Source organism: Bufo bufo, chromosome 4 (genome assembly GCF_905171765.1).
Source record: "Bufo bufo chromosome 4, aBufBuf1.1, whole genome shotgun sequence".
Classification (NCBI taxonomy): domain Eukaryota; kingdom Metazoa; phylum Chordata; class Amphibia; order Anura; family Bufonidae; genus Bufo; species Bufo bufo.
This window is the reverse complement of record NC_053392.1, coordinates 20,459,982-20,532,070: the sequence shown is the minus strand read 5'-3', so window position 1 is coordinate 20,532,070 and position 72,089 is coordinate 20,459,982. Positions and strand designations below refer to the sequence as shown.

General features: G+C 43.4%; 1 protein-coding gene across 2 annotated transcripts; it reads right to left on the bottom strand.

The window, feature by feature from the left end:
- Positions 1–25,319: 25,319 nt before the first annotated feature.
- On the bottom strand, positions 25,320–40,748 carry LOC120997048 (WAP four-disulfide core domain protein 3-like). Of its 2 annotated transcripts, none has more exons than XM_040426951.1 (7): positions 40,612–40,748; positions 35,269–35,424; positions 33,919–34,068; positions 32,591–32,728; positions 31,726–31,872; positions 25,885–26,028; positions 25,320–25,539 (listed from the first exon to the last, which is right to left on the bottom strand). In XM_040426951.1, exons 1-7 carry the CDS (start codon positions 40,703–40,705, stop codon positions 25,511–25,513), a joined length of 858 nt encoding a protein of 285 aa, XP_040282885.1. In that variant the 5' UTR covers positions 40,706–40,748; the 3' UTR covers positions 25,320–25,510. The 2 variants fall into 2 exon arrangements, with proteins under 2 accessions (XP_040282885.1, XP_040282883.1); XM_040426949.1 differs by having other exon boundaries at positions 35,269–35,436; positions 40,612–40,747.
- Between the last annotated feature and the right edge of the window lie 31,341 nt (positions 40,749–72,089).

Sequence of the window (72,089 nt, the reverse complement as noted above, 5' to 3'; positions counted from 1 at the left end):
CGACCTGCAGTGAAACACATAACTGAACTGTTGAGAAAAAGCATTTAGAGGGTCGCCCGATGACCCCCTAGTTTCGCGTCTGGTGTTGAGGGGTAGAGGCGACTGTGAATATATAGTTAAGGCGGACTCCCGGCGGTCTTCAAGTGTTCTTCCTGCTTCTTGGGGACTTTGTTTTCTTGACCACTTGCCACGTTGGGATCTCAGGTAAGTCTGGAATATGAAGTTCCTCTGGCACAGGCATCCATGGCTGAACTTCCACTGGTGCAATATCAAGCTTGTCCCAAGCTGCTGTTAAGTCCTGTGGCGTTCTGATCACAATTTGCTGCCCTGCTTTGGAGGTAGCCAGGCCAAAGGGAAACAACCACCTCACTGGTAGCTTGTGCGCCCTGAGGGCATCTGTGACAGGTTTTAGGGCTCTGTGTTTCGCCAGTGTACTGGAGGTAAGATATGGTAAAATTGTATTCGCGCCCCATTATAAGTGATGTCCTTAGTATCTCTTGCAGCGCGTAAAAGAGAGGCCGTGTCTAGATAATTTAGTAGGCCGCAAATTTTGTCTCTAGGTGGGCCGTTTTCAGGTGGTTTCGGCCGCAGAGCTCTGTGGGCCTTCTCGATTATTATCTGTGAGGCTTTGTTTTCTCCCACAAGGGAGGCAAAGATAGCGGTGACCGCATTTGTAATCTCTCCAGGGGGAACGTCCTCAGGCACACCTCTGATGCAGACATTTTTCCGCCTGCTCCTGTTTTCTTGATCCTCCAAGTGGAAGAGAGCGGAGGTAAGATAAAATTTATGGTCTTGCAGGACCTTACGTACGGCCTCGCCATGATTAACTATGGCCGCTTGAGTCTCCTCCAGTGCCAGTACGCGTCCCCCAATTTGCTTTACCTCTGTTTTGATGTCTGAAATGTCCTTATGCAGAGGCTGGAGAGCTTTGTACAGCGTCTTTTTGAAGAAGGCTCTTGACAATGGAAGATCAGCGGCTTCTGCTCCTTCTGACATGGCGCAGGAGCTCTCTCCATCTGAGTCTTCCGGCTGCACGGCTGCTCTGGCACCCCCCAGCGCCATCTTGGTTCTGTGTGCCGGTGAATAACCTCTCTTTTTGAGAAAGCAATCCATTTCAGATTGCGTGTGGCACGATCTCTGTGTGCCAGGAGTGTTCTCACTTCTTTCTTTGTTAGCTTCACCATGTTAGGGGGATAAGGCACCCGTTATGCTGGAAAAGCAGCGGCGTCTGTGAGGAGCTCTGAGATCAAGCGTCCATCTCGGCTCGCGGCTAGCTCCCCCCCCCTATATTTTTATTTTTAAAAACGTCATTCAACTATTTTTAGCATATGTTATTTATTAGAGGACCTTGAACCCTAGATGCAGGGAGATACATTATTCAAATAATATACTACTCTGTGTTTAATATAATGTTAAACTGTCCTTTGGTTATTTTTTTAGAAAAAAAAAGTGGAAATTGGAGTCCACTCCAGTATAACAGTGAAAGACACAACACGTCATGTACACTAATTTAAAATGAATGAAATTTTCAGAAAAAAAAATTAAAAAAATGTTTTAGAAAAAGATATGCTGTTGGACATTGTCTATAATATCAGCTGATCCTGTGGAGAAATATTTCTTTAGAGTTATCTGTAAAAATTTTAAAAAATCATTGTCTGTTCATAAGCCCATCTGTGTTCCTTAAAGGGGTTATGAATTAAATGTTTGTCAGAAAGTGGACATCCTGAGATGTTATTAGATGTACAGTCCTTAAAGGGGTTGTCTCTCTTCGGCAAATACAAGGAACTTACTAATATATTGTGATTCTCCATATTGTCTTCTCTGCTGGCTGGATTCATTTTTCCATCACATTATACACTGCCCGTTTCCATGGTTATGACCACCCTGTAATCCATCAGTGGTGGTCATGCTTGCACACTATAAGAAAAAATGCCAGCCTCTCTGGTGGCCAGGACCGTGGGAGCTCATGTAGGCTTGTGCGTTTTCCTATAATGTGCAAGCAAGACCACCGCTGATGGATTACAGGATGGTCGCAACCATGGAAACTAGCAGTGTATAATGTGATGGAAAAATTAATCCAGCCAGCAGAGGAGGCAATATGGAAAATCACGATACGTTAATAAGTGCCTTGTATTAACTTACACCACATGATGAATGCTGTTTGCTGAAGAGAGACAACCCCTTTAAGGACTGCACATCTGTTAGCATCTCATGATGTCCACTCTCTGACAAACATTTTATTGACCTTAAACTCACGGGGCCAGAAGTATTGGTTAGGGTATGTTCACACTAGCGTTTTTCTTTTCCGGTATTGAGTTCCGTCCTAGGGGCTCAATACCGGAAAAGAGCTGATCAGTTTTATCCCCATTCATTCTGAATGGAGAGCAATCCGTTCAGGATGCATCAGGATGTCTTCAGTTCAGTCTATTTGCCTTTTCAGGACGGAGATAATACCGCAGCATGCTACTGTTTTAACTCCGGCCAAACACTTGCCGGAATGCCGGATCCGGAATTTTTTCCCATTGAGATGCATTAATGCCACATCTGCCCCTGAGTGTTCTGGCAAAACGGATCCGGCATTGCGGTCTGCTCAGTCATGCGGACATGCTCAGACCGCAAAAAATGTGAAAAAAATAAATGCCGGATCCGTTTTTCCGTAAGACACCGAAGAGACGGATCCGGCATTTCAATGCATTTGTCATACGGATCAGGATCCTGATCCGTCTGACAAATGCCATTAGTTTGCATACTTTTTGACGGATCCGGCAGGCAGTTCCGGCGACGGAACTGCCTGCCGGAATCCTCTGCCGAAAGTGTGAAGGTACCCTTAAAGGTTTTATCACCAGGGCCTGTACTTGGCACCAGATGACATTCTTACTCCAAGTGGAGGTACAGATGTAGTAGAGTTAACACACATGATTTATGAGACGTGTTAGCTAAACTAAATGCATTCAGCAAACACCTTCAGCTGATTTTCAATGGCTTTTGTTTCAAGATAACGCGATGAGTTGAGAAATTTGAGTTGAGAGTTTGTGTGTTAACCCTGCTACATGTGTAATTGCTGGTGTTCAGCGAATCGAAGCATCCAAAGAGGAATTTGGTACGAAGTTTAGGAAAAATTCGATTTGACACAAATCTGAATTTCCTTGCGCTTCATGGTAACAAATTGTTTTTTCCTATAATGTCGGCTTCAAGTGTTACAAAGGGAAAGTAGGAAGCCCGGGAACGTGATATCACCCATAATGTCATGCATGCAGCCAATCAGCAGGTAGCACAGGTCCCCTGTGATGTCACAGCCCTATAAAAAGCCTCATCCCACCCGGTCTCCAACATTTCACTGTGAGCTGAGCATAGGGAGAGATGTGGCGCTAGGGACAGTGTTGCTGCAATAATCCAGTGACCATGTTTGATCCATCCACTATGTTCGGAATCTGATCTTAACCCTAATCATTTTAAAAGTAAAGTATCACTAGGTCATAGTAGGAAGGGATCCTGGACCTTTTGTTCATTCCTGTTGTGAATCCTTCAGTTTTATTGCTTTGAGGAAAGTTTTCCCGCCTTAATGCTGTGTACATCTCTGGTACAATCACACAGGAGCACAGGGGCTGCTGCATACACTCTCCGGCTCCCCCGATCCCCCCCCTCAAAGGGAGCCAGAGCACATCTGGATAACCATGGCATCTGAAGGGTTAAAAGTCTGAAACCGTCATTACGGCTGGTTGTGTACATTAATACTGGGTATTTGCTCTTTAAAACAGTAGACACCTGGCAGTCATGGCGTCTGCTGCACACGCCCGCGGGTGCCATTTTTAAATGCAGAGTGCTGTTGTGTCTGGGTTATGTAAAAAGAAGTTTAAAAGAAAAGGGAAAACCCAGCCAAGTGACCCCCGTTAGGCTCAAAGACACTGAGAAAGAGGTTCATAGTATGGCAGGTTTCCTGTCAAATCAACCATCCACACAGATTATTTTTGTGGAAGTAAAAAAAGTATTTTCCACAGAAAGTCTTTCAGTTAATGTACTGGATATAAAGCATTTAAAGAACTAAACAAAACTTATAAATGATATATTAGATCAATATGGGAAATTACCAGTTTAGAGACATATTTACAACAGAACATCGTGTATAGAGGTATGTAAATTAATTTTACACCAAATTCGAACCAGGAGGATCCAGAGTTTATTAAGGGGTGGGAAGCAGTACTTACTGAATATTCCCTTCGTATGCAATCGTACTTATTAGATTATGAAAGCAAATCTCTGGTAAACATTTCTCAACAATTAGAAAAATAAATTTTCAGAACTTTTTTCAGAACTTTTTGGGAAAATAGACTCCAAAAGAACATAGAGAGTTTGCGAAGTGAAATTAAAGAAAGGAAACACCGCAAATATAATCGTGATAAAAAAGATTTTGAAACTGGTCACATTTATATAAAAAATACTGGTAATTGAGTGGGTAATAACTATTCCAATAGACGTACGTATTATACTGATATATCTGAATCAGAATCCTCAGAATCGGAAGTAAGTGGATATAACCCAAAATTGTGAACGAAACGTAACGCCAAAAATAAATTGGGCCCACCACAAAGAAAATACAATCCTAATAGCTCCTCAAAATGCCAGACAAATCAAAATGTAATCAGTGGACAGGGTATACAGAATGTAGAGGGAGTAGTAACACTCTCGTCTTCTTCTTCCTCTGTCTTCTCATTTCCTCAGCAAGTGCCCTTACCAGCTACAGCCATGACACCCTCTACTCCTTTTTTAATGCCAGGGATACAATTGAGAGACTGGGACAAATAGGGATATCAACAAATGGGGATATCAATAACAAAGAACATAGATATCCAGCAACAAGATACGGGAACTATTAATTTATCTAACGTTATCTTAGATTTGGAACAGGAAAGCCTGATACGGAAAGGTCTATCGTTTACGCCGGCACCATATTTTGATTGCTTCTCATGGGTTAAGGATGTTAATTTATTTGCGAGAAAGTTAACATTACAGAAAGAATTTAAAAATAAAGAAAGAGATACTCAGGAGATAACTAAAAAAGAGGAAAGAGCCCAAAAAAATTTGAAAGAATTACAAAAAGAACAACTAGGTGAATTTACCATACCGTCAGCACCATTCAGTACGTTAACTCCTCAATCTACGTTTACCCCGCCGTTTACTAAGTATGGAAACATACAAACATTTGTAAACTTAGTAACAGCTGATTTGGAACAGATAAAAACCAAAAAATCGATTGTAAGTGCAAACCTAATTAAAAGTGAAAAAAATGCATTGCAAGATCTTATGAAGAATCATAATTTGGAAATAAAACCGTTAGACAAAGGGGGTAACGTAGTTGTGATGGATAAAACTGAATGTAAAAGAATGGTTATGGATATTCTAAAAGATGAAAATACATACAAACAATTACCAAGTAATCCCACTATGAAATATACCAAAGAACTTAGAGATTACAATCTTCAAAAAATAAAATATCTAATAACCAAAGAGGAATATAAAGTCCTATTTAGATCCAAACCCGTGATAGCTACTTTTTATGCCATACCAAAAGTACATAAAAAACGACATGCAATTCCCGGTAGACCAATCGTATAAGGCAATCAAATCCTTTGTGATGGTATTAGCAACTATGTAAACCAAATTATATCCCCATTTGTCCCTAGCCTCACATCCTATCTAAAAGATACTAAAGATGTTTTAGTCAAACTGCAGGATATACACGTTGGTGAAAATACGATAATAGCAAGCCTTGACGATGAAGCCTTATATACAAGCATCCAACACCAGCTTGGATTGGAAGCCATCAATTATTATTTGAGCACAAAAGGGACATATTTTAAAAACACAACACTTTTGTTCTCACTTTTTACAGTTTTTACTTACGCACAATTATTTTATTTTTGATAGTAAATATTATTTACAAATCACGGGAACTGCTATGGGCACAATTTGTGCACCAAATTTCGCTAACTTATTTTTTGGGTGGTGGGAATAAAGATATGTTTTCACGGAGCAACACATTTTAGGGTTGTTATATTGACGATATTTAAATTTTTTGGGAAGGCACTAAAGATGATTTTCAAGAATTCGTAACAACTCTGAACAATAATACAATAGGTATTACATTTTCAGCCGAGAAGAAAAAAAGTAGCATTTTCTTGATTTGACTCTTACACTGCAGTTGTCTGATGGGAGCACATTGACAGAGGTATATAGGAAATCTACTTCAACCAACAGTCTTCTGCACTGGCAAAGCTATCATCCACAAACCCTCAAGAGAGGGATTCCTGTAGGGCAATATTTACGAGCAAAGAGGAATTGTTTAAGTGAGGAGGCTTTTGAACGTGAAAGTGTGTTACTATGTCAGAGATTTTTAGCTTGAGGCTATCCCAATTTTTTTTACATAAGGTATATAGAAGTGCCAAAACCACAGAAAGAAGTAACAGAACAAACAACAGATAAATAATGAGACAATTGTACGGTGCATTGGAACATGTGACATACAGCATCAGAGGGTGAGACAAATACTTAAAGGGAACCTGTCATGAACTTTATGCTGACCTCGCTGAGGGCAGCATAAGTTGGTAACAGAAATGCTGATGTCAGCGGTGTGTCACTCATGAGCTAAAAGTAAATGGTTGCTGAGAACCAGCCTCATAATCATTGCAGCCCAGGCCTTGAAAAGAGTCAAATCTACCTGGGAAGAGTCCTGGTTATTCATAATCTCCTGCTCTCCTGCCCATCTGCTGATGATTGGCGGTTCTCTCCTAAAGAGAAAGGGAGAAAACTAGGTAGAATCCAGTCAGTCATCAGCAGGTGGGCAGGGAGAGGAGGAGATCATGAATAACCAGGACTCTTCTCAGGTGGCCGTGACTCTTTTCCAGGCCTATTCTGCAATGATTGTGATGCTGGTTCTCGGCAACCACTTACTTTTAACTTTTAAATGACAGACCTCTGAAATCATCTCACCTGTCTCTACTTTATTCTGCTGTTAGTATGGGCAGCATAAAGTTGATGACAGGTTCCCTTTAAACGTTACTTGCTTATTTTGAGAGCAGATGAGGACATAAGAGATATTATTCCCCAATATCCAACATAACTTATAAGAGAGTCATTTTCTGTGGGGTCATAGGAAAGAAATTAAGAAGACATGGTTAACAACAGTAGGTTCCTATCCATGTGAAAGCCACAAAATGCTATCGCAAAAGGAGTTTGTAAATCCAGTTGATAAAAAATATCAAATCAAACAGTACATTAATTGTAAAACTACTGGAGTTGTGTACGCCATTAGATGTGGATGTTCAAAGTTATATATTGGGAAAACAACACAGTAATTGAGGAGGCGTATATCCAAACATCTGAGCGATATAAATTAGTGATGAGCAGCAGGGGCAATATTCGAATTCGCAATATTTTGCGAATATTTGGACGAATATTCGCCATATATCCGAGAATTCGCGAATTCATGATCTCCAGGCATTATTTTCTTGATTGCGAAAATTCGCCTAAAATTCGCCTAAAATATTCGCATAAAACTGGTATTTTTTTAAAAAAAAAATCGAATATTCGCGATTACGAATATATTTGGTGATATTCTAAATATTCGCGAATTCGCGAAGTGCCGATATTCGTGATTAAAATTCGCAATTCGAATATTTGTGATCAACACTAATATAAATATTGAAGCGGACACGTCGTTATTTAAACATATATGAGATGTACACAAGGGAGATGTCAGCAGTTTAAAATTCTGGGGCATTAGTACGATCTTTTTAGGCCCCAGACAAGGGAACATTGATAAAAGGTTATACATTAGCAGAAGGAAGCCAGATGGATTTATCGTCTGAAAAGCCTAGCCCCCCCAAGGACTAAATGAAGGATTCACCTTCACTTCTTTGAGATTGCGGCAAAGTATTATTTAAGGATAAAGTAACTAATACATATAGTAAATAGAAGACCATTAGAGGTAAATATTAGATAATAGTGTGAGATGGCGTGGAACTTTATGATTAATAGTATTAATTTTCCTCTGTCTTACTCCCCCCCCATAGTGCCTCCATGATTAAGTAACATTTATTAATTATATAAAAAATAAAATCATGATTAAGTACAATTGTCCCCAATATATTAATATCATGTAAATAATGGAGAATGAATTGAGACAAATGGTTTATTAGATACATGATTATAATATTAAGACTAGGGTATGAATACATGATTTGGAACAATAAATTAGTAAAAATGGTAGACATGATGTTAATAAAGTGCATTTAAATACATGATTATAATAATTGATATGTACTGGATGAATTTGTAAACACAATTGTGGACATAGGATAATTATGGAGTATGCATAAATCCATGATCGTAAAATAATAATACAGTATAATTCATATTAATGTTGTTAATCATGGCTTTGAGTATAATTTTAGTTATCCTAATCATGAAATAAAAAGGTGGTGTAATATCGGTGAATTAATAACGGAATTGCTAAATCTGATCATGTGATTTACAGTATAGTAACATAGTAACATAGTACATAAGGCCGAAAAAAGACATTTGTCTATCCAGTTCGGCCTGTTATCCTGCAAGTTGATCCAGAGGAAGGCAAAAAAAACCTGTGAGGTAGAAGCCAATTTTCCTCACTTTAGGGGAAAAAATTCCTTCCCGACTCCAATCAGACATCAGAATAACTCCCTGGATCAACGACCCCTCTCTAGTAGCTATAACCTGTAATATTATTACAGAAATACATCCAGGCCCCTCTTGAATTCCTTTATTGTACTCACCATCACCACCTCCTCAGGCAGAGAGCTCCATAGTCTCACTGCTCTTACCGTAAAGAATCCTCTTCTATGTTTGTGTACAGACCTTCTTTCCTCCAGACGCAGAGGATGTCCCCTCGTCACAGTTACAGTCCTGGGGATAAATAGATGATGGGATAGATCTCTGTACTGACCCCTGATATATTTATACATAGTAATTAGATCTCCCCTCAGTCGTCTTTTTTCACATATAGTATGTAATATAAATACCTGTAACCTTGTGTTAACCTTTTCATCCAGGTAGAGAAATAGAGATATCTGATATCATCTACGATAGTAGTAATAAGCCCTGGCTCATTCTATGTGACATTATAAGTAATATTATAAGAGAATCAGTCTAGTTTCTAAGTCTTTGGGCATGCACAGTGATCAATAAAGTGGAGTTGCAACTCTAAGATCTTTAGCAGGCGCAGAGATGTGAAAGATAGTGCGCTGCAATGAGAATTACTCTAAGTGTATTGACATGCGTGAGACTTGGTGAAGGTAACGCGAGACGTAGGGACAACATTGGAAAAGAGGAGGAGGTAACTATGGGAGGAGAGACGAGCAATTGGCCATAATGGGATTGGAAATAACAAGCAATATATTTACACAAGCTAAGTCGATATATGTGATAGGTTAATGACGATGATTAGTGATGAGCGAGCATGCTCGGCCGAGTACCGGTTTGGTTCGAGCATCGCTAAGAAGCCAATAAACATGCTGGTAAGTACTGCCATCATTGTAATGCCATTAGACATGTTTTCTACTGGCATTACAGTGATTGGCTGATAGAGATGTCCCGAACTATTCGCTGGCGAATAGTTCCCAGAGAACATCGCTTGTTCGCGTTCGCCGCAGCGGGCGAACATATGCGATGTTCGGTCCGCCCCCTATTCGTCATCATTGTGTAAACTTTGACCCTGTACCTCACAGTCAGCAGACACATTCCAGCCAATCAGCAGCAGACCCTCCCTCCCAGACCCTCCCACCTCCTGGACAGCATCCATCTTAGATTCATTCGGAAGCTGCATTCTTAGTGAGAGGAGGGACAGTGCTGCTGCTGCTGATTCAATAGGGAAAGCGTTAGCTAGGGCAGTGTATTCAGTGTCCACTACAGTCCTGAAGGACTCATCTGATCTCTGCTGTAAGGACAGCACCCCAAAAAGCCCTTTTTAGGGCTAGTACGTCAGTCTTCTTTTTTTTTTTTTTTCTGTGTAATCTAATTGCAGTTTCCTGCCAGCGTGTGTGTCAGGCTCACAGCGTATACTGTGCCCACTTGCCCAGTGCCACCACTCATATCCGGTGTCACAGTAGCTTGCATTAAAAAAACTAAAAACTTTTTTGACTGTAAAATAATAGCAGTCAGTTGCCTTAACGTGTGTGTTTCAGGGCCTGCAAGTGCATAGTGTCACCAGCGCAACTCATATCTGGTGTCACAGTAGCTTGCACGCATAGTACAACTAAACTAATCCAAAAAAAATGACAGGCAGAGGCAGGCCACCCTGCAGGGGCCGTCGTGGTCGTGGTGCTGTGATTCCCTTTGGCCCTAGAATAATGCCCAGTGTTCAGAGGCCACGTACCCTGAACTCGAAAAGTTTATTATTGCAGTCTTTCAAACTTGTTTTTCATACAAAAAAATGCAGCATAGGCCCCAGATGTAGGGTATTGCCAAAAATGGGTATTTTTTTTAACCCAGAAAATTATTGAAGTATTGCAAGCTTGTATTTCACACTGACAAATGCTGCAAGGGCACCAGATGTAGGATATTGCCAAAAATTGGTGTTTTTTAAACCCAGATTATTATTGGATTTAAATGTCACAAATGCACATATGCAGTGCTGGTGCACTGAGCTTGCACAAAATGGCCGCCGCCCACCTAACTAACAGACGGATAAAAGTTATTTTTCTGGGTCACTGAGCTCAGGGCAGGGTAAAAAGATTGTGCACTGCATCCACACAACTAAATCTTTTTAGATCGCTGAGTTAACAAGCACTTCTGATAACAGATTCTTTCCTATTCTCTCCCTCACAGCAGCAGCATCCTCTCCCTACACTAGTAACAGCAGAGTGACGTGCAGCGCTACATGACTCCAGCTTATATAGAGGCTGGGTCACATGCTGCATTGGCCAATCACAGCCATGCTATTAGTAGGCATGGCGGTGATTGCTTCTAAGGGCACACGAGTTAAACGCTTGTTGATTGGCTGCTCTGCAGTCTTTCAAAAAGCGCCATTAACTCGCCGAACACCGAACCCGAACTTTTACTGAAAAGTTCGGGTTCGGGGTCCAAAAATCCTAAAGTTTGGTACGAACCCGAACTTTACAGTTCGGGTTCGCTCAACCCTATTCATAACATCTTGTACCAGTGACTGCTCGCTGCGGAATATGTTGGCGATATATAAATAAAGATTATTATTATTCCTCGTTGTGTACTACATGGATACATGTAAACCAAATCTTTGTTCTAGACTTTGTTCTCACCTGTTTTGCTGGCAGTCTCCAGATGAGAATATCGTAGTTCATTCTGTTTTTATCCATTTACATACTGATATTCATCGTCATCGTCTCTCCTCAGCTGCACACCGCTATGTATTATTTCCCCTGTCATCTGTCTTTTAGTGATTTGCGTTATACATCGCGCTTTATGGCAAAACTTTACGTAATTTCTTTTTTTCTAAATGTCGAAAGATTTCATGCCCTGCCCATGCCTGATACAAATGTACCGTTGGTCTGTTTTTAGGAGGCACTGAGTGCTTGTTACCATCTGTCATGTCCTATGACCGGTATATCTCAATATGTCTCCCCTTATATTTCAGAATCATCATGAGTTGGAGGATCGGCAGATATTGTTCTCTTATGGTTTAACTAGGAAGCTTCATTTTATGTACGAAACCAAACATCCTGAAGCCTTTTGTATCCTGTGAAGGGAACACAGTGGATGGTTTTTCTTGTGAGCTTTCAGGACTTGTAGAGCTGGGGGTGTGGAGACATCATGACTTATAAATTATACATTTTCCTTGTCCAAAAGATAAAGAAACAGGCAGCGCAGAATGGTCCTGACCGTATAATGTATACAGTTGTATTGTGCTGTGTGATACATAACACTCTATTCACTAGCAATTCAAAACGGGATGTGCTCTAGCTTGAGGAAAGGAGAATAGAATGAGCCCCGGTTGTCAGTGCACTTCCCCGAAAGGCTCTTCAGACAGGTAAATATAGTGATAAAAAAATCTTTATTTAGCTACGCGTTTCGAGGACAGAGACTTCTTCGTCAGGCAAATTAACCTTAAGGAGTGTAACACAAGGTCAGGTTAAAATACACCTTTGGCGTTTTTGGAATATGGTAGGGTCAGTGGTGAAGGGGGGGGGGGGGGGGACAGGGGGGGACATATTAATCAGGAAGAATTCTGACCAAAGACCAATAAAATACATTTATATAGTCAGTATATATCATGCCAATGTATTACTGAAATACAATTAAAATAATAGATAAATAACCACATAAGTATGTGCAATAAGCTACCATACTTAATGTTTAACCCCTTCCCAACATCCGCCAGGTCTTTAAAGATGGCGCCCTCTCCAGAGTACAGCAGACACCTGCGGCTAATTTCCACGATCAACAGTAATGCCGACTGCGGACATATCTCCCCTCAGATGCTGTGATCAAATGTGACCAAGACATCCGAAAGGGTTAAAACCCAGAAGCGTTTGCTTCTGGGTAAGGAACACCTTCCCTGGTGGATATCGAGGCAGACGTTCATTCGTGGTAATGACCCTGAGCCTGTACTAGGCTTCCGTGCTCATTGCTTGTATATTACAGTTTGGACCAGCAGGTGGCAGCACTGAACTGGGATATAGCAATTTCTATACAGAATAATGGAGCAATTGCCTGTTAAAGAGGCATGTGGAAGTCTCTGTTAAGGGGGAAGGAATGGTGGATGTCACAGTTAAGGGGACTCTAACCTATGGTCAGTGTTAAGGGGCAGGTGCTGTATAGGTCACTGTTAGGGGGTCGGACACCTGTGGAGGTCACTGTCAAGGGGGTGGGGTGCTGTGGAACTCACTGCTAAAGGGGCAGGCTGCTGTGAAGGTCAAAATTAAGGGGGTGGGCTGCTGTGGAGGTCCTATTTTAAGGAGACGTGACACTGTGGGGGGTCAGTGTTAAAGGGTGGGGGCTGTGAAGGTCATTGTTAAGGGGACAGGGTACTGTAGATGTCACTGTTATAGTGGATACTTTTGATATCTTTTAACGACGCACACAAACATTAAATTGAATAGATTAAATATACCCGTGTGAAGCTCGGTCCTTCAACTAGTAGATAATAAAATGATGAATTGAAGGGGAAAAAAATCTATAAATATAATGGCCACTAGGGGTCACTGTAATAATGTGGAACTGTGTCAATGGCTGTTTAGATAGTTGCAATAATATGTTGCATTGTATGAAAATAGAATTTGGAAAGGTGATACATTGTATGTTGTGTTTCCACATAGGGTAGATTAAAAAAAGAAAAGGGGAACAGCCAGGAAATAGTGTTGGGCGAGCATGCTCAGCCAAACACTATTTTTACTCGAGCATCGCGATGCTGGGCACATCGCGGTGTTCGGCCGAATACTGTGTGTGCTCGAGCACGATGCTCGAGTCTCCTCCCCGCACATTTGTTGGCTGCTGCGCAGTCAATAAACGTGCAGGTAAGTACTGCCATTCACTGTAATGCCGTAGCCATGTTGGCTTACTGGCATTACAGTGATTGGCTGGCCGAAACGCGTCATCAGGTGCTACTGTATATAGCATCCGATGACATGTGTTTGGCTCAGTCTTAGTCAGGGAGAGCTGGAGAGCAGAAGGGAGAGATAGTGTAGGGAGTAAAATAGCAATATTGTAGCTTTTATACTTGTTATAGACCCAAAAATCCATTTAAGGACTGTTGTATCTGCCAGCAATATATATTTTTATCGCAACCTGCGCTAAATAGCTTACAATTGTTTGGCCGCTGCAGACAGCGACATTATCTGCGCTACATCTCCTGTCTAACGTGTGCGCAGCCTTAAAATATCTGTGACATCCAGTGTACTTTTTCTGTAGACGGTGTCCGCTGTGGACAGTTACATTACCTGCGCTACATCTCCAGTATAACGTTAGCACATCCGAAATATCAGCATATTGTTAAATTTTTTTCACCGCTGGTGACAGCGACATTATCTGCACTACATCTCTTGTGTAACGTGTGCGCATCCTAAAAATATCTGCGACATCTGTGACATGACCTGCGCTATGTTTCCTGTATAACATTTGCGTATTCCAAATATCAGTGACATTCAGTGTAATTTTTTTGCTGCTGGTGGCAGCGACATTACCTGCGCTACATCTCCTGTTTAACGTGTGCACATCCTAAATATCAGTGCCATTCATTCAGTGTAACTTTTTATTAGGCGGTGGTGACAGCGACATTACTTGAGCTATATCTCCTGTTTAACGTGTGAGCATCCTAAAAATATCTGTGACAGTCTGTGTACTTTATTTGCGCATACACTTACAAAATTGCACTACTGTACGTGTGACATACTTGCAAGCATATACACCATTTAATATGTGCAAGGCGAGCAGTAAGGGACGGGGAAGTGGCCGTGCTGCTGATGTTGGACGCAGAGGCCGTGGGCCTGGGCGCGGTGAAACTGTGCCTGCTGCCAGAGCACAAGCAACACACTCATCCACGATACCTAGCTTCATGTCCCAGTTTGAAGGGCGGTGCAGGACACCACTCTCGAAGTCAGACCAGTGCGACCAGGTGGTCAGTTAGATTGCAGCAGATAATGCCTCCAGTCGGTTAAGCACCACCCTGTCTTCCACAAAGTCCAGTCTCAGTAGCCAAGAGTACGGTCAACAGAATCCTTACCCTGATACTCCTTCCACCCACCATGTAGAGTCTTGGCAAACAAGTGATCCCACACTCAGAAATTCAGAGGATCTGTTTTCATCGCCATTCCTTCATTTGGGCCTCTCGAAAAGCCTGCTTGAAGAGGGACATGAGGAGATCTTGTGCCCTGATTCCCAAACTCTGGAGCATCCACAGTCAGAAGAAGATGACGGTGGGGAACAGCAATTAGTTTTTCACGAGATGTGTGATGATGATGAGACACAGTTGCCAATAAGTCAACTGCAATAAGTGTCTTAAGAGGTTCATGATGAGGATGAGACACAGTTGTCAATAACCGAGGTTGTTGTTCAGTCAAAGAGTCAGGAGGATGATCAGAGTGAGGAAGTGGAGGAGGAGGTGCTGGACGATGAAATCACTGACCCAACCTGGGAAGGTGGCAAGCCGAGTGAGGACAGCAGTAAAGAGGGGGGGATCCGCAGCACCGCAACAGGCTGGGAGAGGCAGTGGGGTGGCAAAAGGGAGAAGGCAGGCCACACCAAACAGGCCCGCAACTGTTCCCCAGAGCACCCCCGTGCGGCAATCTCCCTTGTCAAGGGGTAGGTGTTCTGCTGTCTGGCACTTTTTTGAGGAAAGTGCGGACGATAGAAGAATTGTCATTTGCAACCTGTGCCATACCAAATTGAGCAGGGGCGTGAACAGTAACCACCTCACCACCACCAGCATGATCCACCACATGGCATCAAAGCACCCTAATAGGTGGGCCGAACGCCTGGGTCCACAACCAGTGTCTGCGGGTCACACCACTGCCTCCTCTTCCCCGTGTTACGTGCTGGCCAATCCCCTGTCCAAGATGTAGGCCCAGATGCCTCCCGCCATGCACCTGGACCTTTGCAAGCACTATCAGCTAGCACATCCACTTCTGTGTCCCAGCGCAGTGTACAGATGTCTATACCCAAGGCCTTTGAACGAAAGCGCAAATACCCAGCCACCCACTCACAGACAATAGCACTAAATGTGCACCTTTCCAAATTGCTGGCCCTGGAAATGTTGCCTTTTAGGCTTGTGGACCCTAAGTACTGTCCCCAGCCGCCAATATTTTTCACGGGGTGCAGTCCCAGCCTTACGCCAGCATGTGTCATGTAACATCACCCGTGCCCTGACAAACGCAGTGATTGGGAAGGTCCACTTAGCGACTGACACATGGACAAGTGCTTTTGGCCAGGGACGCTACATTTCCCTGACGGCACACTGGGTGAATGTTGTGGAGGCTGGGAGCGAGTCGTACCCTGGGATGGCACAGGTGCTACTGACGCCAAGGATTGTGGGTCCTAATTCCATCAGAGTTTCCTCCAGCACCTACATAATCATCTTGCCGTACCAGTCAGCCATCTGTCAGTAGCTGGAAGCAGTGTAGCACTGCAGTGGGGAAGCGGCAACAGGCCGTGCTTAAACTGATCTGCTTAGGTGACAAACAGTACACCGCCGCAGAGCTGTGGCAGGGGATAAAGGACCATACTGAGCTGTGGCTCTCGCCACTCAACCTAAAACCAGGCATGGTTGTGTCTGATAATGGCCGTAACTTGGTGGCGGCTTTGGAGCTCTGCAAGCTCACACACATACCATGCCTAGCCCACGTGTTCAACCTAGTGGTTCAGCGGTTTCTCCAAACCTTCCCCAATTTGCCTGAGCTACGAAGGTGCGCCGAATGTGTGCCCATTTTTCGCAAATCATCGACAGCTTATGCCGGTCTGGCATCGCAGCAGCATCACTTGCAATTGCCAGCTCACCAACTGTTGTGTGACGTGAGCACGCGCTGGAACTCCGCGTTCCACATGTTGGCCAGGCTTTGTGAGCGGCAGAGGGCAGTAGTGGAATACCAGCTGCAACATAGTCGTCGCCTTTCCAGTCAGCTTCGCTCTTTACAAGCGAGGAGTGGGTATTGATGTCTGACCTCTGTGAGGTTTTACGCAACTTTGAGGAATCAACACAGATGGTGAGCGGAGATAACGCGTAACCATCCCACTTCTGTGTCTACTCAAATGCTCACTGCTCACAATTAAGGCAGACGCTGTGCATGTGCATGTGGAAGAGGTGGAAATGGTGGAAGAAAGTGCACATGGTGATAGTCAGACCACCCTCAGTTTGTTTTCTCAGCGTGAATTGGATGATAATGAGGAGGAGGAGGAGGAGCATGAGACGGTTGCCTCCGCTACAGAGGGTAGTACCCATGGAAGTTTTATTCCATCTGTTCAGCGTGGATGGGTAAAAGAGGAGGAAGAGGATGAGGAGATTGAGAGTCATTCTCCTGATGAGGACAGCGAATTCTTGTCTGTTGGGACTCTGGCCCACATGGCTGACTTTATGTTAGGCTGCCTTTCCCATGACCCTCCCGTTGTACGCATTTTGGCCAACACGATTACTGGTTGTTCACCCTTCTCAACCCCCGCTACAAAGAGAACTTCTCATCTCTCTTTCCTGTGGTGGCGAGAACGAGCAAAATGGTGCAATACCAGAAGGTCCTTGTGGAAAAATTGCTCCAAAAATTTCCAGCTGACAATGCTGGCTGCAGAGTACATAGTTCCTTTGCCAACCGAGGAAGGGAGATGAGGGAACACACAGCAGTTCCAACAGAGGCAGGGCAACACTCTCCAAGGCCTGGGACAGTTTTATGACACCCCGCCAGCACCCTCAGCCTGATGCACGGCCTAGTGTCACAAGGAGGGAAAAATTTTGGAAGAAGGTGAGTACATAGCAGACCGTGTCAGCGTCCTCAGTGATCCCTGTGTGCCTTACAACTATTGGGTGTCCAAGCTGGACACGTGGCACGAACTGGCGTTCTACGCCTTGTAGGTACTGGCCTGCCCCGCCACGCGGGTTTTGTCAAAGCGGGTATTTAGTGCTGCTGGGGAAATAATAACTGATAAGCGCATCCGCCTGTCAACTGAAAATGCTGACCGGTTGACTCTTACAAAAATGAACAAGGCCTGGATTGCCCCCGACTTCTCTACTGCACCAGAGGAAAGTGGCTGAACATAAAGGCACTCTAAATGTGGCTTTTATAGTGTATTGAATACACTGTATTCCCATGCACCCCTTCCACCACTAAAAAAGGGTATATGGTTCAATCTCCCTTTTTTCGTCCTCCTCCTCCATCATATCAACTTGCTTATTAGGCTGCCCTCACTCCTAATGTTTCAGAGGGTCAGCAGCAGGCCCTCACCCATAATGTTTTTGACGGTCACCAGCAGGCCCTCAACCTTAATGTTTTAGAAGGTCAGCTCAGCAGCAAGCCCTTACCCCTAAATTTTTAGATGGTCAGCTCAGCAGCAGGCCCTCGCCTACAAAATCTTTTAGATGGTCAGCGCAGCAGCAGGCCCTCGCCCACAAACTTTTTTAGATGGTCAGCTCGGCAGCAGGCCCTCGTCCACAAAATTTTTTAGATGGTCAGTTCGGCAGCAGGCCCTCACCCCTAAGGTTTTAGATGGTCAGCACGGCAGCAGGCCCTCGCCCACAACATTTTTTAGATGGTCAACTTGGCAGCAGGCCCTCGCCTCTAATGTTTTAGATGATCAGCTCAGCAGCAGGCCCTCGCCTCTAATGTTTTAAAGGGTCACCAGCAGGCCCTTGCTCCTAATGTTTTTGAGGGTCACCAGCAGGCCATCAATCATAATTTTTCAAGGGTGTGTATGATGCCCTCCTTTAGGTGTAATAAAGGGTGTATTGGAGTGCCGGTTCCTTGTAATTTTTGGCAGCCCTTTCACTTAGTGCATAGGCTTTATGAGTGTAGGAGTCCCACTACCTGAACAATTGTACCACAATGTGAATGAGGCCCTCCTTTATGTGATATACAGGTTGTATCGGAGTGCCTCTTCCTTGTAATTTGTGGCAGCACTTGCACTTTATATACAAGTAAATATAAAGGAAAGAATGTTTCCTAACAATTTTTCCTCTAAAATCGATTTTATCTTCAGTCTGTAAAAGTGGTGTACTACTCGGACAACATCATTCCCAGCAGCGACCTGGGAGTCCAAGATGTATCCAGACATCCTCTCCATGCTGTTCGCGGACCATTTCAGTGGTGTTTCCATTAATTTCTGACCTTTCCCTGTCAACTAGGCACCCTCCCCTCTTCAGAGCAATTTTCACGCATGGTTGCTAAGATGAAAGTCTATTCACTGTATTATTTTCCCTTATAACATGGCTATAAGGGAAAATAATAGCATCCTTTAATACAGAATGCTTAGTAGGTGGTAAATTGAGGGTTAAAAATAATAATTAACTCACCACCTCCAATTGATCGCGTAGCTGCCGGTCTCTTATTCTTTCTTCAGGACCTGTCAAAGGACCTGTGGTGACATCACTGTGCTCATCACATGATCCATCACCATGGTGATGGACCATGTGATGAGCTTAGCGACGTCACCACAGATCCTTTGACAGGTCCTGAAGAAAGAACAGGAGACCGGCAGCTACGCGATCAATTGGAGGTGGTGAGTTAATTTTTTTTTTTTTTTTAACCCTTAATTGACCTTCTACTAAGCATTCTGTATTAAAGAATGCTATTATTTTCCCTTATTACAATGTTATAAGGGAAAATAATAAAATTTACAGAATACTGAACCCAAACCCGAACTTCTGTGAAGAAGTCCGGGTTTGGGTCTGGGCATTAAAATGCTTTGCACTCGCGTGGAAAAATCGTGCATGTTCTCGCAACGCACCCGCATCTTTTCCCGTAACGCCCATGTGAACCCAGCCTCATAGTGTTTACTTTCCAGCTTATGTTTCCTTATTGTTTCGATGTTATTTTGTTATACTAGGCGCCAGATGGTTCTTGACCGTGGGGGTCCTTCTATATGTAATTCTCAGATTCCTTGGTAGGATCAGGTATGGATCACGCTGCAGGATATGCCAATGTTTTTGTAAGACTGTTGTATTGAGTAATAAAGCTCGTACCTAGAGGCTGTTCCATTACATTCTTGGGGTAACCCATGTCTAAAAATCTTTTCTCTAACATACCGGCCTGTTCTGTGAACGTCCTGTTGTCAGTACAGTGATAAACGTTGTGTGTATATATAACTATTGGTGTCGACCACTGTAAAAGAGGTTGCAATCAGTACCCTATTTTCTTGATGTGAAATGGTGATGTCCAAAAAACATCCAAAAAATTAAGGGCAACAATGATCCCCCAGGTGGTGTTGCTGAAACAATGGCAAAAATCATGTGCAAAAGGAAGAATAGATTACCTTTGTATATGATGTGTTCTTCATCAAATTCTCCCATGAAGATATTTGCAATGTGTCACAGCAGGTGACACCGCCTTGCCATGTAGGCTGACTGTGGAGTTTTGCGGACATGTCTTGTGCTACATTGTATAACATTGCATTTCCTCAGCCTATTCAGTTTCCTTGTCATGTCCGTCTGTTTCTGCCTCGTCTGTGTTCTTGAAGCCTGGTCTTGTGTCTGACAGTTCTGCCTTGTCTCTTGTTCGGTATTTTCAGGGTTCCTGTTATTCTGTCTGAAGAGTGTCCTATGATTGTATGTCTGTTTGGGTTCCTTTTCTGCTAGTTTGCCTGTGCTCCATGTTTTACGATATGCCTAGACCGCTTGTGCTTTGCACCAGGATCTCTGTTTCCTTGCAGGTCAGCTGCCAATAGTACTTGGACCATCCAAGGGGGTAGTGGTCCAGTTGTCCACCAAGGCCGGCGCTCACGTTGCCACACATACAGGGAGTGCAGAATTATTAGGCAAGTTGTATTTTTGAGGATTAATTTTATTATTGAACAACCACCATGTTCTCAATGAACCCAAAAAACTCATTAATATCAAAGCTGAATATTTTTGGAAGTAGTTTTTAGTTTGTTTTTAGTTTTAGCTATTTTAGGGGGATATCTGTGTGTGCAGGTGACTATTACTGTGCATAATTATTAGGCAACTTAACAAAAAACAAATATATACCCATTTCAATTATTTATTTTTACCTGTGAAACCAATATAACATCTCAACATTCACAAATATACATTTCTGACATTCAAAAACAAAACAGAAACAAATCAGTGACCAATATAGCCACCTTTCTTTGCAAGGACACTCAAAAGCCTGCCATCCATGGATTCTGTCAGTATTTTGATCTGTTCACCATCAACATTGCGTGTAGCAGCAACCACAGCCTCCCAGACACTGTTCAAAGAGGTGTACTGTTTTTCCTCCTTGTAAATCTCACATTTGATGATGGACCACAGGTTCTCAATGGGGTTCAGATCAGGTGAACAAGGAGGCCATGTCATTAGATTTTCTTCTTTTATACCCTTTCTTGCCAGCCACGCTGTGGAGTACTTGGACGCGTGTGATGGAGCATTGTCCTGCATGAAAATCATGTTTTTCTTGAAGGATGCAGACTTCTTCCTGTACCACTGCTTGAAGAAGGTGTCTTCCAGAAACTGGCAGTAGGACTGGGAGTTGAGCTTGACTCCATCCTCAACCCGAAAAGGCCCCACAAGCTCATCTTTGATGATACCAGCCCAAACCAGTACTCCACCTCCACCTTGCTGGCGTCTGAGTCGGACTGGAGCTCTCTGCCCTTTACCAATCCAGCCACGGGCCCATCCATCTGGCCCATCAAGACTCACTCTCATTTCATCAGTCCATAAAACCTTAGAAAAATCAGTCTTGAGATATTTCTTGGCCCAGTCTTGACGTTTCAGCTTGTGTGTCTTGTTCAGTGGTGGTCGTCTTTCAGCCTTTCTTACCTTGGCCATGTCTCTGAGTATTGCACACCTTGTGCTTTTGGGCACTCCAGTGATGTTGCAGCTCTGAAATATGGCCAAACTGGTGGCAAGTGGCATCTTGGTAGCTGCACGCATGACTTTTCTCAGTTCATGGGCAGTTATTTTGCGCCTTGGTTTTTACACACGCTTCTTGCGACCCTGTTGACTATTTTGAATGAAACGCTTGATTGTTCGATGATCACGCTTCAGAAGCTTGGCAATTTTAAGAGTGCTGCATCCCTCTGCAAGATATCTCACTATTTTTGACTTTTCTGAGCCTGTCAAGTCCTTCTTTTGACCCATTTTGCCAAAGGAAAGGAAGTTGCATAATAATTATGCACACCTAATATAGGGTGTTGATGTCATTAGACCACACCCCTTCTCATTACAGAGATGCACATCACCTAATATGCTTAATTGGTAGTAGGCTTTCGAGCCTATACAGCTTGGAGTAAGACAACATGCATAAAGAGGATGATGTGGTCAAAATACTCATTTGCCTAATAATTCTGCACGCAGTGTATTTAGCTTGATGAAAGGCTCCAAATGTCATAAGCCCGAAAAATTGCTACACTGATGTGCACTAACTTGTCTGAGTAAAACCTTCACTTCGATATCACAAACCTGGAGTGCTGTCTGAATATTGTATGCGTGTAATAATCAGGGCTCTAACAGACACAAGCCAGCTGTATTAGCGACTTGTAGGGATTAATTAGTGATAGTTTATTTAGGTGGATTAATTTACCATGTAGAAAGTCAGGTTTTATCAGTAGAGAGGGAGAGCATAAGGGCAGTGTACGGTGTTCTTTACAGGGAGGGCAGCTGCTGGAGCTGTCCATGTAGTCGTGCACTGGATTATATGCACAAAACTCCTGCAGTGCCTACAAAAAAATAAATAAAATCATCTTATTGTGCACATAAGCAGCCAGCATTTTTTCCCAAAAACCTCAAGCTTGTACAGTTCATAAGTGTTTTATAGGCATATTCCCTGCACCCTAAACAGCATATATTTAGCTGCCTGTTTTATTTCTAATAAAAAAAAAAACTAAAAAAAAACAACTGGTGCAGTTTTTCTACCACTGAAAATGGTTTGGTTCAATGCATTTTGAAGCTAGTTTCACTCAGCGCATTTTACTGCATCAATATACCCTTGTCAATACCAGTGTGCATTGCCGTTTTTTTTTTTCTGACAGCACTGTGCGTATAACACACTTACAGTTGTGTTCAAAATTATTCAACCCCCACTGAAATTGAGTGTTTTGGCCAGTTTGACATTGATTTTGATCATTTCAGTCATCTTGTTTACAATTAAATCAAAGAGGCCCTTGTAAGTCAGACAAATATAACATAACATTTATAATGAAATAACCACAAATGTCTTTTCTGTGCTCACATCATTATCAGTTTTATTCAACCCCCAAGTGACATTCAATCTTAGTACTTAGTACAACATCCTTTTCCAGTTGTAACAGCTTTTAAACGTGAAGCATAGCTTGACACAAGTGTCTTGCAGCGATCTACGGGTATCTTCGCCCATTCTTCATGGGCAAAAGCCTCCAGTTCAGTCACATTCTTAGGCTTGCGCGCTGCAACTGATTTCTTTAAGTCCCACCAGAGGTTCTCAATCGGATTTAAGTCTGGTGACTGCGATGGCCACTTCAAAATGTTCCAGCCTTTAATCTGCAACCATGCTCTAGTGGACTTGGAGGTATGCTTGGGATCATTGTCCTGTTGAAAGGTCCGTTTCCCAAGCCTCAGGTTTGTGACGGACTGCATCACATTTTCATCCAATATCTCCTGGTACTGAAGAGAATTCATGGTACCTTGCAAGCTTCCCTATACCTGTAGAAGCAAAACAGCCCCGAAGCATGATTGACCCTCCGCCATGCTTCACAGTAGGCAAGGTGTTCTTTTCTTCATAGGCCTTGTTCTTCCTCCTCCAAACATAGCGTTGATCCATGGGCCCAAACAGTTCTAATTTTGTTTCATCAGTCCACAGAACACTATCCCAAAACTTGTGGTTTGTCCACATGACTTTTGGCATACTGCAGTCGACTCTTATTCTTTGGAGACAGCAAGGGGGTGCGCCTGGGAGTTCTGGCATGGAGGCCTTCATTACGCAGTGTGCGCCTTATTGTCTGAGCTGAAACTTCAGTACCCACATCTGACAAATCTTTTTTCAGTTCCTCAGTCACACGGGGACTTTTCTCCACCTTGCGCTTCAGGTAGCGCACAGCAGTCGAAGTCAGCATCTTATTTCTGCCACGACCAGGTAGCGTTTCAACAGTGCCCTTTGCCTTGAATTTGCGAATGATGCTTCCTATGGTGTCTCTTGGTATGTTTAACATCTTTGCAATCTTCTTATAGCCATTGCCCTTCCTGTGAAGAGAAATCACCTCTTCTCTTGTCTTCCTGGACCATTCTCTTGACTTCACCATGTTTGTAAACACACCAGTAAATGTCTAGAAGGAGCTGAGTATCACAGTCCTTTTACATCTGCCTAATTGGTGCTTATTATGCTTGATTGCTGCTCCTTGACATCCACAGGTGTTTTCAATACCTGATCGAAAACACTTGAATGAACCTCTGTTCTTAAGAGTGGTAGTCTTTAAGGGGTTGAATAATTGTGTCAATGAAGAAGTCACAAAAAAAAACATTTAATACTGTATTACAAAAACAATTGATGTCATTTTAGTTGCATTTGGTTCTTTAAAAAGTCCTTGTAAGATTTCATTCTGAACACAATTACAAATGTACACTAAATTCCATAAAACCCTTTACAGCATTGGGGGTTGAATAATTTTGAACATAACTGTAGCTCTCTGTGCTCCTGCTGTAAGTCCAGCTGCAATATGGAAGCGGCACCGGCAGTGCTCTTTTGTTACAGCAACCAGCCCCGCTGACAGTGGGGTTGAACTACCTGTCAGGGAAGCCAAGATGCCGGGCCAATCAGGTTTTGTGCCAGAGTTGCATGCTTCCCGAGACAGGATATTGAATGAAACAGGCAGCTGCTGCCTGATTGTTTTTTTAAGCCTGGATCACTAAACTTTGCCAGTTTCTACAATTTTGCCTCTGCCGTGACCTCCTTGTATTTAACACTGCTAGTTTGTGACCTTGCCTTTTCCTGCTGACTTTGTCCTGGTTTCAATTAGCTGTGTATTTGTATCAGATTTAGGATTTTGATCAAGTTCTGGTTGTCTGACTAGTTTTCACCTCTCTCTTACTCTTTTTCCATTTTGGTTTAGGCCTCTGCAGTTAGCTAAGTAGGGGTTGTCGTCCAGTTGTGGGCCGTCACTTAGGGCAGATAATGCAAGCAAGTAGAGGCAGTGGTGCAGGTGGAGCACTGAGCTGCACTGTTCCCTACCCTTTCATGACTGTTTAAACACAATGTGCCCCCCCCCACCACAAGGGCAACTTTTTAGAACGTTCTCATTTTAATTTTTTTTAAATAGGCTGTCTGTTAACTTCAACCATGTGTTTACCCATAGCTATATACACCAGTGTCACTAACCGTATTTACTATTGATGTCATTGAATTAAAGAGCTTAAAAGGTGGGGGAGTAAGAGAGAGTCCTATGAGACTTCAGAGTGCCATATAACTATTTTCAGGCCAATTGGAGCACTTTTAATTCAGGTAAAATTGATTTGGACCTGAATCAAATTTGACAAATTTGAATCAGAAGGGAAAAGAATTTCAAGAAATTTGCTCATCTCTTCTGTGAATAGCTCTGCATTCACTTATTTTATTCTGCTCTAATAATCATTGGTGTTACATGATAACCCCAGGCAGGTGTACCTTTACCTCCGTGTTCTTCTCAGGGTCACTTAGGACAATAAGCACAAAGGGTGATATAATTAACATTTATTGCATGTTGTGTCACCACAAGCACCAGTTTTATATGTGCGGAAAAAGTTCTGAACATCACATCTATACTTATTATCCACTTTTGCGTTGAATGAAGACTTCACACTTCCACCAAACCACACTTCCATTTTTCAGCCAACATCACAGCTTTTCTGGTTGGAAGAGGTGCACACTTAGGGTAAGGATATGGGTATCTTCATCTCTGCAATAAAAAGGAGAAAGTTGAGGTTTTCCAGTAGTCAAAAGACTTGAAATATTTCATTTCAAGAGGTCTAGGGTGTATATGTTCTGGCACTAGTAAAGAGGGCGTAGCTATAAGATAGAAGTTTTGCGCAAGACTTTGTGACTAAAGAGACTAAAAGGACCTTTCTGCTACAATAGATGACCCCAGTATAGTGAATGGCTCATGGTGGATCAGTGGAAGAGCTTCAGATTACCCTTCAGATGCAGACAACCTGAGAGATTCAACGATTAGACAATTGATCAGAATGATAATTTTTTATAGATTTCTTCATTTTCTCTGCACATGTAACTCATTTGCACTTACCTATAAGGGGGTCTGTGCACTCCTGGGTACATAAAGGGGTGCAGCACTTCTTGTCTCCAGGACAGACTCTGTCAGAGGTACACAGAGGAGCGGGAAGAGGAGTCTTGCACCGAGTGCTCGGAATAGGACAGGATCCAGGTTTTTCTGCAGTTGATAATGGAAATTTTAGCACAAGCACAGCAAAAATTATGGAAATAACATCCAATATCCCAATGTCTAATACTCGAGTAACAGTAGTAGAAACCAGAAAGTTTGAGCTGCTCTCCAGCAGAAGATAACCTTTGTGCTAGGCCACAAAATGAAGCTATAAATTGGTGCCTCCTGGCATTGGGACAGGCTGCCCACAACACCTTCCAGTGCACAATAGAAGAGCCTGGTGTTGAATGCCTTTTTTTCAAGTCTTTAAGTATTTTATCTCTTTTGGTTACCTACAAAAAAATAGGCCTTTCTAGTGAAGGGACACCCATTAATTGTAGTAGTAGGTATTTAACACTCACTAGTCTCCGACGACTCATTTTTTAGGAAAACATGTTATCTAGTTTGGTAAAAAAAAAAAAGATCGTGAATTTTTGCTTTTCCCCTCCCTCTCCCTAAGCTCTTGAATGCAATGAGAGCAATAGTAAATGATGTCTGAGTGACACTGACATACATAGCTCTGGGTAAACACGTTTGATGACGTTAAACAAAGTTTAAAAAAACACAAGTTGTCGGCACATGGCTCATGCCTTTTCATATTCTAAACCTTCCAATGTCCCTTAACAATCATAGTGGATTCCTTGGTCTCCCTTCTATTTCCTGCTCTGTATTGCCCCGACTGACACTGTCTCTGCCCCCACCACCAATACCATGGCTACAGGTGCCATTACTACCACTACCAACACAGCTATCCATGATGTCCCCAGCCTCCTTCTCAGTACACTGTAAATAGTGACTGCACTCACACAAGTCTTTTACAGGGAGACTGTCTTGACTGTCTGCCATAGTGGTGGAGTTTTGGTTTCCTCTTCCTAGGAAAACAAGAAAGCACTCCACTAGGAAGGGGCAATAAAGACAGAAAGGATGCCACTGAAGTCACCACCATGTCATCCTGCTGCAACAGAGAAGGAGTGAACCATCCAATCCACAATCTCATCCTATTTCTTCTCAATGATAATGTTCCACCTTTTTCGAAGCTTAGTACTACTGTCTCTAGACGAAAAGCTGGTGCTGCTACTACCCACATTCTCGCTCTGGGAGGACAAGGCCTAGCCCTGGGTCTTTTGTTTGAAACCCATCCATATTCCTGACATTTTTGGGCCTAATTTACACAGTCACACAAAGTATTGATCGGCTTGCAAGTCTGATTTCTGGAACTTAAAGACAGAGCATTGCAATAATCCTTCCCTTTTAACAAACTCCCTGAAGACACTGCTACTGGCACCACTAACAGAATTGGGGCCAAATGTTTGTGCATTTAAATATGGAAATTCAAACATAAGCTTTCTGTAGTGTAAAACACGAGTTGTCAGCCAACTATGAGATTACCTCGCCCATACACCAACGACTTTGGAGATGCCCTTGACACACATTTTTGAATTGGTATTTCATGAGTTTTCACTCATAGATTTCAATTGCTTCCTTCTGTATTGTAAAACAAATGTTGCTCACTTGTATTGCTATTTTTTGCAGAAAATAAAAGAACATACATAACTGTCTGGAGATGCCCTGGCAGAGATTTCAGTTTAATATTTCACGTGTTTTCAATCAAAGATGTAAAGAGCTACTCTCTGCATTGTAACATACTTGTATTGCTATATTTCGCAAAAAAACAAAACAAAAACTGAGATGCCCTGACAGATTTCGGACTAGTATTTTAGGTTATTACTGAGGGATCTCAAACGCTTCTTCCAACTGCAGCTCAGCCACAATGTCATTGACTGGGATGAGCAAACCCGTGGAAGTTCGGATTCGCTGGGTTCGGCTGACCTTCAGGTCAAAGTTCGGATTAATAGGGGCCCGAACTTCACGTTATTATTTTCCGCTATAACATGGCTATAACGGAAAATAGCATTCTTAAGACAATGCTAAATAAACGATCCTTTTGCAGGTCCTGAAGAAAGAAGATACCGGCTGCATGATCAAGTGGATGAGGTGAGTTTTTTTTATTATTTATTCTGTCTTAAGAATGTTATTTTCCATTATAACCATGTTAACGGAAAATTATAAAATCACTCGAACTTCAACTGCCTATGCCCCCACTAGCACAACTAAGTGGTACAGCAGCAACTGCACCTCCAACAGCTTGGACAGGTAGAAGTCCATACAGATCTTGCACATTGCAATGTTTGTCTTCCAGCACTGTGGAGAACAACTGCCAAAGGTAAGATACTCAGAGCTAGCGGCAGCTGTGCTTGGCTTACACACCCATCTAAATTATGTGTAGGCCTCTAAATAACTTTGGTACATCCTCTAGCAGGCCATGCAGCAAACTTAAAGGAAATGGGTCATCAAAAATGTTATCTGCCAGTGAAAACTAGATAACACATTTTTCTAATCTGTTTTTATTTTCTGATTACAATTTTTTTTTTATTATTATATCTCCTGAACATGATTATGGAGGCGGCCATCTTGCCTGAGCTGTTCTTAACAGCATTTACAAATGCTCTGTGAACTGTGCAGAGGTCATTGTACAAGGAAAACAGATCAGCTTTGACCGTCACCTATCATGAATGGTGGATCCTGTCTTATCTTTCATTCCAATCCTGCCTGTAATGATATCACCTCTGTGTATAGATAAGCAGGTAACTGCAGTAAAGTGATCTGTGCAGACCAAGAAGTGGCGCCTATTAGGCTTAGTGGTCAGTGTGAAAACTGCAGGATTTTTTGTTCAAATATAGATATTGGCATGGAAAATAAGTCAAAAATTCTTTAAAAATAGGTTAAACATAAAAAAGTAATTTAAACAATAGGTCATTTTCTGGTGACAGTACCTTAAAATCTACACCAGCTCCATTGCTGGTGTAGATTTAAGAAATTTTCTCTGCCAAAAACTGCTGGTCCACCCTCTTCCCTGCCCACACCATGCCCCCTTTCTGCAATCTGTCAGAAAAGTGGCGCGAGCAGGAAAAAGTCTGATTTTGTTGCAAAATGGCATCTAACAAAATCTGCACTGATATATGCCACAACATTGATGTATATCAGTTAATAAATGAGCCCTTGAGTGTTTAAAATCACTAGTTCAACAATGATTTTTTTTACTAAAATGTAGCACGGTCTCATGCAGTAATGGATCCACTAACACGGATGCAGTATAATGTCTTTCAATGCATTCAATATAATGGGTATAACAATGGCATTATTGTTCTAAAATGCTTTTGCTGTAATGCATTTCATAACATATAACGTACTGAAAAACAACCAAGCAATTACTCAGTTTGCAGCAGAATGCTATCGGGATGCTGTGCAGACAATAAGCCTATGTAGAATGCTTTCTCCCTGTTCATATACAGAACTTCCAGGCTGAGTTGCTGTAGCAGCAAGCAGCTGTATTAAGTACAGAGTGACCGCCCCCTCAGTCTCTCAAAGCTTTCCCTGATCAAATTCCCTAAAATCTACACAATTATATTTCTCCCTATAGTGTTCCTGTCAAACTACATTAGTGGCGTGTGTCTATGTTCATTTTTTTTTTGTCACTGTCAGACACTCCAGGTCAGAAGCTGAACACAGTATGATGCTTTCCTCCCTGCCTACTGCCCCAGAATAGTCTGATGAGGCTGTCTTTCAATCAGGACAAGCCCTCTCCCCCACTTTCTACCAGTGTCATGTGATCCTCCATCTTATTTCTCTCTCATGGCTTTCTTCGCCAATGTTAGTAGTAAAACGAATAGCAAAAGTGGTATTTAAAAAAAAAAAAAAATATATATATATATATATATATATTCAAAGTGCCGATATTCGCGATTAAAATTCGCAATTCGAATATTCATGATCAACACTAGTTCTTGCATTTCAACCATTCATATATAACAGCCTCCTGGACTTGCAAAGACAGTATGGTCTAAAATTTGCAACATTCTAAATTGCTAGAATTCCACCTTGCAAATGATGGAACGTCTGTATAAGCCTCATAAAGCAGTAAATAAATTCCTCATGCACCACTGCCACTACTATTACCTGTACACAGCAGCCACTACTACCATTATTGCCACTACTGCCTTGTCTGTTTAATGCTGTGCCACTACTGCTGCCACCATTATTGTGGCCACATACTACTATTAACCACCTGCCTTTACCACATGTGCACTGTACTGCTGCTGACCCAAAATAAGGGAGTATTTTTCAAAACTTGTTCATAACAAGCCTCTGGTTTTTTTCTGGACAATTAACCCTTGTCCCTGTATACATATGGGTTTGCCCTTTTTTGGATGCTTGTGCAGAACAAGCCGCCCTTTCTTCTGACATTCAAATGTATAAACAGGGGAAGGGATCTACCCCCATTGAGGCATAATATTTGAAAACTTGCTCTCAAACTTCTTTCTTTTTCTCATAATACCTTGTGTGCTTATATAACAGAAAAAATATAAGTAATCAGAAACCTCAGCGTGTCATACAGATTTAGCTAGCAGCAAAATCTGTGGGTTAGGGCACCATCGCAATAGTGCAACTTGATACCAACATTAAGCTTTACAGCTTATAGTCAAACTAAGTCTGAATGATAAACTAATGCGATAACGCACCAGGTATGACTTTAATCCTGGCTACATCAGTATACCAATTTTCAGGCCAATTGGAGCACTTTGATTCGGATAGAATCAGTTCAGGCCTAAATCAAAATTTGTGAAGGATTTGGAGAATTGGACATGAAATGAATTTCAAGAAATAGGCTCATCTCTAATTTGAATTCATTGCCGAGAATAAGATGTTTGAAACATGTCTGCAGATTTTCTCTTATCACTGTCTTCCATTATATCTTAATTGATGTTTACCAGATGCTGGATCTATGAAAATTTCTCTAGCAGATCTTATATTAATTAGGAAAGGACATTTGATTACATGTTGACAGGGGCAGGCTTTTAAAACAAGACTTCCAGGCCCTCATCAGATCCAAAATCAAAGGGACATTGTACTTTAAGTTATGTTTGCAATGGTAGACATTCTAGAATATACAAAGTGGTTGGGTGTATTACAGGGTATGGAGTACCCTACATTTAGTGAGGCTTCTAGCACAAAAATAAAATTTCTGAAATGATTGAATTTCAAATTTTCATTAACCCCCAGTATAATAATTCTGTTTAATTGCATGACATGTTGGGATCATATCTGGTGAAAAAGTTATAATAAAGAAATTCAAATCCTTGAATTTCTGTGTGTAAAGCTAGAAATAAAGCTCAGCCTAGCTTGATTGTGTTCTCACTAGGAAAAGAACCACTGCCAAAACACCTAGATGGCTTATCTCCTCAAGAACCAAAGGATTGAGATCCAACAGCTCACTCTCTCCATCTGCGGCTGGGTAAGAGTCAGGAGGCCTCTTACACATTAGTTGATGGACTCCTTCCACCAAAATCGGTGGGTCCGGTTGACATTAATCTAATGTGTATGGCCAACCAACGCTGTAACTGGATGTCTCCTGCCAATAAAGAGGGAAATTCTGCTAAAAGGGTCTGCTATTATCTGGTTCTTGTGTCTAACGTGATATCTACAATCCTATGAAGAATCATTGACACAACATTAGGATGTTATGGCTCTTCTCTGATGGCAAACTTAACTCCACTGGACCTTTATCAGTAGTTCTCCAGAGCAGGTTCCCTGGTTTAATGTAAACATGATTAAGATGTATGTAAAGCTGTAATGTGTCATATTTACCATTCTTAACTGCCTGGCACTGCAGGGTGTTATCGGACAGGCAGCATTTCTGCTTCCGTGGGCAGTCAGAGTCTCGGTTACACAGGGCTTTATAAAATGTGAGGCAGGACAAGTTCTCGATGCTGGTGGGGCATACCCCATCATGTTCTGTAGATACAAGATACAGGACATATCATCTGCATGAGCATACACAACCATTGACTAAATTGCAAGCAGGCCATCACCCCTATCATTATCTCAGTAGGGACAGAAAAGGCTCAGATCGGTGTATAGAGCAGCCTGGTCACCATCTATAGAGGACTACCAGGACTATACCATCTGCTGCATGGCAACCTTTTCACTCACACAACATATTCGTTAGGACTGTGTATGGCCTCTGTTATCAGCAAAGTAACCCTTTAACTGTGACTAAACTGCCAGGATGTGCAGCCTCCCCCTCTCTTCCACTTAGGTAAATATGAGATTTAAGATGCAGCAGGATGTCAAACTCAAGAATAGAGAAACATGTGTACTTTCCATGCTATATTAGGCGAGAACTTGTACAAAAAAGGTGGAGAGAAGAAAAACCACCAAGGACAACTCCTGATAACAGAAAGCAATGGTGGAGTGTAATGTGGCCATTGTTGGAGGCTGACGGTGAATATGGGTTGTGTATTGCAAAGTTACAAAACTGGAGGGACGACCCATAGTTCCATCTAGTGACCTCCAGATTCTCCCTCATTACAACAAAGGAAACAAACTGCCGTGCGATGGCAAAAATAGTTGTTCCTTGCTGGATCTGGTAATTTCAATATCTGGCTACACCTGGTTGGTTATATGACGAGTTGACGACCACTTCCACCATATTTATATACATTGCAGTTACCCTGTTCTGGAGTCACACATTTCAGTCCACACCGGTCACAGCATTTCTTATTCCTAGTGCAGCTGCTGTCAGTTTTACACTGTGCAGAATCAATTTTGAAGCACGTTTTCTTTGGTGCTGGACATTGTCCTGGCTTCACTACAAGATGAAGAAGAAAACAGAGACCCCTGGTTAGAGTGGAGCGCCTTATACAGTGGTTGACTTAGCCTCATCATCTGAACATCTTGTATTGTCACCTGACTATTGAGACAACATGATGGTGGCTATCATTTTATTTGTCTAATATTGGGGCAGATCATATACCTGAATGGTGACTTCCGAATCTCCCACCTCAGTAATACTCATCTCTGCAATGACTGGACCAGGTGTTTGCAAACTTTGGCTCTCCAGATATAATGAAACTAACTATCAGCATGCTCTCCCAGCTCCAAACTGAGAGTTTTGGTTTCACCACAGTTGTAGATTTACCTGCTGATTATTTCCTCTGGGTCATCAAATGGCCTGAGAACACACTTTATCTTTTAACATATTGAACAATAGAAGTGAATATAAAAAACATTGTAATAAACTAACATTCTCTCTCAATTCTTTGATATATCTTAATTGCTAAAACCAAAATGGGCTGCCTGCTTACTGAAGGATCATCCTATAGAAGTCTATGGAGAGGGAAGTGAGGAGCAGTGAACATCAGATTGAGATAGAGAAACAATAATGACATGGCAGCTAAGAGTAAGTATAATATCCCAACCCAAGTGCTTTATTCACTTCTATACTGCTCAGTACTTCTCTATAATTTCAATGGACAGACATGATACAAGACGGTCTCTACCCACTGGTTCATGGACATCTGAAAATATAAACGAAGTCTCTGGCATAGAAAACTGCTAAAAAAAATCCAAATACTAGTCATATAATGGTCAGACATAATGCTATTGATTGTATACACGAATGGCATCTTATTCTGAAAAGTCATCAGCAGGTACCCTTCTATGTACAATCCACTATTTGGTGGAACATGACTTTGATGAGCAATAGCAGGTCTAAAGGTATGAAGCAGGTGGCATTGTACAACATTATCACCACTGAGTTAGATGAGATCAACAGTGCAATACGAGGACGTGAGGTTACATAAAAGTTCATGGGAATAAAATGGCGCATCAGTGATATGATGTGACCTAATCCTAAATAACCCAGTTCTATTCAGCCCTTCCCAAATACTCCTAGCTCCAATCTGCATGGGAGTACCACATTTTGCCCACAATATCTTGGCAACCTTAATGCAGACAAGTGAGTGAGTGAAATTACATCCCAATAGCCATATACCTCACCTGTCACTGTTGGGACGCACCGGCGGTTGCAGCCTGAGCAGCAGCAGCGGTCGGTTCCTTGGCACTGATCATCTGAGTGGCACTCTGAAGGTGAAGGCCTGACATGCACACAGATCGAATGGTTGAAGTATGGACAGGAATCTTTCTTAACTGCAAAGAGACAACATAGTAAATAATGTTAGATGTCTACTAGTCCTCACTAAAAATTGTGATCCCTTCTAACTCCACCACCACCAATAACTGTGACCCTCCCCTCCAACACAGCCCTTATTGGTGACACCTGTGGGCCCTGCTAGAGATTGTGATTCCTTCTAGTGCCGGCACCTGTGGTCCTAGCTAACTGATTTACTACAATACTAATGTCTGTGGTCTATTAGAATAACTGATCCCTTCCACTGCCATATTCTTTGGCCTCCACTGTAAAGGTGGCAAATCCAATGCATTTCCCTATGGCCCCCAGTAGTAGCAAAGTAGTGATCCCTATGATGTACACCAGAAAGTCAATCCCTTCCAATACTGATGCATATGGTTTCCACTAGTAACTGATATCCTCCAATACTGACCCTTGTTTTCTCCACCAATCCTGATCCCTGTGGTCTCTATTAGTAACTTTGATTTCCACAAGTAAATGTGACCAAATACAATACACATCTGTCTACTATACCAGCTGTAGTTACTTCCAACCCCTGAGCACCTCACTAGTATCTGTTTCCCTTTAAGGGGTATTCCAGTTGTTTGAAGTTCTCCTATCAACAGGATAGGGGATAAGTATTTGATCAGCCAGGGTCCTACCACTGGGACCCCCACCAATCATCAGAATGGGTATGTATTCCCCAATGAGCCCCCCAAAATGAACACAGCTGGAGGTAAGGCATGCGCGCTGACACTCCATTCATTGCTATGGGAGTTTCAGAGATATCCAAGTGCTATACTCAATTATCTTTGGAACTGCGTAACTGCCACTGTGTTCATTTTGGGGGTACAGAGTCACTGGTCTCATAATCGGTGGGGATCCTGGTGGTAGGACCTACACTGATTAATAGTCATCTCCTATCCTGTGGATACAGGATAACTTGTAACAACTGGAATATCCCTTTAATGCTAATATCTCTGGTGCTCAACAGTATCTTTGGTCTCCTTCAATACAGCCCCCTTTGGTTTCCACTGGTAATGGTAATACCCTCCAGTAAGCCCCACATGGTCTTCACTAGTACCTGTAATGAGATCCAATAGTGCCCCAGTGGCCCCTACTAGATATTGCTATCCTCCAGATAGTTCCCCTGAGTAGTCCTGGTGATCCAGATGAGAAGACTCCCCACAGTCATTTTTCTTATGATTTCCACCATTTACCTTGTAGAGGGAGCAGGCAGCGGTTTTTACATCCTGAGAAGCAGCATTTCTTCTCCCCCTCACAGTCTTGGTCTTGATTACAATCTGGTAAGTAGTGAATCGCGGGATTGTCACACCTCGGGTAGTCCACATCCGCAGGACAAGTCCCCGGCTTCTCAAAGTCAAAAACTGATATGGAAGAAAAAAAACTAGTGTTGATCGCGAATATTGCCACTTCGAGAATTCGCAAATATGTAGAACATAGTGCTATATATTCGTATTCACGAATATTCTAGATTTATTTTATTTTTTATCTGAACCCATGATCCCTCCCTGCTTTTTGCTTGTGGGCCAATGAGAAAGCTGAAATGTCTGTCTGAGCAACATCCCTAGCAACCAATAGGAAAGTTGCCGACCCCTTACTATATAAGAACCTCCCCAGCAGCCCTTGTATGCAGAGAGAGCAGTGTTATTGCTGTGCTTTCCAGTGTCATTACTTTAGATAGTTAGTTAGCTTATATATTACAGATAGTTAGTGGGACATAGTCAGTGTAGGTTAGATACTGATATTGTGTAGCTGATTAATGCATTAAGTATTGTTGTGAACAGCAGAACCTATCAGTAATATGTAGTCAGACCTGCTAAAATGTGAAGTTGCACGTATTGCGCAAGCATTACACGAATATTACAATTCCGGTTTTCGCAAACAAGAAAATAGTGAATTCTGGAATTCGCAAATGTATGACGAATATTTGCAAAATATCAAATTAGATTGCCCCTGCCGCCCATCACTAATAACGAGAAGACACTGGACACAATGGAGGTCACAGGTTACATAGTTACATAGATAATATGGTTAAAAAAATAAAAATATATAAGTCCATCAAGTTCAACCAAGGGAAAGGTGGGGATGCAAATCCCAAAAGGAATTAAGACATTTAACACTTTTTCATAAGCATTTATGTTTTTTACTTTTAAGAATTCGTCTAAACCCTTTTTGAAACTGTCCAATGTTCCTGCTGTGACCACGTCCTGAGGAAGTCTATTCCACAGATTCACAGTTCTTACAGTAAAGAAGCTTTGACGCTTCTGGAGACAACCTTTTTCTTCTCCATCCGGAGGCAGTGCCCCCTTGTCTTTTGAGCACATTTTACATGGAACAGCTTTGCCGTATTTTTTGTATGGCCCATTTATATACTTGTACAGGTTAATCATGTCCCCCTTAGACATCTCTTCAAGACTAAATAAATTAAATTATTTTAATCTTTCATAACCAAGACCCTCCATGCCCCTTATCAGTTTAGTTGCTCTCTGTACTTTCTCCAGCTCCAGGGCGTCCTTTCTATGGACTGGTGCCCAGAACTGGACTGCGTATTCCAGATGAGGCCGCACCAGCGCTTTGTAAAGTGGTAAAAGTGGTAATATTGCATCCCTGCCCTGCGAGTCCATGCCTCGTTTAATGCATGACAATATCCTGGTCGCCTTAGAAGCAGCCGATTGACATCGTATGCTGTAATTTAATCTACCATCTACAAGGACACCCAAATCCTTCTCTAGAAGCGACTCTCCCAGTGTTACATCACCTAGGACACATAAAGCACAGAGACTACTACCACCAAGATGCAGAACTTTGCATTTATCAACATTGACCTACATTTGCCAAGTTGATGCCCAATCACTCAGAGTATCCAAGTCAGCTTGTAGTTTATGGACAACAAGATATGTCACAGGTATATATAATACTTAAGGATGAGACCTAACTTGTCTTTGTTTTTTTGGGTGTTATAGCATTCACGTTAGCCCTGCTTTAAAGGAGTTGTGCCACAAAAATATTCAGCCTTTTTCCAACTAGCACGTTCTCAGTTTAAATCTCAAACTGTCAACCACATCTTGGTTAAAACCTCTGGAAGTTACAGGGAATGAGGTACAGCAGAAGGGACTCACCAGGGGGGAGAAAGGACACATACTCTCACTTTCCAGCCTGAAAAAAAATCTAGCTGAACAATTGGAGCAGTGAATGAGGAATCTGGATCCATTCAAGGTGAATGGCTTGTTCATTCGTTGTTGGAAAGAGACTGTCATGTACTATACGATGCATGATGTTAAACTTTTACATAAGTCATGACATAGCCCCTTTAAGTGGAACCCAAAACGCTCATGTTTATGGCACAGTTAAAAAACAACCCCAGCAACCCAAAGTATATATTAAAAGCGTAAAATGTGATTTATGCAAATGGGGTTTCAGTGAATAGGGGCCTTTTTCAAACTGAGATAACATATATGCAGTACCCTAGCATGAAGAGGTATGGTTGGCAAGGACAGGGTAAACCACCGTGTTCTTCCGCTCTGGGTTAGAGTGGACTGGTCCTCCTTCCGGCCAGGATGGGGAGTTCTGGCTAGTACAGTGAGGAGTGTGGACACACAACCAATTGCTCTTACTCCAAGGGTCTTAGAGACCAGCTTCAGATTCAAGTTTCCTGTGAGACAACTACAAGGAAACTTGAAAAGCTACAGTGGTAAAAAGTCAGAAGAGTAACCAGCAAGCTACAGTTTAACAGACCCTGCTGCAGGTTAGGGACAATGGTTCAGACACCTGCAGTACATCAGACCTGTGGGTATCTGCAATGTTTCCTACGTGTTGATGATATTTATTTTATTGTATTTGCCATAAGCAAGGAGGAAACACATGCTGAGCTCCTACTCATAAGTACCAGATCCAATTCCCTGTGAGACCGACAATCCAATGGGATATTCTGAAACCATATCCAGAGACTAATACTCCAGAGACCTTCAGAATTTAAAACACAGCTTTAAGAAAGCAGCAGTGTGACAAGAGAGTCATTAGTGACAGCATTACAGACACTGCTGCAAGGTGAGGGACTACAGCTCAGACACCATGACCTACCTAAATAATCACCAGGACAGTCTAACATCAAGCCTGTTTCACAGTGGACACCTACATAGTATATCAACATATTATATAAGGAATGTAGAGGATATACAGTACAGACCAAAAGTTTGGACACACCTTCTCATTCAAAGAGTTTTCTTTATTTTCATGACTATGAAGGCATCAAAATTATGAATTAACACATGTGGAATTATATACATAGCAAACAAGTGTGAAACTGAAAATATGTCATATTCTAGGTTCTTCAAAGTAGCCACCTTTTGCTTTGATTACAGCTTTGCACACTCTTGATGAGCTTAAGTCATTCCCCTGAAATGGTCTTCCAACAGTCTTGAAGGAGTTCCCAGAGATGCTTAGCACTTGTTGGCCCTTTTGCCTCCACTCTGCGGTGCAGCTCACCCCAAACCATCTCAATTGGGTTCAGGTCCGGTGACTGTGGAGGCCAGGTCACCTTACTTTCAAAGTTTTCCCAATTTTTCGGCTGACTGACCTTCATTTCTTAAAGTAATGATGGCCACTCGTTTTTTTCTTTACTTAGCTGCTTTTTTCTTGCCATAATACAAATTCTAACAGTCTATTCAGTAGGACTATCAGCTGTGTATCCACCTGACTTCTCCTCAACGCAACTGATGGTCCCAACCCCATTTAGAGAGGCAAGAAATCCCACTTATTAAACCTGACAGGGCACACCTGTGAAGTGAAAACCATTTCAGGGGACTACCTCTTGAAGCTCATCAAGAGAATGCCAAGAGTGTGCAAAGCAGTAATCAAAGCAAAAGGTGGCTACTTTGAAGAACCTAGAATATGACATATTTTCAGTTGTTTCACACTTGTTTGTTATGTATATAATTCCACATGTGTTTATTCATAGTTTTGATGCCTTCAGTGTAAATCTACAATTTTCATAGTCATGAAAATAAAGAAAACTCTTTGAATGAGAAGGTGTCCAAACTTTTGGTCTGTACTGTAGTTCATATTTAAGGATACCAATGCATCTCAAGATCAAGGAAATTTGTAGTGAGGGAACATAAGCATGCATGTCTCATAGAACAAGGTCATATAATGAGCAAGGTGCTATGAGAAGAGAAAGTAGACATCAGCTCCATTCCCCCAGCGCTGGTCCAGCTGTGTGACTACATTCTCCATAGCTATAATCTACTCTTTTCTTCTCATAGCATCATTCGATAAGAGACAGGACCTGGTGTTTCTGGAAATTATGATTTCATGTTACTTTTCCTAATTATGACTTCATAGCACATTATATCATCTGTAAGTTGCCTACATTATATGCTACCTCTATGGCACTCTACTGGGTCATCATACTTTTGCCTTGGACTTTACTATGTAGCACTTACTAGAGCCAGGATGAAAAGACCTTCTCTGTGTTGATCTTCACCATCTGACTCTGGACCGGAATATGAATCCATAACTCAGGATGTTATTACAATGTACATTTTCTAGCTCACTGCCATGTCTCCATCTCTAGTATTGCTGCCTTTCTCAATATACATATGACCATGTTCTATGAGACATAATTATGTGTCCTCGTTATTACTGTAGTATTATGTCTACCCATTACTGAATTCTTATATTTTAATTTCCCTGGCCTTGATACACTTTGGTATCCTTGAGTATATGAATTATGTCCTCTATTATTGTGTATATTCTTACATATCATAATTATATCTATATATTTCTTATTATGTTAGTTTGAAAAAGTTCTCCATTGACTGAAATGTTACATGTAAATAACTTCACTTGTAAATAAATCACATTTTGCATATATATTTTGGAGTGCTGGGCTTTTTTCATAACTAAACAGGGTGAGAACCCTACTCCAAGCACATGAAAAAAACAAAAAAACTGCCACAACATATCCATTATAAGTCCATGGCACATCTGGGGGCTTTTGTTAGGCCCCGATTGCCATTGCAACCCTCGGGCACGCTACGATCAGGTAGCAAGTGCGCTCTAAACACAGAACAGGAGCAGATCTTTCCCTTATACCTTATGTCTCTGGAGGCTCCAATCCTGGTTTTGGCTCATGTTCAATGATGGAAATCAGTGACCAAAACACTGACGTGTGAATGAGGTATTACTCAGGCAATCAATCAATATGAATGGCCACTATCTATACAATGCTTCATTTTACCAGCGGTGGTGCTGTATTGAGAGTTTTCTGCATGTTTCCCCATAGATTACAGCAGATTGCTGAGGGTTCCCATTGAGTGAGCTGCTCAGTTTCAAGGGATCCTTCTAATATAAATGGATTTTCCAAAGAGGAGAACCCTTTCAAAGACAAAGTAGCACATCAAGCCAAACAGGCCCTCAGTGTAGAATCATCCCCTCCTTAAATAAATCTTAGGTCCATAGATTCTTTCAGCCTTTCAATATGAAGCCCAGAGGTTCTACATTGGTTACTCATCAGGTCTACATTGAGTTTGGTTACTCACCAGGTATTGGTAATATCTTTTCTGCATCAGGTAATGCTGAGGTGCTCACATAGCTAAAGGCGAGCAGTAGGACGAGGCAGGGCACTGGAGACATGTCTGACTGCTGGAGACCTTGATGAGATGTTCATTAGATGTTAGATATTTATACAGGTCACTCAAGAAAGGAGGAAGGAACATTGCAGAACGGGTTCAGATACAATGGAGAATTTCACAAGATATGATGCAGAACATTACAAAACTTTTTCAAATGGCTTCAAGATGTATCAGATGTCAGATGCGTAATCACATTGATATTTACTGTGTCTCGAAAGTCAGTCTCTGGTAACACCCATGTGCTCAGGATTGCTGCACCCTTAGATGTGTAAAAAATAAAAAAACGCAACAATTCCCAACTCTTCAAGTCCAAATGTTCTCAAGAACCACCAAATGGTCACATGTATGAGAATAAATTGAAATGCGTTGTACGGAAGTTTGTAACATTAAAGGCTTCCTTCTTATACAAAAGATAATCTGAACATTCTCAGGAACATTTGGAGCTTCGTCAGGAGTAGTTACCTTTCAGTTTTTTAGATCACTCATTGACTCCTTTGGGACCTATAGGAAGGACTTTTCTGCAGCCAGTTTTGCAGCTCTCTATAAGATAGTCTTCCCGTCTTACCTGAACTACATTGATTTATGCTGATGCTTTGTTCAAAGTTGAACATATACACTATGAGGCAAATTTATAAAGACCGGCGTTTTAGACCCCAGTCTTAATAAACCCTACAGCTGGTGGTGGATCCGCTGGAGCTATTTAGAGGCATCGCCCTCTCCATAACTTCAGCGAATCCTTCGCCACATCTAAATGTAAGGGAGAATCAGAAAGCCATGGCATCCGAGGGGTTTAACTGCTGGAATCAGGTATCTCTGATCCCGTCAGTGAGAGCAGGGAGCCAGTTTTATAATGTTCTATGCCCAAGGGCTCATGCACACACATATTTTCTTTGTGTCCATTCTGATTTTGTTGTAGACTGTATACGACACCAGTCATTTCAATGGGTCCGCAAAAAATAAAAATAGAATAGAAACACAAGCTCCTCAAAAAGCTGATCAGAATGTAAAATGTGGAGCGAATTGAAGGCAAATAAATTGACTTTGATCCGAATTTCAGGAAAAATTTGATTTGTTGCAAAGCCGAATCATGCTTCGTGGTAGCAAATCTATTATGACCACTGCAAATGGTGCTCCACAATAGTATGCAAGTGACAATGCAAGGCTAAACCCTCACACATATCGGAGCCCGCCAAGGTATCTCAGTGTAGCGCAGGACCTACTGCTAAACCTACCTATAGTGTGTGAACACTGTCCGATAGGTGCCAAGGGCCAACTCCCACATACATTTTTTAACAAATCGATTTTGCCTGAAATGGTGGCAAAAATAAATAAAATTTAAAAATGAAATAAAAAAAATACTCACCTTATCCGCTTGCTCATGGAGATGCCGCCGTGGCCAACTTGATTGAAGATCCTGTTTAAAATCTCGTGCGCATCAGCCAGCGCGGTGTCTTCAATCGAGAGCCATGGCGGCCTCTTTGCACTCAAATGGATATGATGAGTATTTTTTTTTTCAACCCGATTAACCCCTTCAGGATCCTGCCATATTTCACCTTAAAGGGGTTATCCGAGTTATTTTTTTTCTTTCTATGTTTCTAACTAAGCAAATATAACAGCTTTCCAATTAACTCACTTCATCTCCAGTGGCTGGTTTCTCAGATTTCACTGAGGGTCACATGACCTGTGATGTCAGCTTCTCTCCCTGCTCTGATAAAGTTTGTTTACAAGCCTGTAAACGAGACATCACTGTGCTGGCCAGGCCCCCGTTCACTGCCACGCTGTCTGCTCTCTCCTAGGATTTTTAACCCCTTCAGCTGCACACACACTGGGTATCTGCAGCAGTGACAATTCTGGGCACAGGAGCTGAAGGACTAGAGAGCATTGCACAAGGTAGGGGGAAGAGCCTGTGTGTATCAGCACTGTCATTATACAGCTGGGACTTGTAGTCCAACACATACAACATGCTGCAGAGTCTCCCAGCAGGCAGACATGTCACTCAGGGCAGCACTTGTATTCACTCCCTTAGCAGAGAAGGGAGAGGGGCAGAGATTGTTTTTATTGCATGTAAACAAAGGGCCAGAAAAGAACCAGGGAAATGAGGAAATAGATATATTTTTTTTGCATAAAACTTGCTTAGCTCAGTTATATATTGCTGCCCATCAGATTTTCAGTGCTATTTTTTTTTCAGAACTCAGACAACCCCTTTAAGGACCAGGCCATTTTTTGCAAATCTGACACGTCACTTTATGTGGTGATAACTTTAACCACCTCAGCCCCCCTAGCTTAAACACCCTGAAAGACCAGGCCACTTTACACTTCTGACCTACACTATTTTCACCGTTTATTGCTCGGTCATGCAACTTACCACCCAAATGAATTTTACCTCCTTTTCTTCTCACTAATAGAGCTTTCATTTGGTGGTATTTCATTGCTGCTGACATTTTAACTTTTTTTGTTATTAATCGAAATTTAACGATTTTTTGGCAAAAAAAAATGACATTTTTCACTTTCAGTTGTAAAATTTAGCAAAAAAAAACGACATCCATATATAAATTTTGCTCTAAATTTATTGTTCTACATGTCTGATTAAAAAAAAAATGGTTTGGGTAAAAGTTATAGCGTTTACAAACTATGGTACAAAAATGTGAATTTCCGCTTTTTGAAGCAGCTCTGACTTTCTGAGCACCTGTCATGTTTCCTGAGGTTCTACAATGGCCAGACAGTACAAACACCCCACAAATGACCCCATTTCGGAAAGTAGACACCCTAAGGTATTCGCTGATGGGCATAGTGAGTTCATAGAACCTTTTATTTTTTGTCACAAGTTAGCGGAAAATGATTTTTTTTTCTTACAAAGTCTCATTTTCCACTAACTTGTGACAAAAAATAAAAAATTCTAGGAACTCGCCATGCCCCTCACGGAATACCTTGGGGTGTCTTCTTTCCAAAATTAGGTCACTTGTGGGGTAGTTATACTGCCCTGGAGTTGGAAATCAAATTCTGTAAAAAATGGCCGGTGAAATCCGAAAGGTGCTCTTTGGAATGTGGGCCCCTTTGCCCACCTAGGCTGCAAAAAAGTGTCACACATGTGGTATCTCCATATTCAGGAGAAGTTGGGGAATGTGTTTTGGGGTGTCATTTTACATATACCCATGCTGGGTGAGAGAAATATCTTGGCAAAAGACAACTTTTCCCATTTTTTTTATACAAAAATGGCATTTGACCAAGATATTTATCTCACCCAGCATGGGTATAGGTAAAATGACACCCCAAAACACATTGCCCAACTTCTCCTGAGTACGGCGATACCACATGTGTGACACTTTTTTGCAGCCTAGATGCGCAAAGGTGCCCAAATTCCTTTTAGGAGGGCATTTTTAGACATTTGGATACCAGACTTCTTCTCACGCTTTGGGGCCCCTAAAATGCCAGGGCAGTATAAATACCCCACATGTGACCCCATTTTGGAAAGAAGACACCCCAAGGTATTCAATGAGGGGCATGGCGAGTTCATAGAAAAAAAAAAATTTGGGCACAAGTTAGCGGAAATTGATTTTCTAGATTTTTTTTCTCACAAAGTCTCCATTTCCGCTAACTTGGGACAAAAATTTCAATCTTTCATGGACTCAATATGCCCCTCAGCGAATACCTTGGGGTGTCTTCTTTCCAAAATGGTGTTATTTGTGGGGTGTTTGTACTGTCCTGGCATTTGAGGGTCTCCGCAATCATTACATGTATGCCCAGCATTAGGAGTTTCTGCTATTCTCCTTATATTGAGCATACGGGTAATGAGATTTTTTTTTTCCGTTCAGCCTCTGGGCTGAAAGAAAAAAAATGAACGGCACAGATTTCTTCATTCGCATCGATCAATGTGGATGAAAAAAATCTCTGCCAAAAAAAAAAAAGGAGGGGAAAGGCGTCTGCCAGGACATAGGAGCTCCGCCCAACATCCATACCCACTTAGCTCGTATGCCCTGGCAAACCAGATTTCTCCATTCACATCAATCGATGTGGATGAATAAATCATTGCCGGGATTTTTTATATTTTTTTTTATATACAAAGTGTTTGCCAAAGCATAGGAACACCGCCACCTCCTCAGCTCATATGCCTCGGCAAACGTATCTTTTACTGCAGAGGAGAAATCTCGTTATGCAGCGCCGCATACACAGACTTGCGTGTAATCTGACAGCAGCACAATGCTTCTGTCAGAATGCACATCAGTGCTGCAGCTAGTCGATCGGTTGGTCCACCTGGAAGGTAAAAAAAAAAAAAAGGCAGCAACGCAATAAATTTATTAACTTTGGAAGAGAACATATAAACTTTAACTTTTTGAACTGAACATTAACCTTTTTGCTTACTGTTTTTTTTTTATTTTTTTTTATTTTTTTAACACCTTTATAGAACAAACCTCTCCTTCCCCATGGGTCAATGTGCAAAGCGCAAATCGCCCAAAGATGTGGCGAAGTGCGTTATGCACTTTGTCCCATGTGAAAGGAGACGTTTGCAGCAGCTGTGAGTGAATGGGCCCTAATAGCCCTGTGTGCCTGTCCTGGTGAGATGTGATCCCTATGCTAGGTGTACCTGTGTGTGGTACTTCCGGAAACACTCTCCTAAGCATAGGGCAGGGTGGTCAGGACAGTCAGGACAGAAATAGCAGGTGTCACGCCTTATTCCACTCCTGCTACAGACACAACATCTTTTTCGGGGTGACGGTTGGGTTGAGGTACCAGCAACGACATTGGGGAAATGTCGCTCGTGTAGACGGCTAACTACACTGGTGGATGGGGCCACGGAACCTCCTGGGTAAAGGAGGTTCTCGATGATCTCTTCCTGGAATTTGAGGAAGGATCGTGTTCTCCCAGCCTTACTGTAGAGAACAAAATTATACAGAGCCAATTGAATCAAATATACAGACACCTTATACCAGCGTCTGGTTCTGCGGGAAACTAAATACGGAGACAACATCTGGTCATTGAAGTCCACCCCTCCCATGTGCAAATTATAGTCGTGGACTGAGAGGGGCTTTTCAATGACACGGGTTGCTCGTTCAATTTGGATTGTCGTGTCTGCGTGAATGGAGGAGAGCATGTAAACGTCACGCTTGTCTCTCCATTTCACCGCGATCAGTTCTTCGTTACACAAGGCAGCCCTCTCCCCCCTTGCAAGACGGGTGGTAACGAGCCGTTGGGGGAAGACCCGGCGACTAGGTCGCATGGTGCCACAGGCGCAAATCCGTTCTAGAAACAAATGCCTAAAGAGGGCCACACTTGTGTAGAAATTGTCCACATAAAGATGGTACCCCTTGCCGAATAAGGGTGACACCAAGTCCCAGACTGTCTTCCCACTGCTCCCCAGGTAGTCAGGGCAACCGACCGGCTCCAGGGTCTGATATTTTCCCTCATAGACACGAAATTTGTGGGTATAGCCTGTGGCCCTTTCACAGAGCTTATACAATTTGACCCCATACCGGGCACGCTTGCTTGGGATGTATTGTTTGAAGCCAAGGCGCCCGGTAAAATGTATTAGGGACTCGTTTATGCAGATGTTTTGCTCTGGGGTATACAAATCTGCAAATTTCGTGGAGCCGGTCAAAAGCTGGGTGGCCTCTGGGACGGGAGGTGGTGTTGTCGCTAAAATGCAGGAAACGCAGGATGGTCTCAAATCGTGTCCTGGACATAGCAGCAGAGAACATGGGCATGTGATGAATTGGGTTCGTGGACCAATATGACCGCAATTCATGCTTTTTAGTTAGACCCATGTTGAGGAGAAGGCCCAGAAAAATTTTAATTTCGGAAACTTGGACTGGTTTCCACCGGAAAGGCTGGGCATAAAAGCTTCCCAGGTTGGCGGTTATAAATTGTGTGGCATACCGATTTGTTTCTGCCACAACTAAGGCCTCATGCACACGGACATTTTTTTTGCGGTCCGCAAAAACGGTTTCCGTTGTTCCGTGTCCGTTATTTCTTCCGTGGGTCTTCCTTGATTTTTGGAGGATCCACGGACATGAAAAAAAAAATCTAAGTCAAGTTTGCCATTGAAATGATAGGAAAAAACGGACACGGATCACGGACGCGGATGACAATTTTGTGTGCATCAGTGATTTTTCACGGACCCATTGACTTGAATAGGTCCGCGAACCGTTGACCGTGAAAAAAATACGACAGGTCATATTTTTTTCACGGCCAGGAAACACGGATCACGGATGCGGCTGCCAAACGGTGCATCTTCCGATTTTTCAACGGACCCATTGAAAGTCAATGGGACCGCGAAAAAAACGGAAAACGGAACCACGGACGCGGATGCACACAACGGTCGTGTGCATGAGGCCTAAGTCTAAGAGCTCCGCAGTCAAGAACAGCTCAAAAAAATCCCAGGGCCGAACCGATTTGAGCCATCTCAACCCGAACTCCAGACTGGGCGGTGAAAGGGGGAACTAATGGTGCGGCTGAAGTTGGTGACTGCCAATCAGGGTTTGCCAGCACCTCAGGGATTCTAGGGGCTCTACGGGCCTGTCTGTGCAGTGGCTGCGACGGGGTAACTACTGCACGTGCCACCGTACCAGCTTCAACTGCCCTTCTGGTGCTCGCTACTTCACCATGTTGTACGGTAGTGCTGGTACTAGGTCCAGGAAGGGCTGCCCTTCTGGTGTGTGCCTCACCACGTGATCCGGCATAGCCCCACTCTGCTGCTCTTGAAGCGGATCCTGCGCAACCTGTGGTCTAGCGACACGGGGCCGGGTACGCCTGGTGCTATCAGGGACCTCAGCCTCCTCGGCCGAACTTTGGGTCAGAGAGCCACTGCTTTCTACAGGTTCATATTCTGACCCGCTAGATTCATCAGATGAGGGTTCCCACTCCTCATCCGACTGGGTCAGAATCCTGTAGGCCTCTTCAGAAGAATACCCCCTGTTTGCCATTTGGACTACTAAATTTAGGGGTATTCCCTGAGACTACCCAAGAAAAAAAGCAAGCCTGTCTTACAAAGGGGAGGCTAGCGAAGTACCGGAGGCCGCTGCGGTTGATAAAAAATATCAAAACTGATTTTTTTTATCGCCGCAGTGCGTGTAAAGTGAATGTGCAGTGATCAAAAAATATATATTTTTTGTCACTGCGGCGGGGCGGGCGTGGGTGAACGCACGTGTGGGCGACCGATCAGGCCTGATCGGGCAAACACTGTGTTTTGGGTGGAGGGCGAGCTAAGGTGACACTAATACTATTATAGATCTGACCGTGATCAGTTTTGATCACTTACAGATACTATAAAAGTACAAATGCTGATTAGCGATACGCTAAACAGCGAATAAAAGTGACTGCGGTGCGGTGGGGTGGGCGCTAACTGACGCTAACTACCTAACCAAGGGGCCTAAACTATCCCTAAAACCTAACAGTCAATACCAGTGGAAAAAAAAAGTGACAGTTTACACTGATCACTTTTTTCCTTTCACTAGTGATTGACAGGGGGCGATCAAAGGGTTAATTGGGGTGCAGGGGGGTGATCTGGGGCTACAGTGAAGTGTTTGGTGTACTCACAGTTCAGTCTGCTCCTCTGCTGGATCCAACCGACGAAAAGGACCAGCAGAGGAGCAGAGAAGCCATATAACAGATCATATTTACTAATATGATCTGTTATACGGCTTGTGATTCGTTTTTTTGAAAATCGCCAGCCTGCCAGCCAATGATCGTTGCTGGCAGGCTGGTGACGAACTTGTACTTTAACTTTTGCCGGCCCGTGATGCGCATGCGCGGGCCGGCTCTGACCGAAATCTCGCGTCTCGCGAGATGACGCACGGATGAGTCCAGGAGGAATGAATCAACCACCTTCCGGACGCATCCGTGCGTTAGGCGGTCGGGAGGTGGTTAAAACGCTTTTACTTACCCAGGCCTTTGAGATTTTTTTTTTTTCTCATCACATATTGTACTTCATGACAGTGGTAAAATACAGTAGAGTTAAAAAATTTCATTTGTATTTATAAAAAAAATAAATAAAATTATATATATATATATATATATATATATATATATATATATATATATCAAAAATTTTGAAAATTTTGCAAATTTCAATTTGTCTACTTTTATAATAGATAATCCTAAAAAAGCGAACTGACTAAACAGGCTAAAATAATCAGTAATTTTATTAAATACATAAATATGACAAAAGATGAAAAAGCACATCAAAAGATGTGGTACAAATCACTCCTGAGGAATAGTATAACACAGATGTATATAAATGGAGGCTTATAATAAAATGCTAAAACATCCCTGGAGGTGGAAGGGAAGATAAGTGATCAGGTGGGGCTGCCTTAAAAAAAAAAAATATGAAGTTGTCTTGTTAGTGTTAAATCACAAGTTAGCAATGCAAAGTGGTAGTGCAACACAAAGGCAAGATATATATTAAACCCTAAAATAAGGGAAAATGTCAAAAAGTATATGCAACTACCTAAATTGTATATAAATGTCAAAAAACCAACAATAAACTGGCAGTCAGTGAATCACTATCAATGTTTGCTTCCCAAACCTCCTAACAGAGATAAAGTGCAAAAGCAAACACAATGCCCTCATATTACTGACAATAGAATCCCATGAACCTACCCATAAAGTTAGGGGGAGATGATTCCTCAGGAGAGCCACGCACCCCAACACACGTTTCAGCATCTGCCGTCTTCCAGGGGCACAGCTCTCCTTGGGAAAGTGCTACCTTTTAAAGTCCCCAGCCCACCTGACATAAATCAAATGTGAAAAAGCCCTGTGTGTGAACACTCCTCCTGTGGGAGACGTCACCAACCAGCGTGTGAGGTGGTGAGCGACAAGCCCGATGGCCAGTCAGGCGCCGCGCACAAAGACCTCCCACTGAATGACGAGCACGTCGGTCACGTGATGGCCAGTCACATGACCGACCGCGTCATGGTCAGGTAACGTCTTCCATAGATCCTACAGGAAAAGACTGGTGCAAATACTAATGCACCATAGTAGATGCGATGGATGTATGCGGGGGTCACAATAGATGGACTTACAAGCACAATAGTTATATAGTTGGTGTAAATATATCCATGTGTGAAACAAATGAATAGAAATAATGAGTGACGAATCGATAGTGATTGGTGATGAAGCAGTGGTTAAAACACATAAATATGCATGAGAAAATAGTGTATAAATAAATAAATTCATATAGTGAGTATGTCAAATGGAGTGAACAAGTGTTCCATTTCAAAATACAATACATGATTATAATAATACATGAACAGTGCACATAAAAAACAAACCAACATATATATTAGTGTTGAGCGCGAATATTCGAATTGCGAAATTTTATTGCGAATATCGCAACTTCGAGAATTCGCGAAGAATAAGAATATTTGCCTCTATATTCGTTAAAACGAAATTTCGTTTCTCTTGAAGCTAATAAAACAATAGAAATATAATTTATTAGGCCCAATGTATTTAGAACAACTCACATATTATAAATCCCACACAAGCTGTAAGCAAAAGCAGCTAACAGTAGTTTGGATGAGCCAGCTAACCATTACACGAACAGAATTTTTTTAGGAATTTAATGGTAGCGAATTTTCGCATACAATATAAGAAAGAGTCAAAATTATATGAGTAACTGAACACTTTTTACATGTCAAGTGAATTCTCGGCACGGTTGCTTGTCATGGAACATAACCTAGCCTTTGCCTTTGCGAAAAAAAAAACGTCTTTACAACATGCGATCCGCACACAAGCTTTAAGCATTAGCAATAAGCATAGTAATACTTCACTGATGAAATGACTCGAAATTTTTTCGAAAATATTACTATATATACGAAAATCAAGAATATAGCACTATATTCGAAAAATACGGCATTCCGTATTTTTCGAATATAGTGCTATATTCTTGATTTTCGTATATAGCATTATTTTCGAAAAATTTCGAGTCATTTCATCAGTGAAGTATTACTATGCTTATTGCTAATGCTTAAAGCTTGTGTGCGGATCGCATGTTGTAAAGACGTATTTTTTTTCGCAAAGGCAAAGGCTAGGTTATGTTCCATGACAAGCAACCGTGCCGAGAATTCACTTGACATGTCCAAAACCGTTCAGGATCCTTACTCATTTAATTGTAACACTTTCCATATATTGTATTGTACGCGAAAATTCGCTGCCATAAAATTCGCAAATTCGCGAATAATAATTCGCATATTATTCACATTATATTGGCAAACTTACGAATATTCGATTTCGGCGAATATAATACGAATATTCTAACGAATATTCGCGAAATATCGCGAAATCGAATATGGCACCTCAAGCTCATCCCTAATATATATATATAATAGATAATAATACCTCCAAAAATAGTTATTACTTTACATTCCCCATATGTCTACTTCATGTTTGGATCATTTTGTGAATGCCATTTTATTTTTTGGGGACGTTAGAAGGCTTAGAAGTTTAAAAGCAAATCTTGAAATGTTTCTGAAAATTTCCAAAACCCACTTTTTAAGGACCAGTTCAGGTCTGAAGTCACTTTTTAATGAGGCTTACATAATAGAAACCAAAATGACCCATTTTAAGAACTACACCCCTCAAGGTATTCAAAACTGATTTTACAAACTTTGTTAACCCCTTAGGTGTTCCACAAGAATTAATGGAAAATGGAGATGAAATTTCAGAATTTGACTTTTTGGGCAGATAATCAATTTTTTCCAGTTACAAAACAAGATTAACAGCCAAACAAAACTCAATATTTATGGCCCTAATTCTGTAGTTTACAGAAACACCCCATATGTGGTCGTAAACTGCTGTACGGGCACACGGCAGGGCGCAGAAGGAAAGGAATGCCATACGGTTTTTGGAAAGCAGATTTCGCTGGGATAATTTTAAGCTGACATGTCACATTTGAAGCCCCCCTGATGCACCCCTAAAGTAGAAACTCCAAAAAAGTGACCCCATTTTGGAAACTACGGGATAAGATGGCAGTTCTGTTGGTACATATGATTTTTGGTTGCTCTATATTACAGTTTTTGTGTGGCAAGGTAATAAAAAATAGCTGTTTTGGCACAGTTTTTATTTTTTGTTTTTTACAACGTTCATCTGACAGGTTAGATCAGAGGTGGGCAAACTTTTTGACTCCTGGGCCACAATGGGTTCATATATTGGACCCGGGGGCTGGACCAGGAGTAGATAGATGGGGCATTTGTGTAAATTAATATAAATATAAATTTAAATTTCGTAACATTAAAGGTTTAATTTAATTCAAGGTAGAAAAGCATAAAAAGAGTTATCGTACAAAACTTTTATGCAATGTATTTCTTTCATTACATAGTATGTATAACTCACCTTCAATTCTAGTGGGAACAGTGTTGTTGGTCTCCCTTTTTTGCTAAGGCATCAAAGTCTGGAGTTAGCTTTGTTGTTGCATTTCGCAGAATAGATACTGTGCCAGTATATAGGGCCCCCATAGTGCCCCCATAATGTGCCAGTATATAGGGCCCCCATAGTGCTTCCCCTCTTCTCCATAGTGCCCCCCATATTGTGCCAGTATATAGGGCCCCCATAGTGCTTCCCCTCTTCTCCATAATGCCCCCCATATTGTGCCAGTATATAGGGCCCCCATAGTGCTTCCCCTCTTCTCCATAGTGGCCCCCATAGTGCTTCCCCTCTTTTGCATAGTACCAATCCATATTGTGCCAGTATATAGGGCCCCCACCCCTCTTCTTGCCACAGTATACTATAAATAATATGCTGCTGTCAGTGATGCGATGCAGGCCTCTTCCGGCCTGTGTCCCGCTCTGTACGGCCTGTCGCCTATCAGAGGAATAAGCAAGGGAGAGGCCTCTTCCCTGCTCCTCCGCACCATTCATCTGTATCGCTGTCCTGAGGATGGCGATACAGATGAATATGGAGATGAGCGCTTCCACAATAGAAGCGCTCATCTCCACTCCTGCTGCCTCTGGACAGCTCCGCAGGCCGGACAAAAAGGTCCGCCCCATCACTGGGTTAGATCATGTAGAATTTTTATAGAGCAGGTTGTTACGGACGTGACAATACCAAATATTCAGTTTTACATAATAAAGCATTTTTGAAAAAAAAAAGTATTTTTTAGTGTCTCTACATTTTTTTTTTTTTTGGGTGACTGTCTTGTGTAGGGGCTCATTTTTTGGGGGTATGAGATGACGGTTTGATTGGTACAATTTTAGGGTGCATATGACTTTTTGATCGCTTGCTATTTTTTTTTTTTTACAGTGTTTACCCGAGGGGTTAGGTCAAGTGATATTTTTATAGAGAAGGTTCTTACGGACGCAGCGATACCTAATGTGTCTACTTTTTTATTTATGTAAGTTTTACAGAATGATATTTTTTTTGAAACATAAAAATGATGTTTTAGTGTCTCCATAGTCTGAGAACCATAGTTTTTTTTTTTTTTTTGGGCGATTTTCTTAGATAGGAGCTCATTTTTTGCAGGATGAGGTGATGGTTAGATTGGTACTACTTTGGGGTGCATATGACTTTTTGATCGCTTGCTATTGCACTTTTTGTGATGTAAGGTGACAAAAAATGGCTTTTTTGACAACGTTATTATTATTATTATTTTTTACGATGTTCACCTGAGGGATTAGGTCATGCAATATTTTTATAAAGCAGGTTCTTATGGATGTGGTGATACCTAATATGTCTACTTTTTTTTATTTATGTAAGTTTTAGACAATGATATCATTTTTTAAACAAAATAAAAATCATGTTTTAGTGTCTCCATAGTCTGAGAGCCATAGTTTTTTCAGTTTTTGGGCGATTGCCATAGGTAGGGTAAAATTTTTGTGGGATGAGATGACAGTTTAATTGGCAGTATTTTGGGGTGCATATGACTTTTTGATCGGTTGCTATTACACTTTTTGTGATGTAAGGTGACAAAAAATGTCTTTTTGACACCGTTTTTTTTATTTTTTATTTACAGTGTTTGCCTGAGGGGTTAGATCAAGTGATATTTTTATAGATAAGGTTCTTACGGACACAGCGATTCCTAATATGTCTACTTTTTTATTTATGTAAGTTTTACAGAATGATATAATGTTTGAAACATAAAAATGATGTTTTAGTGTCTCCATAGTCTGAGAGCCATATTTTTTTTATTTTCTGAGCGATTTTCTTAGATAGGAGCTAATTTTTTGCAGGATGAGGTGACGGTTAGATTGGCACTATTTTGGGGTGCATATGACTTTTTGATCGCTTGCTATTACACTTTTTGTGATGTAAGGTGACAAAAAATGTTTTTTGACACGTTTTTAAATATATTTTTTTTACTGTGTTCACCTGAGGGGTTAGGTCATGTGATATTTTTATAGAGCAGGTTGTTACAGACGCAGCAATACCTAATATGTATACTTTTTTTTATTTACTTAAGTTTTACACAATAACGGCATTTTTGAAAAAAAAAAAAATGATGTTTTAGTGTCTCCATATTCTGAGAGCTATATTTATATATTTTTTTGGGCGATTGTCTTAGATACTGGCTCATTTATTACGGGATGAGGTGACGGTTAGATTGGTACTATTTTTGGGGGCATATGCCTTTTTTATTGCTTGGTGTTGCACTTTTAGTGATGTAAGATGACAAAAATGTTTTTTTTTAGCACAGTTTTTATTTTATTTTTTGACTGTGTTCATCTGAGTTGTTAGGTCATGTGATATTTTTATAGATCCGGTCTATACGGACACGGCGATACCTGATATGTCTACTTTTCTCTTTCTCCCTATTTTTGACAATTTTTTTTAACTTTATTTTGGGAAAAGGACGCTTTTTTTTTTTTACTTGAAACTTACATTTTTTGTATAAAACTTTATTTTGAAATTTTTTTTTCACTTAATTTTTTGTTCCACTTTTGGAATTCAACTTTTGGGGGTCTTATCCTGGCTGCCCTCCATGCCATCGGGTCCCTGTCTTAACAGCGCGGGGACCCGATGGCAGCTTCGATCCCACATGGACAGCGAGCGGACCGCGGCACATCAAGGGTTAATGCGCCGGCATTGGTGTTTTCACTATCATTGACTGCCGAACCCCTGCCGCGGATCGGGCTGGCACAGCTCCTGCACCTGCCCAATCACCGCGCCGTTCATTTGCTGCCTAATCACCGCACCGTACATGTATGGCGCGTATCCTCTACGGGTTAACACTTGAAAGCCCTCACTATTATTCTCAGATGCTGCGGCATCTGAGGGGTCAATGATAGAGGTCGGTCCAATTGTCGTTCTCCATCATTGCACCCGTTACTTGCAAAGAAATGCACTTTGTGACAAAGTCATTTCCCACTAAGCTAATTTCTTTGTGAAATTCGGTGAACCAGCCAAATCACATTTTTCTAAACTTCGCTCATCACTAATCAGGATGATTATCGGGAATAAACATTCCTACAAATACTTATTCCAGATGATTGACCCTCAGAGAAACGATCGTTCATCGGGTGAAACAACAATCTGCTGCCCGGAAAAAATGCTGCTGTATGAGGATGAGCGATAGCAGTAGCCATTTCTCATACTGATACTGTGGAGGTGATTGCTGAAGATGAAAGCGGCTCTTCACCTCCACTGACAAGCAGGGAATTGTCAGGAAGGAGCGCTGTGTCTGCGCATCGATGCCACGAACCGGCACAGCTTTTCAGCCTGTAGAGGCAAACAGACACATTCCTTTTAGCTAATAACGAGCAGAGATCTTAGAGGTTCGGAAACTCAAAATACCTTATTTTAGAAAAATTGTTCTTCATGTAAAGTAAAAGCCGAAGAACTGATGCACAGTGAGTAACATACATCTGAAGGACTCCTCATTACATGACGATGAGGAGGAGGAGGTTGATTCACCTGGTTCTAGACACGCCACGCCTGATGCACTTAATGCAGGTATTGTCTCTCTAGGAAACGTGAGTCACCTCCTGACATTTCTTCACCTCCTGACATTTCTTCACCTCCTGACATTTCTTCACCTCCTGACATTTCTTCACCTCCTGACATTTCTTCACCTCCTGCTGATCACCGCCTTGTGTGAGAACAATTCAGATCATAAAAGTCAAAAAAAAAAGGATGAAAAGATTTTTGAACCTCTAGGATTTTGCTTGTTTTGGACTCCAGGATACAACATGTTTGATCTTTTTTTCACTGTATTTCAAAAACTATAGCCATGCTTGTTTTCTGCCCACATAGCCATGTTTTTATTATGTTTTACTACTTTAAAATTTAAGAACTAGAAAAATATAATAATAACATTATTAACAACAAGGACATCATTGTGTATCCATATTTTCACATTCTTTACTTTTTTTGCTTCATTTTTTGCAGCTCTGTAGTATTTCTGAATACCATTGTGAGATATATGTGACATTTGAATGATTTTTTATTCAGTTTTTTTGGGGAGATGAGGGGGGTCAAAAAGAAACTGTTTTAGCATGTTTTGCAGTATTCACCATGGAATATAAATAACGTGATATTTGTTAGTTTTTTAGTATTTTTTTTAAATATATTTTATTTTGGGAAAAGGATTTTTAGATTTTTTTAGATTTTCACTTTTTTTTATATTTCTTTATGATCCCCCCCCCCCCCCCCCCTTAGAGAACCTGCAATCTTTGCTGTTTCTTCTATACACTGCAATACTTCTTTGATGCAGTAGATGGAAATTTTTACTGGCATTCTAAAATGTTCTTCCAGAAGCGACGTGTAATAGATGCAGTAACATGACAGGTCAGTGGGGGTTGCCAATCTGAAAACCATGGCATCCAAGAAGTTAAACTGCTGGAATCAGAGGTATTTCTGATCTCATCAGTGAGTGCAGGGTTCCAGGTGTATAATACAGATAACACCCGCAAGTGATGGCACAGGACATTCTCAACTCCACCAATTACCCACCACTGCTGTTCCAAAGCTGCTCCTGCCCCAGCTGCTCTTCACTTCCTGATGCCAGCTTGACAACCCTGAAAAGTCAGGAAATGCCTTCTCAGCCAACCACTGGCTGAGGCTAGTCATTGACCAGTGATTGGTGAAGCAAGCATATCTCAATGTTAGAGCATATCAAGCTATGACCAGAAAGTGAAGAGCAGCAGTGACTGGAGCAGCATCGGAAGAGCAGTGGCCGGGATTGGTGGAGGTAAGCAATGAAAAAAATTATACATTTTGTAGAACTCCATTAACATGTACATAGATGTATATCCACAGCACGCCTTAATGATTTCCTAATGTGTCTGTGCCTAGAATCTCTCTAATAAGTGGTGCCAATTGGTGCAAATTTGGCACAATTTGGAGCAACTAGAGTTTCTCCAATTCATTGAACTTGCTTGAATGGTATATTCCCTCCTAGGTATGTGCAATATAACTCATCCATGAAGCATCCAGAATATTAGATGACGTTTCAGCCCATCCAGGAGCTTTCTCAAGTCATATCTTCTGAGATGCCTTGTTTATGTGTAGGGCACTGCGGCTGTGGTCAGATGGGTGTCCATGATGGACCATTATCTTATATTCTGGATGTCTCATAGATGAATTCTCGTACATAGTACCTTGGATGGATAATAGACTCTTTTACATGGTTGACTTAGGGTCCATTCACACGTCCGCAGTGTTTTGCGGATCAGCAAAACACCGGGCCCGCAACCCAATAGAAATGCCTATTCTTGTCCGCAGCTGCAGACAAGAATAGGACATGTTCTATTTTTTTGTGGAGCTGCGGACTGGAAGTTCGGGACCACGGACCGGAAATGTGGATGCGGACAGCACATCTTTTCCGTCCCCATTGAAAATTATGTGGAACGGATCCAGACCCAAAGTGCGGACGTGTGAATGGACCCTAAGTGTGATTAAGGGATATTTCGGTTTTGCAATTTTTAGCAGTAATTGACAGGAAACAACACATTATCACTATGCTAATAGTGAATATTTTATCTGCAATGCTATTTTCCTGCACCCTATTGCACTTATACAGGGAGTGCAGAATTATTAGGCAAGTTGTATTTTTGAGGATTAATTTTATTATTGAACAACAACCATGTTCTCAATGAACCCAAAAAACTCATTAATATCAAAGCTGAATATTTTTGGAAGTAGTTTTTAGTTTGTTTTTTGTTTTAGCTATTTTAGGGGGATATCTGTGTGTGCAGGTGACTATTACTGTGCATAATTATTAGGCAACTTAACAAAAAACAAATATATACCCATTTCAATTATTTATTTTTACCAGTGAAACCAATATAACATCTCAACATTCACAAATATACATTTCTGACATTCAAAAACAAAACAAAAACAAATCAGTGACCAATATAGCCACCTTTCTTTGCAAGGACACTCAAAAGCCTGCCATCCATGGATTCTGTCAGTGTTTTGATCTGTTCACCATCAACATTGCGTGCAGCAGCAACCACAGCCTCCCAGACACTGTTCAGAGAGGTGTACTGTTTTCCCTCCTTGTAAATCTCACATTTGATGATGGACCACAGGTTCTCAATGGGGTTCAGATCAGGTGAACAAGGAGGCTATGTCATTAGATTTTCTTCTATTATACCCTTTCTTGCCAGCCACGCTGTGGAGTACTTGGACGCGTGTGATGGAGCATTGTCCTTCATGAAAATCATGTTTTTCTTGAAGGATGCAGACTTCTTCCTGTACCACTGCTTGAAGGTGTTGTCATGGTCTTACCTGCTTGCTGCTCTCCTTCGTTTGACATGTGCTGGCGGCCATCTTGGGTTCTGGGTTTCTTGTAGCCTTCCACCCTGCGGCTCCTCCTTCCCCTGGGAGGAGCTGGATGCCTAGCTCATATATATAGGAGGTCTGTGGCTTCAGTTCCTTGCTTGGTCCTCCTGTGTTCACATGCTTCTAGACTGCTGCTGCTTCTGGTTCCTGATCCTGGCTTCGTCTGACTACCCTGCTGGTTCCTGATCCTGGCTTCGTCTGACTACCCTGCTGGTTCCTGATCCTGGCTTCGTCTGACTACCCTGCTGGTTCCTGATCCTGGCTTCGTCTGACTACCCTGCTGGTTCCTGATCCTGGCTTCGTCTGACTACCCTTCTGGTTCCTGACCTCTGGCTTCGCAAAGACTCTGCTCGGTTTCACCATCCGTTTGGACTTTTGCTTTACAGCTTTATTTTCAATAAAGCCTTCTATTTTCACTTATCTCTTGTTGTACGTCTGGTTCATGGTTCCGTGACATTAGGACCAAGCCCTGAATTCTGACGGTACAGGGCCATCCTCGCTACCCACGCTGGTTGCCAGACTTGATCAGCAGGATCACCTGTTGGGTCGGTTCGCTGTGGCGTTGCAAACCCTGCTTGAACGCACGGCTCATTTCGCTCCCGTTGCCGATGGGTCGGTTGTCGCTCCTGGGCTCGCTCCTACTGCCGCTCCGGTTGTTGCGCCAGAGTCTACCCCGACACCTGTTGTTGCGCCTGCGGTGTTTCGGGGTATGACCGGTTCTGCCCCTCTTCCACAGCGCTTTGGGGGAGAGCCAACTCAGTGCCGAGGTTTCCTTAACCAGGTGGGCATTTATTTTGAGTTGCTGCCACATGCCTTTCCTACTGAGAGATCAAAGGTGGGCTTCTTGATCTCGCTGCTCTCGGACAAGGCCTTGGCCTGGGCCAGCCCTTTATGGGAGAACAACAATCCGGTGGTTGCCGAGTTTTCCGGTTTTGTTGCTTCTCTTCGGAAGGTATTCGATGTGCCGGCTCGTGCTGCCTCTGCTGCGAAGCTCCTTATGTCCATCAGACAGGGTTCACGATCCGTAGCTGAATACGCCATTGAGTTTCGTACCCTGGCAGCAGAGGTGGGCTGGAATAATGAGGCTCTGGTCGCTGCTTTCTCTCATGGTCTCTCGGATGCCTTGAAGGATGAGGTTGCAGCTAAGGACCTACCAGTTGAGCTCGAGTCTCTTATTTCTTTCCTGATTTTGATTGACACCAGACTCAGGGAGAGACCTTCCTTTAAGGAGAACCTGCGGAGGTCTTCTAACAGATTGGTGCCTACGTTTGCTGTCCCACCCGTGCCTCCCTCTCCTCCCACGCCTCCTGGGGATGACTTGTCTGGGGGTGAACCCATGCAGCTGGGGTTTGCTCGCCTGTCCGAGGGGGAGAGGGCACTCCGGAGACGCGAGGGCCGATGCATGTACTGTGGTCTCGGTGGGCATTTTCGGTTGGCATGTCCGAACCGTCCGGGGAACGCTCGTACCCTGAGATCCTGTCGGGGGCAGATCTTGGGTGGAGTCTCCTCGTCCCCGGTTTCCCGTGTTGACAAACCACTGATCACTGTTGTCCTCTCCTGGGTCGGGGGCTCGGTGACGACCCAGGCGTTGGTGGACTCTGGTGCTGGTGGTTTGTTCATTGATAGTGTGTTCGCTGCCGCCAATTCCATTCCTCTGCAGGCTCGAGGTTCCCCACTGGCTCTTGAGGCGATAGACGGCAGACCCCTTCTGCCGCCACACGTGACTCATGAGACCCTTCCAGTGGGGATAGCCATTGGTGCCGTTCACAGAGAGTCGGTCTGCCTCCAGGTTATTTCGTCTCCACACTACTCGGTGGTCTTGGGGTACCCCTGGCTCCAGAAGCATAATCCGACTTTCGATTGGAGATCGGTCGAGATCCTCTCGTGGTCACCGCAGTGTGGGGCTAGTTGCATCCATGGGTCTGTCAAGTTGCTGTGTACTTCCTCGGACTCTCTGTTGCCTCCTGAATACGAGGAGTACCGGGATGTATTCGATAAGGTGCGCGCGGTTGCCCTACCTCCGCACCGCCCATACGATTGTGCCATAGAGTTACAATCTGGTGCCGTTCCTCCTCGTGGCAAAGTCTATCCACTGTCGGTAGCGGAGAATGAGGCCATGGAGGAGTACGTGAGGGAGGCGCTTTCACGCGGACACATTCGCAAGTCTTCGTCCCCGGCAGGGGCTGGATTTTTCTTTGTGAAAAAGAAGGGCGGTGAGTTGAGGCCTTGCATCGATTACAGGGGTCTCAATCGCATCACGATCAAGAACGCTTACCCGATACCCTTGATTTCCGAGCTGTTCGATCACCTTAAAGGGGCCACGGTCTTTACCAAACTCGACCTGAGGGCGGCATATAACCTGGTAAGGATCAAGGCGGGCGATGAGTGGAAGACCGCGTTTAACACCAGGACCGGTCATTACGAATCCTTGGTTATGCCCTTTGGGTTGTGCAATGCGCCCGCAGTCTTTCAGGAATTCATCAACGATGTTTTCCGTGACCTGTTGCAGCAGTGTGTGGTAGTCTATTTGGATGACATCTTGGTATATTCTGAATCCATGGAGGCCCACATTCTGGATGTCAGACGAGTGTTGCAACGGTTACGAGAGAACAAGCTGTTCGGTAAGCTTGAGAAATGCGAATTTCACCGATCCCAGGTAACCTTCTTAGGTTACATCATTTCCGCTGAGGGGTTCTCCATGGATCCTGAGAAGGTTTCGGCTGTCTTACAGTGGCCCCAGCCCAGTGGTCTTCGTTCCCTGCAGCGCTTTTTGGGCTTCGCCAATTATTATCGGAAGTTCATCAGGGACTTTTCCATGCTGGCCAAGCCTCTCACGGATCTGACCAGGAAGGGCAGTAATTCCCAGGTCTGGCCGCTCGAGGCCATCCGAGCTTTTGAGGCCCTAAAGTCCGCCTTTGTGTCGGCTCCGATTCTGTCGCATCCCAACCCTGGGCTGCCCTTTGTCCTCGAGGTGGATGCGTCTGAGACGGGAGTAGGCGCCCTTCTGTCTCAGCGTAGAACACCAGAGGGTCCTCTGCTTCCTTGTGGGTTTTACTCCCGGAAACTGTCTTCCGCGGAGTGCAACTATCAGATTGGTGACAGGGAGTTATTGGCCATCGTGCAGGCCCTTAAAGAATGGAGGCACTTGCTCGAGGGTTCGGTGGTTCCGGTTCTCATCCTGACGGACCACAAGAATCTGACCTACCTTTCTGAGGCCAAGAGATTGACACCACGTCAGGCCAGATGGGCTCTGTTCTTGTCACGTTTTAATTACGTGGTCTCCTACCTACCCGGTTCCAAGAACATCAGGGCGGATGCCTTATCACGGCAGTACTCCGAGCTGTCCAGGGAGGAGTCGATTCCGACTTCGGTCATACCTCCGAATCAGATCCTGGCCGCCATTCGCACCAGCCTGACCTCTCCCCTGGGTGAGCAGATTTTGGCGGCTCAATCTGGTGCTCCCTCTGGGAGACCCAACGGCAGATGTTTTGTGCCTGAGGAGTTGCGCACTCGGTTGTTGCGAACCTACCATAACTCCAAGACCGCGGGGCATCCTGGAAAGAATCAGCTGTCCTGGGCTGTTTCACGTCTGTTCTGGTGGCCTTCCCTACGTTCCGACATCGCCGCATATGTAGCGGCATGCTCCGTTTGTGCCCAGAGTAAGTCCCCTCGGCACCTTCCGTTGGGCCTTCTGCAACCCATAGCCACCGGGGAGCGCCCATGGTCACACCTGGGGATGGATTTCATTGTGGACCTCCCTGCATCCCGAGGCCATACGGTCATTCTCATGATTGTGGATCGGTTTTCCAAAATGTGCCACTGTGTTCCTCTCAAGAAGTTACCCTCTGCACAAGAGTTGGCCACGATTTTTGCCAGGGAGGTCTTCCGGTTGCACGGTTTGCCTAAGGAGATTGTGTCGGATCGGGGGAGTCAGTTTGTGTCCAGGTTCTGGCGCGCCTTTTGCTCCCAGTTGGGGATTCATCTCTCCTTCTCCTCGGCCTACCACCCTCAGTCCAATGGGGCCGCAGAACGATCCAATCAGGCCTTGGAGCAATTCCTTCGTTGCTATGTCTCCGATCACCAAGACAATTGGGTTGACCTCCTGCCTTGGGCTGAGTTTGCCAGGAACACGGCGGTGAACTCTTCCTCTGGGACGTCTCCCTTCATGGCCAATTATGGGTTCCAACCTGCCGTGTTACCGGAGGTATTCTCTCCCCAGGATATTCCGGCTGTGGAGGATCACCTTTCCGTCCTACGTGCTTCTTGGGTACAGATCCAGAAGTCCCTTGAGGTCTCTGCGCAGCGCCAGAGATTCCAGGCTGATCGCAGACGAGCGCCTGCTCCTTCCTACCAGGTCGGAGACCGTGTATGGTTGTCCACCCGCAACCTCAACCTTCGAGTGCCCACTCCCAAGCTGGCGCCTCGCTTTGTTGGTCCCTTCCGAGTGCTTCGCAGGGTAAACCCGGTAGCCTATGCCCTTGCGCTTCCTCCTGGCATGCGGATCTCCAACGTGTTTCATGTCTCCCTGTTGAAGCCACTGGTGTGTAATCGTTTCACTTCCTCGGTTCCTCGGCCTCGTCCGGTCCAAGTGGGCAATCGTGAGGAATATGAGGTGAGCAATATCCTGGACTCACGCCTGGTCCGCGGTCGGTTGCAGTTTTTGGTCCATTGGCGTGGTTATGGTCCAGAGGAGCGTTCCTGGGTTCCCTCCGCAGATGTCCATGCTCCTGCCTTGCTCCGAGCCTTCCACGCACGCTTCCCTCAGAAACCGTTTTGTGCTCCGCGGAGGAGGGGCCCTTGAGGGGGAGGTACTGTCATGGTCTTACCTGCTTGCTGCTCTCCTTCGTTTGACATGTGCTGGCGGCCATCTTGGGTTCTGGGTTTCTTGTAGCCTTCCACCCTGCGGCTCCTCCTTCCCCTGGGAGGAGCTGGATGCCTAGCTCATATATATAGGAGGTCTGTGGCTTCAGTTCCTTGCTTGGTCCTCCTGTGTTCACATGCTTCTAGACTGCTGCTGCTTCTGGTTCCTGATCCTGGCTTCGTCTGACTACCCTGCTGGTTCCTGATCCTGGCTTCGTCTGACTACCCTGCTGGTTCCTGATCCTGGCTTCGTCTGACTACCCTGCTGGTTCCTGATCCTGGCTTCGTCTGACTACCCTGCTGGTTCCTGATCCTGGCTTCGTCTGACTACCCTTCTGGTTCCTGACCTCTGGCTTCGCAAAGACTCTGCTCGGTTTCACCATCCGTTTGGACTTTTGCTTTACAGCTTTATTTTCAATAAAGCCTTCTATTTTCACTTATCTCTTGTTGTACGTCTGGTTCATGGTTCCGTGACAGGTGTCTTCCAGAAACTGGCAGTAGGACTGGGAGTTGAGCTTGACTCCATCCTCAACCCGAAAAGGCCCCACAAGCTCATCTTTGATGATACCAGCCCAAACCAGTACTCCACCTCCACCTTGCTGGCGTCTGAGTCGGACTGGAGCTCTCTGCCCTTTACCAATCCAGCCACGGGCCCATCCATCTGGCCCATCAAGACTCACTCTTATTTCATCAGTCCATAAAACCTTAGAAAAATCAGTCTTGAGATATTTCTTGGCCCAGTCTTGACGTTTCAGCTTGTGTGTCTTGTTCAGTGGTGGTCGTCTTTCAGCCTTTCTTACCTTGGCCATGTCTCTGAGTATTGCACACCTTGTGCTTTTGGGCACTCCAGTGATGTTGCAGCTCTGAAATATGGCCAAACTGGTGGCAAGTGGCATCTTGGCAGCTGCACGCTTGACTTTTCTCAGTTCATGGGCAGTTATTTTGCGCCTTGGTTTTTCCACACGCTTCTTGTGACCCTGTTGACTATTTTGAATGAAACGCTTAATTGTTCGATGATTACGCTTCAGAAGCTTTGCAATTTTAAGAGTGAGGCATCCCTCTGCAAGATATCTCACTATTTTTGACTTTTCTGAGCCTGTCAAGTCCTTCTTTTGACCCATTTTGCCAAAGGAAAGGAAGTTGCCTAATAATTATGCACACCTGATATAGGGTGTTGATGTCATTAGACCACACCCCTTCTCATTACAGAGATGCACATCACCTAATATGCTTAATTGGTAGTAGGCTTTCGAGCCTATACAGCTTGGAGTAAGACAACATGCATAAAGAGGATGATGTGGTCAAAATACTCATTTGCCTAATAATTCTGCACGCAGTGTATGACATTTTGTGTTGGATCCCTGTCGACCTCACGTGGATATCTGAGGTGTGGTAAGGCTTATTAGGCTTTGCCCTGTAGAGACATCATCAATGACTTTGCCACTGAGGGCGGTGTTCTTCTCATTCTCTTTGACCCTGCCTTGTTGAGGTGATGTCAGCAATGATGCTGTCTTAAGGTGGGGTTTTTCCAGAAGGGCTTCAGGCAGGCATGGATCTGTGAAGTTCGAGCTAGGATTGGACGGAGAGGCAGAGACTTGATGCTACAGACACTCCCCATGAGTCCTGCACAGGGTTGAAAACAGAGGGTGCTGGACACAGATCATAGTTATTAGACATGAGCAAATTTTTCAATTTTATTTTTGAAAAGTTTGGTTCGATCCAAATTAATTTGCAGCAAATTACGTTAAAAAACGTCTATTTCCTGGCTGCAGAGAGCCTTTATAGTGGTGTAGAACACTGTGCCTGTATAGCGGTGTAGAACACTGTGCCTGTATAGCGGTGTAGAACACTGTGCCTGTATAGGGGTGTAGAACACTGTGCCTGTATAGTGGTGTAGAACACTGTGCCTGTATAGGGGTGTAGAACACTTTGCCTTGCAGTAACACACATAGGAAGTCTGCTGTGGTAGTGAAATAATACTGTCAGTCAGTATGACATGCAGATGACAGGGGTCGCTCTTAGAATCACTGCACACTTCACTTATTTGGGCAGTCATGGGGCCAAAACTGACCAAATAACTAAAGTATCAGCTCAGCCTTACAGGTCGATGTTAGTGCCAAGAAGAAGCGCACTCCTTTTACACCATTGTCAGCTGATTCCACATAGATGTCTACAGAACCTGTTCTATTAAACGATTATACAATTAGAGCCCCCGACAGAGTGGAGAGAGTGTGTTGACGTCACTGATTATTTTTTCCTTCCTCTGATCCGTCAGAACAATAACCCACAAAAAACGGATCCTGTCTGTGGAGCATACGCCTTCACTCAGTCAGCATTTGGTCAGTAATCCATCAGTATTGCTAATGGCAAAAAAAAACAGGAGTGGATCTAAAACAGAGATGACATGTGAACGGAATATTTTTATGTCTTCTGTGTTTTGTACCCACTCCTGCTTTTGGCTACCAAATCATAAGCCAATTCTGATGGGACCATACAGGCCTTACAGCTGCTACACAGACAGGATCTGTTGTGCATCTCATTTTATGTTCCTTCTGCCAGGTCAGAAAAAGGGTCAAATAAATGATAATGTCAGCCAAGCCAAAAAGGCAAAATAGTGGCCCAGTCATGAAGTAGGAAGGGTGGGAACAGCATGATAAGTCCACAGAGTCGCCCTATAACATAGTGGTGAGGTGGAAGCAGCATGAGGAGACCACAGAGTGGCCCAATGACAGAGCCTGTAGGTGGTGGCAGCATCAAGGGGCCACAGAGTGGCAAGGTGACATAGAGTTGAGGTAGGAGCAGTATCAGGAGACCACAGAGTGGCAAGGTGACATAGTGTGGAGGTGGCGGCAGCATCAGGAGGCCACAGAGTGGCACAATGAAAGAGTGTGGAGGTGGCGGCAGCATCAGGAGGCCCCAGAGTGGCACAATAACGGAGTATGTAGGTGGCAGCAGCATCAGGAGGCCACAGAGTGGCAAGGTGACATAGAGTGGAGGTAGAAGCAGCATGAGGAGACCACAGAGTGTCAAGGTGACATAGTTTGGAGGTGGCGTCAGCATCAGGAGGCCATAAGTGGCAAGGTGACATAGTGTGGAGGTAGGAGCATCATGAGGAGACCACAGAGTTGCACAATTGCAGTGTCCCACTATGTGTTATATGTGTTAAACTGTCTTATTTAATGTATTTATAGTCAAGCTGTAATTCCTATTATAAGGCTGTAAGAGTGTAATTACATCTATCCACCCCTAGGTGGTGCTTGCACACTATATATGTTGGTAAGGCTGATTAGTCAGCCTGCATTTGTAGGAGGGGCGGAGGCTCTTCATATACGAGCCACAGCCTCACTCACAGGCGTGTATTCTCAGGTGCACAGCTGCCACTGGGTATCATTAGCAAACTAGCTTCTCTGGTGGTAGGATTCTTTCTTTGCAGCATGGACCAAGAATGGAGCTTGTTATTTTGCTCTCTGCTACCGTAGCATGCACGCGCCATACTATGTAAGTAGGTTGGCCCGGGGCCGTCTCTCCTGGCCGTTCGGAACCTCAGAATCTGCTACCTCAGGTTTGTTCGTTGGGGCTACATACTTCTATTTCTTTTCAACTTTGTTGGTAATAGGAGTTAGTTCCTATAAATCTTACAAGTTTTACTTTGCTTTGTTCGTCTCGTATGAAAAGTTACTTCAGCCGGTTTGCTGTAAAGGAAGAGTAACCCGGGCTGCACGTGACGTCATGTTTGGAGATCGGACGCAGCTGTTATTGTTTAGGCCTCTTGCTGTAGCTGTTCCTTGCCACGTGTTTTATCTTAGGTATCGCCTGCCACATCGGTTAGGCTCATGGTTTAATTTCAACTGCACCTTATTCAGGTCACTTATTATAGTTATAATTTCTTGATAAAAAAAAAAACTCGGGGGCCCGATGACAGCTTCGGCCCCATGGCTTCGGGGGCGCGATGACAACTTCGGCCCCATGGCTTCGGGGGCCCGATGACAGCTTCGGCCCCATGGCTTCGGGGGCCCAATGACAGCTTTGGCCCCATGGCTTTGGGGGCCCGATGACAGCTTTGGCCCCATGGCTTCGGTTGCCCGATGACTGCTTTCAGTCCTGCTGGGCTGATTGCCTGGTTGGTTGTCCATCTGTGCATCTGGGCTGATTTGACCCCTATGTATCGCATACATACCTGCTTCCCTAATTTCCTAATAATCCATGTTGATCGCTTACTTTATGTTTTGACCGCAAACTTGTCCGGTTCGCCCTACAGCATCATTGTCATGTCTTACGCAGATATTTAATCTTGCTTTAATTGTTCATGCTTTCGTTCAGGTCCTGCCAGAGGAGGAACAAGTAGGGTAATTCCCTCTAGCATTTCAGTCTCTGATCGTAGTCGATCATATCTTGTCAACCAGGTCCCCGCGCAAAGTCTTTGCCTTTTTACCATGACCAGGAATTCATTTTTGCCGGTAGCCTTATTGCAATTGCATTCCCTCACTCATGAGAGGGCATAGACAGAATCTTGTATATTATGGCTTCGTAGCGCACTAACCTCAGACTCCCTACAACCACGTTGAATCGGGTTTTGGACAAGGTCCAGCATTTCCTCACGGTAGAAGATAGTAGGTCGGTCTTCACGTCTCAAGCGTTAAAACAATTCTCAGGGGCACACAGTAGAACAACGCGCGGACCACGGCGAGCAGATAGCTGTTGTCTGGGGAACTATTCAAGGATTCTCTTCCTATCTACATAGTTTTTTTTGGCCCTCATTCCTGCATAGTCTAGGCAGTTAGGGTTCGGTCCCACGATCTCCTGAGGCACTAGAACCAAAACTTTACAAGGTTCAGTTGGTTTTCATGAACCATTTCGCAACGTATTCCCGGTCCTCCATTCCGCTTTGGGGCAGTATCCGCAATATTGAGCATCATGTCTCTGGCCTTATCATCCACAAGATGGGATGTAGGTCTCCTTCTTGTCTTGCCTCATACACCCCGAACTCTCGCTCTAGATCCCTGATGCCTTGCAGTTGGCTTGGGGATTAGTTTGCACATGCCATTCAAGTTCCTTTTCTACCCTACTTGGCTTGGTTTTTGCCTACCCTTTAGGCCTACCCACGATCATGGCTTAGGGCACACAACAATCCATTTAGTCAGGTCAGCTAAAACACGCCTAGCTGCGTTAGGTTGTTCCCGTTGTTTCTCTCCCTAAGGTTCTTCGGATATCTCTTGGTCGTAGCCATGACCACAAGTTGGTAAGGCTGATTAGTCAGCCTGCATTAGTATGAGGTGGCGGAGGCTCTTCATATGCGAGCCACAGCCTCACTCACAGGCGTGTGTTCTCAGGTGTCCCACTCTCCCTCCCTTATCTTCTCATTTCCACAGGGTATGCCCACTTATAGGCCTACCCACGATCATGGCTTAGGGCACACAACAAGCCATTTAGTCAGGTCAGCTAAGACACGCCTAGCTGGGTTAGGTTGTTCCCGTTGTTTCTTATACACACACACACACACTGAACAAAAATATAAACGCAATACTTTCAGTTTTGCTCCCATTTTGCATGAGCTGAACTCAAAGATCTGAAACATTTTCTACATACACAAAAGACCCATTACTATATTGTTCACAAATCTGTCTCAATCTGTGTTAGTGAGCACTTCTCCTTTGTGGCATATCAAGGTGCTGATTAGACAGCATGAATATTGCACAGGTGTGCCTTAGACTTCCCACAATAAAAAGACCACTCTGAAATGTGCAGTTTGATCACACAGCACAATGCCACAGATGTTGCAACGTTTGAGGGAGCGTGCAACTGGCATGCTGACTGCAGGAATGTCTACCAGAGCTGTTGCCTATGCAATGAATGTTCATTTCTCTACCATAAGCCGTCTCCAAACGCGTTTCAGAGAATTTGGCAGTACATCCAACCAACCGGAGACCATGTGTAACCACACCAGCCCAGGACCTCCACATCCAGCATGTTCACCTCCATGATCGTCTGAGACCAGCCACCCGGACAGCTGCAGCAACAGTCGGTTTGCATAGCCAGAGAATTTCTGCACAAACTGTCAGAAACTGTCTCAGGGAAGCTCATCTGCATGCTCGTCGTCCTCATCGGGGTCAGGACCTGACTGCAGTTTGTTGTCGTAACCAACTTGAGTGGGAAAATGCTCACATTCAATGGCGTCTGGCACGTTGGAAAGGCATTCTGTTCACAGATGAGTCCTGGTTTTTACTGTTCAGGGTTGATGGCAGAAAGCGTGTGTGGCGCCGTGGGGGTTAGCGGTTTGCTGACGTCAATGTTGTGGATCGAGTGGCCCATGGTGGCGGTGGGATTATGGTATGGGCAGGCGTATGTTATGGACAACGAACACAGGTGCATTTTATTGATGGCATTTTGAATGCACAGAGATACCGTGATGAGATCCTGAGGCCCATTGTTGTGCCATTCATCCATGACCATCACCTCGTGTTGCAGCATGATAATGCACGGCCCCATATTGCAAGGATTTGTACACAATTCCTGGAAGCTGAAAACATCCCAGTTCTTGCATGGCCAGCATATTCACCGGACATGTCACCCAATGGGCATGTTTGGGATGCTCTGGATTGGCGTATACGACAGCGTGTTCCAGTTTCTGCCAATATTCTGCAACTTCACACAGCTATTGAAGAGGAGTGGAGCAACATTCCACAGGCCACAATCAACAACCTGATCAACTCTATGTGACAGAGATGTGCTGCACTGCATGAAGCAAATGGTGGCCACACCAGATACTGACTGGTTTTCTAACCCCCCCGTCCTAAGGCAAAACTGTGCACATTTCAGAGTGGCCTTTCATTGTGGGCAGTCTATGGCACACCTGGGCAATATTCATGCTGTCTAATCAGCACCTTTATATGCCATACCTGTGAGGTGGGATGGCTTATCTCGGCAAAGGAGAAGTGCTCACTAATACAGATTTATATTAAAATGTTTCAGATCTTTGAGTTCAGCTCATGCAAAATAGGAGCAAAACCGAAAGTGTTGCGTTTATATTTTTGTTCAGTGTATATATATATATATATATGGGGGATCGTCTTTTATCTGGGGGTCATACTCACAGACTTCGCTACGGACACCAGATTGAAGTCCAAATGATGCTTTATTTTTCAAGCACAAAACAGCAACCAAAACATAAATCAAAAACATAAATCCTCAGCCGCCTGGCCACTGACTAAACAATCTTTCCCTCTCTATCGGAATCTGGGTCTACCACCCAGCTCCCGAAAACACATCACCAGTGCTTACCAGTGATGGCCAGTTCGCCGTGTTCGCCCGTAAACACATGCGGGCTGCCATCTTAACTCACAAGTCCGGCGATGCACAGGTAAGTCCTTACCTGTGCCTGTGTGCGAGCCGGTCTGAAACAAATGCGCTCACCGGGAGCAGGCAGTTCCGAGAACAGCCGCCAGGAGCCTTCATCGGGCTGTTCTTGGAACTGCCTGCTCCCGGTGACCGCATTTGTTTCAGACCGGCTCCCGCCACAGGCACAGGTAAGGACTTACCTGTGCATCACCGGACTTGTGAGTTAGGATGGCAGCCCGCATGTGTTCGTGGGCGAACACGGCGAACTGGCCATCACTGTCCCCAATGTAGCTTCCATTTTAACCTCCTGGCCCTGATCAAGCCAAGGGAGTATAGAGAACAGTATTACAGCAGCACAGCACCGACCAGTGAGTCTACGTCTGAATATAGAGAAAGTTTAGTGGAGGTTACAGCTAAACTAGCCAATGACTTCACAAGCACCAGTGACCAGGAGAAACCTAAAAGTACCTGGACACAGTCGGATGAATAGTGCGCAGAATTATCCTTTACCACATGCCTCTATGGACATAGTGGACCTTAATTCTTCAGTGAACATCCTTTCCAAAGAATGGAGCAGAAGACTGATGCCTGCCATTAGGGAGCCGCCCTGTGGATTGCTACTGATCAGTAAGAAGTTATATATATTTAGTACCAGAGTGCTAGACAGTGGACAAAGTATAGATGCAGCGGACCGGACAACAGGGACAGTATGTTAGTGCACGGTGGTCTGATGGAGGTAGTAGTCGTACTCACGGTTTTGTAGCTCCCTGGGTCGGCGTGCAGTAATAAGGAAGAAAGCACTAATACCTCCCGGGCACTCTCTATTGCAGGGAACACCAGCCAGATGGAAGTTGAGGTGCCCTTGATGGTAGTGGGTATGCTGAGGGTGCCTTGGCGGCTGGGCCCCTGTGTTCGTAACGCCAGCACCGTAAGGTGCAATGAAGAGAAATGATGAGAGAGGCAGTAGTTGAACCAAACAGGAACTTTATTTGTCAGTTGTAGTAAATAGCATTTAGGTAGCAGCACTGTATTGAATGAAATTGGCAAAGATGATAAAGTTGCAAATTCCCATTAGCAGGCTTTGTGAGGCACTGTATGTAGGTTCCAGCTCAACTTACTTATGCAGGAGAGGTGAAGATACTCTACTTGGTTCCTAGTCTTGCTCAGGCTTTCTATTCTTGCAATAATATGAATCCTCTGGTACTAATAGTATACAACCCAAGGGTGGTCTTCCTCATGGCAGGCAAACTCTCTGCTCCATTCTTTGTAAAGCTTGTCTGAACTATAGTCCATTAAAGGGATGGTTACACGCAACTTTGTACTTAGTTGTCAGGCTGTGTCCAGGTGCTGGAATCTTCTCCCGGTCACTGGGTGAGGTGAAGCCCATAATCTAGAACTGCTCTAGCTCCCAGAATCTGTCCTGCCTCAGAGTTCGTACAGGTAGTCGTTAACGGCACATTTCTGCTGGAGAAGCCTATCAA

Bases quoted from the DNA above. Each gene is read 5' to 3' on its own strand.
- LOC120997048 (XM_040426949.1), bottom strand. From the start codon at position 40,705: ATGTCTCCAGTGCCCTGCCTCGTCCTACTGCTCGCCTTTAGCTATGTG. The intron at 26,029-31,725 runs GTAAATATGACA...TATCAACTGCAG, and splicing joins GTGCCAGGCAGTTAAGAATG to AAAAACCTGGATCCTGTCCT. The intron at 25,540-25,884 runs GTAAGTGCAAAT...TTTTTATTGCAG, and splicing joins GTGCACAGACCCCCTTATAG to AGATGAAGATACCCATATCC.